General features: G+C 34.2%; 1 protein-coding gene across 1 annotated transcript; it reads right to left on the bottom strand.

The window, feature by feature from the left end:
• Nucleotides 1-45506: 45506 nt before the first annotated feature.
• Nucleotides 45507-49759, bottom strand: LOC139844398 (carotenoid cleavage dioxygenase 8 homolog B, chloroplastic-like). Its single transcript, XM_071834624.1, has 6 exons — nt 49469-49759; nt 47573-48316; nt 47048-47241; nt 46756-46945; nt 46028-46130; nt 45507-45916 (listed from the first exon to the last, which is right to left on the bottom strand). Exons 1-6 carry the CDS (start codon nt 49757-49759, stop codon nt 45771-45773), a joined length of 1668 nt encoding a protein of 555 aa, XP_071690725.1. The 3' UTR covers nt 45507-45770.
• Nucleotides 49760-72089: the final 22330 nt, after the last annotated feature.

Genomic DNA, 72089 nt, shown 5'->3' with positions numbered 1-72089 from the left:
ATTCAATTATAAGCCTAATTTAATGGTTAAATGATAAGATAATATTAAATAAATAATATATTTATATAAAATTCATATTTATAATTTTTGTAATATATTTGCAGAATATAGAACCTATAAAAAATATAAAATTTCTTAATTAGGTCGAATTAATAATTAATAACTAATTAACTTTGATTAAAATGAATCGAATATGTATATATAAAGAAAATGCGAAAGAAATATAAAAATGAGCTATATTTATATTTATAAAATTTTACACAGTTTATAATACTTAAATAAACTTATAAAAATCTTATTTATATTTATTTGGTATTTATTGTAATTAAAAATGAATTTAAGGAAATAAATAATAAGTATAATGTTCATAATATAAGTTAATAATAAGAATAATACATTATTAATAAATACTTGTATTATAACTTATTAAAATACTTTAGTTATTATATGATAATTAAAAGTTATTAATAATTAATAATACTAACCATAGTAATACATTAATAATGAATAATTATAATGTAACTATTAATACTTTATTATAAGTATGATTTAAAAACGAATAATAAGTCATTAATAAATAAGTATAATATAACTTATAATATAATAATATGACTTAAACTTAAGCGAAGGTTAATCAAAAGATAACGTACAAGTCATGCAAATTTCACCGCTACTTACGGTCGTAAGTGAATGATATCTAGGTTGCCATTTATGGGTAAGCTTGTGGATCTCGAATGCCATGACTTAGATTCTGGTCAAGTGTCATGGGCTCCCGGGTAAGCTTGTGGATCTCGAATGCCATGACTTATTTGATAGCAACGAAGTTTGAGTAAAGTTGTACAACATCTTAAGAAAGATTGTAACCCGAACTTCCTAAATTTGGAAACTTGCTATAAATGGAAACTTTCCAAAAATAGTAACTTTTCGAAAATAGAACTCTTTTAGAAAACCATTATTAGTATAGTTACTATACTTATGTCTATTAGACAATATCTGATCGTACATTCTATCTCTAGGTTGAGATCTCGATCACGTTCGTCCGTTCAATCCTCTCATTTGTGGAATATCTCTTCTGTGCAATTTAAGGTGAACTTCATAGCCCCGTTTTTTCATATTTATTGATTTTATAAATATTGGGGTGAGACACATGCTGTATTTAAATGATTTACACTTTAGACACAAGTACCTAACTTTTTGATATGCAACTTCATGAGATTATTGTTAACTTGTATTCTTACATGCAAATCCCCGCCATAATATCGTTAATTGCTGGAATTAAAATGTTGCAAGCTTAATTATTATGAGTAGGCCTATTGAGAGTGACATCTCTATCCATTGGCGTAATCGTCAAGGGGGTACATAATAATGATTACCGACACCCGTACAGTGTCAGGGGTGAATGTTTAGCTCGATATTATAACTCATGGCATATTGAATATTTTTGTTTCGAATTAAATCTTGTGGTCTAAAACTTTATTGATTATATAAACCTATGATGTTCACTCAACCATTGTGTTGACGATTTTAAACATGTTTGTCTCAGGTGAAGAATAGCTTATGTGCTGCCCTATGATGCTTAGCTAGCCGATGCATTGGAGTCCACATATTAATAATTTAGCATTTGTTAAACATTGTTATTTACATTTGGGTTTTGCCATGTAAAACATTATTTCGTTTCCGCTGCAATACTATTATTTTTTTTAATAAAACGTCTCATTTAGAGTCGTTCTCGTTTATATACTTGTGTTGTGATATTGTGAAGTCATATTTACCCCTGGCCCTATTTGGGTGTATGACAGAGTGGTATCAGAGCCAGGTTAGTTATAGAGAACCAGGATTGCATAATAAGTGTGCCTTATGTGATAGTTAGGTGCCTTAGCAGCCCATAGCACTATAACCTTTCCAGATTTAAAATTTTAGTGTTTTTCCTTTATATCTTATTTCATGCCTTTACGACTACCTTAGAACCATTCTAACTTTCTTTCTTTCTCTTCTTTAGGATGTCGAGCCGTAATCCGATTATCATTTTTGACTCTGAAGATTCTGATATGGAGGGATCTGTTCACACTCCAGCTTATGCACCAGCTTCTCTCCGTCCTCACCCGTTTATCAGCCAGCTATGCCACCGGAATCTCCGGAGTACCATCCTGCTACCCCACCGATGGAACCTCATAATGACTATGATGGGGATGATGAGGGTGATGATGAAGAGGTTGAAGAACATATTGAAGGGGAAGATGATTCCGAGGGTGAACTCGAGGAAGAGTCCGAACCCGAAAACGAAGACGTAGTTTGGGAGCCAGCTACTGAGGAGGCTAAGCCAAATTATGATGGTCTTGGGGTGATCTGCAGTTTAGAAGATGATTCTGAGGAAGAAATTGAACCTCCCACTGTTAAGACTTCCTCACCTAAGAGGAAGGAGCCTGAAGCCCCTGATGCTAGCGTTGCTAGTTCGTCCAAGAAGCCGAAAGCTTCTGAGTTTGCTTACTCCGAGTATGATCATGCCTTAGTTCGGTGTGATATCATGAACCTACAGAATCGCACTGTAAACCCTTGCGGACAATAGTCTCCATCATCCTTTGATCTTAGATATTTAAAGATATTATCGTATCTTTCGTTATAAATATCCTCGATATTTCTGAATATATTTTTATAACTAATCTTATCTGAAATCATTTATCTCTTTGAGCTATCAGTGTTACATCATATGAGAAACTATTAGTTTCTATATTCTGTAAACTTTTGAGTTTAAAATACGAATGTTTTGAAGTAGTGTTGGGAACTGCTGCATGAGTTAGTATAATATAATGACACTTGATCAACGTGATTATATTACAGTAAGTCATGCGAAGTTTCTAAATGGAATGTGATGATTCACAGACTCTAACGTCATCATGTGCCATGTTACACGACTCTTGTATTCTATTTAAACCTCTAAAATATCAAGAAAATATTTCTTGATGATTCGGTCTTTTCCAGGGTATTCTGGTAATTTAACCAATCAAGATCATGCCATTACCATTCCCTTCTTAGAAATTTTAACAATGTTCATTCTAAAATTTATATCTACGAATTATGGACCATTAAAAGAGATGCCTAACCGCAAGAAGAAGAAACGAAGGGACAAAGCTCCGAAATAGAAATTGGAGTATAAATCGCAGCAAATAGGAGGGAGTATTAACTGTGGATGACAATGATTATTGGAAACAAAAATAGGGACATTGAAATATAACGGGAGATATAAAGCCCGATAACAACACATAAATTATAAACCGTGTATATCAATGTTTATCGCAACATAAAGACACGGGAGAATTATAAGTACTATAACCCCAAGGGCAAAGTAGAAGTAGGCAGAGTCCTCTGGTGGAAGTTGGAAAAGAAGAATAATTGTTGCGATAGTAAGGATAAGGACAAGGATTAGAACGGGATTAAGCATTTTCACAATCTTTTGGATGTACGAACTAAGAAATAAAGTGTAGGAATGGTGAGAATAATGGAACAGAAGAGTTTAATTTATAATGTAAATGTCAGACAGAGTAATCAAGTCAGATCTCCACATTTAATTAGAAAGATCCTGATTTTCCTCTTTCGTCGAAGAATCAGATCTTATAGATTTTCAAAGATTTTCTTTTAAATCCCTTGAATTCCGGAATTCAACCAAGACAACGTCAAAAGATAAGACGCACCTTATTTTCTAAATTCAAACGTGACTACGTCAAAAGTAAGACGAATCTTAAATTCCTCATTTCACTCTTTTGTGACAGCTTCACTCGTACGTTTCACATAATCGAATAGTTTTATCTATATTAATCAATAATGATAAAACTCAATTTATCAACTCCTATTCGTTATGAAAATATTTTTATTGTTAATCATGACGACCTCACTCAAATTTCGAAACGAAATTTCTTTAACGGGTAGGTACTGTGATGACCCGGGAATTTCCGACCAAATTTAAACTTTATCTTTATATTATTCCGACACGATAAGCAAAGTTGTTAAGTTAAATCTCAAGAATTTTAAACTTTGTTCATACATTTATTTAACCTCTGACTATTTCCAACGATTCACGAACAATTGTTTGTAAATAAATATGTATATACATATATATACATATATATATATATATATATATATAAATTTAATACTTTTAATTTGTTATATAACTACTATTATTATTAGTATCATTAGTATTGTTGTTATCATTATTCATATCGTAAATAGTAGTAAGATTACAATTTTAGTTACTATAAATGATTATGTATTATCATTATTATCTTTAACAAGATTATTAATAATAATATCATTACTATTATAAATTTTAATTAGTATTATGAATATTATATCATAATTATCATTATTATCATAAATAATACAAATAGTGTTATTATCATGAATAAAATTATTATAATCAGTTTTATAATTAATATCATTATTAATACATATTAATATTATAAATACTATAAAAATAAATATTAGTAGCATTATTATTATAATCATCATTTATAATATTATTATTATTATCAAGTTCATTAAAATTCTTAATTATGACTTACATTAATTACTTTTATTATTAACTTTATTATTATTATTATTATTATTATTATTATTATTATTATTATTATTATTATTATTATTATTATTATTATTATTATTATTATTATTATTATTATTATTATTATTTGTATTTGTATTTAGAGTATTATTAATATTATTATTAATTTGCTAGTATTAATATTTTTATACGTACTTAATCATTAATACAAATTAGAAATTTGATACATATAATTAGAATCTGTTTTACGTCATAATCATACTATAACAACTCTTGTTTTCTATCTCTGCAAAACGTTAAGCATCCAGATTTATTGTACGATTTGATGAGAATGAAAAATCTGACTTTAATTTTTTTTTTTAACTTCTTCTTGAGCAATTATTCTTCCTATCGACAAATTCTTTACAAATCCATCCATTCCCATTGATCCCTATCTGTCATTTCTATTTGTGGTTGACTAACAAAACCAACATTTGAGAACCACCTTCAACCAAATACACCCGCCTCCACCATCTAAAGCCGAGATGTAACATCCCAAACCAATACGCGACAAAAAAACCATTGTAAATTTTAGCTAAAAAAAAATTTTGCTGGCAGACTGTTTGCGCGCCGCGCGCCCCGGCTTGCGCGCCGCGCAAAAGCTGGCTGTTGCCGGTTGCCTTTAATGCGAAAAAGATGAGCGACTTCCCGACACATTTAGCCAAAACGCTTTTAACCGTACATTAATATATGTAAAACTAGCACATAACTAAGGTTTGAGCCAGTTTTACAAAGTGGGGCCCACACGTGCCCAAAACGCCGCTAAGTGTAAAAATACAAATTTAATACAAATTAGAGTTTCGACCACAAAAAGTTTAATTGCCAAACGACACAACGAGCATGGTGTTTGGGGTTAAACTACCCAAGTCTCGGTCGAACTCCAAGCCAAAGCCAAAAGCGCTTCCTAATCATCAAAGCGGGAAACTTAATCCAAGGTAATGCCCTTACCCTTATCCACACACGAACCTATAAAAAGGTAAACAACGAGAGGGTAAGCAAAGCTTAGTGAGCACAATAATTATACATACACATATATAATCTACTTACTTGCATCACTTACACAACATCGTACTCGGTTTAATAATTCGACAATCATGCAACAATATTATGCATATACCATAAACCGCAAATCCACAAGTAGCTAATAATACAAAAGCATACGATTCATAAATAAATACTTTCAATACATAACTCACGCAACCTTGGTTAACCAATTCGAACAAGGGAAACGGTACATACAAGACCGTTGGAGTTCATAACATCCGTTAGTGCTACTTAATCAACGCGTAGTCACTAATCCCCCGGGTGATGTCTTAAACAACGCGACTCACTCACCCTTTACAATGTGGCGTCTTAAACAACGCGACGATTCCACATGCCATTCAATACGATGGATGGTGTCTTAAACAACGCGACATCCACTCCATTACATTGTGGTGTCTTAAACAACGCGACATCCACTTCTTTACCATGTGGTGTCTTAAACAACGCGACATCCACTTCTTTACAATGTGGTGTCTTAAGCAACGCGACAATGCCACATTCATACGACACAAATAAATACATTATATACACATACGCATAATTATTCCACTCACCTTAGCGCCAAGATGATGATTATGCACTTTCGATCTTCAAAGCAATCGTACCTAATACATAAGTACACATTCAATTACGCAACTAGTGGAATTAACCACAATACTTACACTTGAGCATTTAATGACCCAATATGCATTAAATAGCTCGACTATACCAAAACCGCCCATAAATGGCCAAGACTCAACTAACATCAATAAAGCTAGTGAATTAAAGTCTATTAACTTCAACTAGCATAAACTTAGGGTATTTCATACCCGTTTCATCCCTTTCGGTCAACCTTGACTCATTTGACCCATTTTCAAGTCTTTCATCATTCATAAGAGTGCTAATGACTAGCAACTCAATTCAACACTTACAAAACCTCAAACACATGAATGAACTCTAGGTTAACACCCTTTGGGTCATCTTTCACCAATTTAACCCAACTAGGTCAACATTACTCATCTTGACCCATTTTAACACTTAACCCTAAAATCGGGTCATCTTTCGCCAAAAACCCTAACATTAACCAAGTTAGGTCCTAAAACAACTTTTAACGCTAGGTTTGTGCATTAATCACAAGCATTACTATCCTAGGTTCATTTTGACCCATTTGACCAATTTAAAGTCAATACACCCATTTGGGTCATCCACACCCAATTAACACCCATTTACTTATATAAATGTGTGCTAGTAATTAACTAACCTATTAGGGTTCATAAACATCAATTAGTACTATGAAACCCTAGGTTAGTTACCATTTAGTCTTCATGACACAATTTACCCAAGAACACCCCAAAATCACTAATAAATGGGTTTGATGTTCATCCTTTACTCCAAACCCTAACCCTTAAACAATTTACAACAAGGAATTAGGTTTAGAACTTACCGCCACAATCACCACGTAGCTAGTGACTAGATGAACAACTTTAGAACTCGCAATTCGACCCGAAATCGCCTCCTTCTTCCTTGATTCAAGCTTTCTCTCACTAAGTATCTCTCTCTCTCTCTAAAGTTTAGGTGGAAGGAGATAAGGTTGGTGGTAATGAAGCTATAACACTCCACAAAATGATCTTATGGCCTTTAGTTCGGATTCCATGTGATTTTACCAAAATGCCCATGCCATAAATTAAATAAAAAGAGGTGAGCTGTCAGCTCGATTTCGCGCGGCGCGCGAGTGGGTCGCGCGGCGCGCACCCGCCCAGATCAGCTTCTTTCCTCGTTTTAAATTATGTAACGAAACCCCACCATCCGAATCACTTATAATTACATGTTCACAATAAAATACACGGGTCTTACACGAGACCATCATATCTTTGGTTTTCTTCCTCGTGAACCATCACCAACGTTAACCACCATTAAAAACAACCACCTTATATCTCTCCTCCTCTCTCTCATCTTTTTATAACCGCTACGATATTTCTTTCTGTTTCCTACTTCAATATCAAATAACCATGACTGCCATTCGAGACCAAAAACATAACCAAACACCATTACTCAACTTCTAATATTGCCTTCGATTACGTTTCCTGTTTTGGTCTGATACAAACGAATCACCACCAACTGCAGCTGCTATGGCAGCTTGTAAGTTTCTGTTTCTCCTTACTATCATTTGTGTCGTGATCCAGGATAGAACCCTACCACTATAGATTGGCACAATTACATCATGTAATGATCTGATGTATTTAAAGGATTAGGTAAGTGGGATGCTTTGTGAATGCTTTATGTATATACAAATCATGTGGCCACACCTACATATTAATACAAATCAATTTGCTTTTCCTTTATTCTTGTCGTGGAACCTATCTAAACAACCCTACACTCCTCTTGGTTTTAAAACTCGACCGAAAGTAAACCAGTGGGTCACCATCGGCTACAAACCCCAAAAGTGATTAGGATCACTTTAATCATTCGGTCCTCAATCATGGGTTTTTAAGACATAGTAAAATATAGAAAGAAAAATTGATATTAAAATATGCTTATATTGATGATGAGGAGTTGATACAGCGAGAAACATGATGATGATGGTGATTATTAATGAAGGTGAAGAGGAACGTATTAATGATGATGATAATCATGATTAGAGGGTAAACGAATATGATTAAGAGAATGATGATTAACAACCTGTGGCTGCTACGAAGAATATGATTTCTGATATCATCGAAATTACTGTTCGTGTTTTTGTTTTAGCTTTAACCGAACCCTTTGTTTAATGGGTCTTGTATACACTGTTGGATCAGACCAAATGTCGGGTTAATGGATCACGATTAATTGGGCTGCCTTGTTGGGCCTTGAAACAACGACGGGAATGATAATGATGATGTAATGAAAGAATTATGGGAGTGTTAGAATAAAGAAGAAAAGCAGCAGTCATAGGTTAAATACGTTAATGAACTAATACAATCAGAAAAGTATCAAGTAGTCCATTGGTTAGGAGTGTTGACAGATTAACGAGAGGTCTCGGGTTCGAGCCCCGGCGTGGGCGTTTGTTTTTAGGAAAGCTTTGGAAAGGTAGTTACTTATCATTTTTTTATTATTATTGTTATTGTTATTATCATTATTATTATTACTACTACTATTATTATTATTATTATTATTATTATTATTATTATTATTATTATTATTATTATTATTATTATTATTAATATGATCATTTAAAATATCTAATAAGACTATAATTATTATTAAACTTACTACTATTATTAAAAATATTATTTTATTAAACTATCATTTTTACTTTATAATTACGAGTGAAACTATCATTTTGACAAATAAATCTTTTGTATATTATATATACTTATTACATATACTAGGATTATATTAATACTTCATATAACAAACTAATGATATTTCATGAATACAATACTAATCACATATATAGATATATAGGTATATTAATATAACTAAATGTATAAACATTAACCAATATAATTATATATACACAAAATTAATACATATACAATATCATATAAAATATAATAAAAGTATAAGTTTCAAAATGAAATTTAGTATAAATTCTATATAACTATAAATATATAAATAATACATAATAATAAATAAAATTTTGTGATTTACAATATTTGTATTAATAAATATACAAATGATATAGGTTCGTGAATCCAAGGTCAACCCTGCATTGTTCAGTTGTTCAATATAGTCATATGTATTTTTACTACAAAATACATTAGGTGAGTTTCATTTGCTCCCTTTTTAAATGCTTTTGCAATATATATTTTTGGGCTGAGAATACATGCGCTGCTTTTATAAATGTTTTACAAAATAGACACAAGTACTTGAAACTACATTCTATGGTTGGATTATTATACCGGATATCACCCTTTTTAGCTTGGTAGCCTAAGAATTTGGAAACAGACCCCCAAATTGACGCGAATCCTAAAGATAGATCTATTGGGACTAACAAACCCCATCCAAAGTACCGGATGCTTTAGTACGTCAAAATTTGTATCATGTCCGAAGGAGGATCCCGGAATGATGGGGATATTCTTATATGCATATTGTTAATGTCGGTTACCAGGTGTTCAATCCATATGAATGATTATTTTTGTCTATATGCATGGGACGTACAATTATGAGAACTGGAAATGAAAATCTTGTGGTCTATTAAAATGATAGAAATGATTATTTATGTTAAACTAATGAACTCACCAACCTTTTGGTTGACACTTGAAAGCATGTTTATTCTCAGGTATGAAAGAAATCTTCCGATGTGCATTTGCTCATCTTAGAGATATTACTTGGAGTCATTCATGACATATTTCAAAAGACGTTGCATTCGAATCATTGCGTTCATCAAGATTATTATTAAGTCAATTATAGTTGGATATTTTATGAAATGGTATGCATGTCGTCAACCTTAGATGTAATGAAAGATTGTATTTTCAAAAACGAATGCAATGTTTGTAAAATGTATCATATAAAGGTCAAGTACCTCGCGATGTAATCAACTATTGTGAATCATTTATAATCGATATGGACTTTGTCCGAATGGATTAGGACGGGTCTCTACAGTTGGTATCAGAGCGGTGGTCTTAGCGAACCGGGTCTTGCATTAGTGTGTCTAACTGATAGTCGTTAGGATGCATTAGTGAGTCTGGACTTTGACCGTGTCTGCATGTCAAAAGTTTTGCTTATCATTTTGTCGAAAATCATCTGCTTATCATCCTTAGGAAATTACCTGCTCATAATTCTTAGTCTAGACACATTTTACTGCATTGATTGCATGAATAGTGTATAGACAAAATTCATATCTTAGCATATCTACTAATCCATATTTTAGCGTATCTATTACTGTAGACTTTATCTGACATGTTTCCTTAATTTTCTCCGTAATTCACGGGATCTTTGGAAGTATGTATAGATATTCTATATATAATTAGAATATCATTCGATATTCGAAAATCATTTCATATCAAAACCCTTTAACTAATCGTGAGAGATGGATCCTACACCTAGCTTGGATTCCATTAGTTCCGTAAGCGATGTTTGTAAAATGTATCATATAAAGGTTAAGTACCTCGCGATGTAATCAACTGTTGTGAATCATTTATAATCGATATGGACTTCGTCCGAATGGATTAGGACGGGTCTCTACATCTTATGAGTGGGCTAAAACAGGTCACTGAGAATTCTATCTCACAGGTAAGTATGTACAGTTTTTATTTTTATTTTTATTTTTAACCTTTTGATAATAAATGCTAAATCGTTCGCTATAAAGTATTAAATTGGTACTCAATAAAATTAGGTTTTGCGACCGAAATTATTGATATCATACAAAAATTTATTACATCACTGCGAAATTTACCGTTTATTCTTAAGGTATAAATACCTTTAATCAATCAACCCAAAATATTTCAAAAATTCGTCATGAGTTAAACTAGTTTATGGAACCGAAATTACTTTACCGAAAAGATGGGCGTATATTTTTGATAATATTTGATTGATTAAAGTGGGATAATAGACCAAAAAGATTTTTAATTTTTATTTTTACTTTGTTTTTAAAATAAATGTTAAATTATTATTGTAAACTTTTTAAAATCGATATATTTAAATTTGTAAATATTTGAAAAATTAATATTTTTAATATAAGTTTGTATGTATAAAAATAAAAATATAATATGAATTTGGTGTGAATTTTTAATAATATTAATATGAATTTTTAATTTTATGCATTTTAAATTTAAGTTTGGTGTGAATTTAAAAACAAAAATTTACTTTATTTCGTTAAGTTAAAAATATGATTTTTAAAATTCGTCGTAAGTTGAAAACTAGGTCATTGAACCGAAATTGCTTTACCCAAAGGAGGGACGAGAACTTTTATTATCATTATTTTTAGCCTTATTGAATTAAAGTATGCCAAAAAACATTTAAAAAACCCAAAAATCTTTGCTTTTAAAACCGCGCTTAAAAATGACAAATTTTAAAATTTTATCGAGGGACGGACTAGGACAACGATCCGAAACGCCCTCATCCTAAAAAGAAACAAAATTTTAATTTTTAATTAAATATATGTTTTATTAAGTAAGGGTTTTTATAAAAAAAAAAAAAAAAACACACAGACCCCATGCGATCGCATGGGGTTCCTTCACAAACTCCATGCGATCGCATGGAGCTGGAAATCAGGCCAGAAACAAAAAGGCAGCGAGAGCTGTGTTCTGTCCACTCCACCACACACAAATACACGAACACATACACATATTATCTCCTAAAATCACCATTTTAACACCAAAATTCACCAAATTTCTCGCTACAATCCGCTATAAACATGAATTTGATAAGAAGTTTATCAAAAAGGGTAACAATTTCATCCATAAACCTCTTTAAATTTGATTTTTAGTGTTCTTGAGCTATATTTTACCTAAATTGATTTTGTTAATTTCTAGTGTAATTAGAGTTAAATTGTTAGTATTTTATGCATTAATAACCTAGATTGATGCTATTTAACATTATTTGAAGCCAAAAACTTCAAAATTTTTAGGAATCTAGGGTTTGTGTTCTTGAGCAATTTGGGGCTTTTTGATATAAACAGGTTATGGCCAATTTTTGTCATGAATTATTGCTAAATTAAGTAGTGTAACATGTTTAGGTAGCTAAATGATCCAAACTTTGATCCTAAACATGATTTTTGAGAATTAAAGTGGACTTTTTAGGTCCAAAATTCATGAGCTTGATTAATTTGATATAATTGCCATTTAAGACTTGTTTAATTGCTAGTAATGACAATTTTGACATGTTATTTGAGTTAAATGCTTATGAACTTTGTATACATTTTCATATATGCTTATTTGAAAAAGTGTAGAATTGTTGAAATTGTGAAAATGTGTATAATTTTAATTTTGATTTAACATGTTATTGTAATTGTGTTAATTTGTTATTTTGCTAACACTAATGCATATTTGAATGCACAAATTTTGTGTTTAATGTGTTTTGCAGAGATTTACAGATACTGATGGTGCAACCTCATCATCCAGGCAACCTGCTCCAGAACCTGAACCAGAAATGCAATATGAACCTGAACCGGACTTACTAAAAACTACACTACTGTACGATTAGGTACACTGCCTATAAGTGTTGTAGCAAGGTTTAGGTATATCCACTCTATAAATAAATAAATCACTTGTGTAAAATTGTATCGTATTTAATAGTATTTTCTTAGTAAAAATATAACTATTTCCTAGTACGCCTCGCACACATCAAGTATTTTTAGTGCCGCTGCCGGGGATATTTGATGTGTGCGAGGCGTACTAGGAAATAGTTATATTTTTACTAAGAAAGTACTATTAAATACGATACAATTTTACACAAGTGATTTATTTATTTATAGAGTGGATATACCTAAACCTTGCTACAACACTTATAGGCAGTGTACCTAATTGTACAGTAGTGTAGTTTTTAGTAAGTCCGGTTCGTTCACAGGGAACTCTAGCCAAGTTTAACGCTATGTTAGTTTTAACTTATAATTGTAAAAATACAAAAATATATATAAGTAGTATTATTATTATAAAGGGGGTTTTTACCGTTTAATGACCGGTTTGTCGATTTTAAAACTTTAGTCGCAGTTAAAACCTAATGTAAAATATTGAAAATAAATATAACTTAATTTAAAGCGTAAAGTAAATAACGATGATGAAATTGCGATAAATAAAAGTGCGATAAAATAAAATTGCAATAATTAAAGAGTACGATAATTAAAAATGCAATTAAATAAAATGACAATAAATAAAAGTGCGATAATTAAAAGTGCAATTAAATATGAAATATATAAATTATGCTTATTTAAACTTCCGTAATCATGATGTTTGACGTGTTGATTTTAGTTTATTCCCATGGGTTAATTTTCCTTTGTCCTGGATTATTCAATATGTCCATACGGATTTGTCCATAATAGTCCATCAGTCATAATCATAAAGTGCGAGAGTCTTCGTCAAATTATTCTTATTCCCGAAGTCAAATATTCCAACTAATTGGGGATTCGAATTGTAACAAGGTCTTAATACTTTGTTTAATGAATACACCAGGTTATCGACTGCGTGTAAACCAAGGTTTTACTGTTTCAACAAGTCTATTAACTATTAATCCAGTTCTGTGTCCGGTAAAATGAACAATTATTGGTATTTATAGATATTCCGCCCACCGTGCCCAGTCAAGCGTATGTGGTTATATTTAAATACGTCAAATTTTAAGTTTATATATTAAATTAATGAGGTATCATTTAGTTAATATAAAGCTCATGATTAGCCCATAGTCTAATTTCCACAAGTGTCGTTCTTTTGTCCAAATCCCAATTATGGTACAAAGCCCAATTACCCAATTTTAATATTTAGCCCAACATCACGATTACTTCGGCATTAAATAAGCATAATAATAATTTAGCTACAAGACATTAAATTAAAAAGGTTGAACATAACTTACAATGATTAAAAATAGCGTAGCGTTACACGGACAGAATTTCGACTTACACCCTTACAACATTCGCTAACATACCCTTATTATTAGAATTAAAATAAAAATTAAAATTAAAATTGTAATATATATATATATATATATATATATATATATATATATATATATATATATATTATACGTGTGAGATAGAGAGAAAGATATATGGATGTGTAAAAGATCGCTCAAAACTGCGAAATTTATAGCATGTGGCCTGACTTTTTGGCTCATGCGATCGCATGAGATTATCTCATGCAGGCCATGCGATAGCATGGCCTGGGATTCCAGCTCACATGTCTTTGTTTGCATTCTGCCGACGGATTTTAAAAATAAATATAATATATAAATAATTTTAAGAATTATTTAAATATTATATTATATTTATGTGCATAGTTGACTTGTAATTTTAGGTCCGTTGCGTTGAGCGTTGAGAGTTGACTTTGGTCCCGGTTCCGAATTTTCGAACGTCCTAGCATACAATTTAATATCTTGTATTTTGCGTTTCGCGTCTTGTACTCTTGTAATTTTGAGACGTTTCTTATCAATAATTGGAATCACTTTGATTGTACTTTGTACTTTTGAGCTTTTTGGTCGTTTGCGTCTTCAATTCATCGAATCTATCTTTTGTCTTCACCTTTTATTATTTAAACGAATATCACTTGTAAATAGAACAATTGCAACTAAAAGCTTGTCTTTCTTGAGGGATAATGCTATTAAATATATGTTCATTTTTAGCATTATCAAATATTCCCACACTTGAGTGTTGCTTGTCCTCAAGCAATATAGTCTTGAAATAAAAATACTAGAATCACTTCTTTATTCTTCACACTTTGTACATCAGTGATTTCTATACGGCGGTACGAACAATGGTAGTAACGATGTGGTTTACAGTCCCACATGACTATAAAATTTAGATCCCTTAAGAAAATTGGATGTTTATGAAAGCATTTGATCTTTTGAAAATTAAATCTAGTTTTTACCCTAGATAAGTTTTTCGGAATAACCCTTCACCGGTGTTTGCAAAATATTTTTGTGGGTTTGGTGGGTTTCATATTTGAAAATTTTAGCTTAAAACTTGCGGTTTTGTGTCACCCACTTGCTAACCTTGTATTGGGAAAGCAACACGTCCAGTATACTTGCTCCGTATATTACCTTTCGGTAAACTACCGTCCGGTTGTAAAGAAAAGCGTTGAACAAGCAACTGTTAAGGCAATGTCCCCTGACATTCTTTTAATTATGGTCTATAACGTGTCGGATGCAATTACTATCCTTTGTAGAGCAATAGTAAAGCTCGCCCTTTAGTTTTTCGGTCTGGCACAAGGTCCTGTCTTTGACCATGCTATGCAACCACCGTTCTTACGGTTGACACCCGATTTGGTTCAGGTTACCTAATGAATTCTAGGTGAATTCCTAGGATTTTACGTTCAATGGTAATGAACGCATTAAAAAATGGGTTTTTCAGAAAACAAATCGGTTTGTAATTTTGATCAAAATATTTTCTCGTTCAAGCTCGAGTTTAGATATCATCGAATTCTATGAGTTTGTAATTCTCAATCTTTAAGATTAATCTCTAGGATTGAGTAATATCAGGCTTAAAAGATGATTTTTAATCTATAAGGAGATTATCCTTTTCTGGGGGTCTGATTCATTAGTCTTATCAAGCTAATTTGCACGGCGTCCTCCCCATTTTACGAGACAGATCCTCTCATGGTTAGGATAAGTCTGACCACTTGGTGACCCTGTTTGATGATGAGGTCCGTGGATTTCCTGCTGATTTTAGTGATGACTTTTCTAGATTTTTCGTCAACCTACAGCTGGTCTGGACGACAACTTCATGACCTAAATCAAGAAGCGCGTGTCTTTTTCAGAAGACTTTACTTTCATTTAATGATGGAATTGATTCATCGTGTAGATCCATCTTTCTTTCAAAAGTATTACAATAAATCTGGTAAAATGGTTAATTTTTTCCAAAACAAAAGTATCTTTGTACAAAATATGTGATATATGTTTTAAAAAGCTTGGTTATTTTTCCCACACTTGGCTTTTATTTTCCTTTCTTTGCCTTTTTATTGTCCTCTATTCCATTTTAAATGAATTTTAACATTTTAGGTTGTTTCTCAATTTATGTCCTTTCTGAGGTAACAATAATTTCGGTGTTAACACCTAGTTTTATCATTCATAAATATGTATAAACATGATTTTGAGTTCATTTAATAGAAAATTTTGAAAATTTTACTAGAATTGGGTAGTCAGTATATAAGACTAGGGCTGTTCTTTATTATCAGAGAGCACTAGATTCTAATACAACTACTGTGTTACTAGTATTTTTAATGGTAACCAAGTGTTTTAAGTTAAAAATTTTAAAAATCCGAAAGAATTTAACCCCTTCCCACACTTAAGATCTTGCAATGCCCTCATTTGCAAGAAATCAGTAACAATTTAAATTATTGAGGGTGATTAGCGTAGAAAAATGATTAAATTTTACCAAAGTTTCCAAACATATTGGCTTTTGTTTGCTGAATGATAAATGGTGCACATCATTTGTTCATTTCGTCTTGTTTTTACATCACATTTATTTTTCGATTTGTCGTCAAAAGTACTAGCTTTTACTGAACTTAATGTCAGTCTTTGAAAATGCGCTGTTTTACCCTGTTGTGTACATGAAATAAAATACATACAATACAAATATAAACATGCATGATAATTTGAAATGGGACTTAAAATCCCACTTTCAATTCAAATATGAAATATTAGTACAACATAATAAGAATATTAAACTTACATAAAAGTATCAAAATATAATGTGTTTAAACATAAATAAATAGAAATAATAAAAAGATAAAAATCATACAAATCACCAACAAGAACTATGTCAATCTGGATAAGGGTTCCAGTTCATGTCATTGTCCGAGTTCCATGGTTGGTGATAGGTGTACTGGTAGGCCTGGTTAGGGTCGTAGAGAGTATATGGTGGTCTCATCTTGGGCTGGTGTGGAGGATAGTAAGCGGGTCGGGTTGGAACGTAGTGATCCTGAGGTGACAGCCGGCTCATAATCTGACGCTGATGATAGTCCCATCTATCATGTTGTCATTGCCTGGAATGCTCGTAATCATTCCGGGCTTACCACTGCTCCATCTGACTAAATCTCTCCCCGTTTGTCATATCTACCTCGTCTACACGCTGGTAGACGTCAGTCATAGCCTCCCTAATGACATCCCTAATGTCATCCGCTTCCTCCATTTCCTCATCTGAAACTCTCTCTACCTGAGGATGACTACCTTCATAGGGTACTGGCTGGTTGCGTCTGCTCTTTAATACCTTAGCACCCTGATAGACCTTCAATCCTAAAGGCTCAACCTGTTCCCTACATTCCAAAATTGGACCCCCTTGGTCCTTATCTACACCCAAATACTCTCCAATGAGAGTAACAAAAATACCTCCTCCTATAATCCCCCCTTCCTGTATTCCTTCCACCATATTAGATAAATAAAAACTAACACAGTAGGGGATATTAACAAAGCCTCTTGGGTCTCGAATACACTTTAGGTAAAATAAATTATGTAAGGTCATTTTCTCCTTGTTGTGACCTCTCTGTGTAATCGAGTTAGCCAAAAATCTATGAATTATACGAAGCTCAGCTTCGTTAATATGTAAGTAGGAGTGTTTTCCTCCCAGTGTAAAAACATTATAGTTTGACATACGCCTCCAAACGGCGTTCGCGTCAAAATTTCTATCTACCCTTTCACCACGATAAATCAAATTCATACAATCGGGTAGTAGCAATTCACTATGAGTGTAAATCTGTAATGCCCTGGCCATGTCCAGCCTGGACATCCTGTACATCCTACAGCCAAGTATAAACCTAAGAAAACTTCTATCATCTAACCTATCTACATCTGCATTTAATGCTATAGTACTCATAAGCTCTATACACCATTCCTTATATACAGGTCTACGGATGGTGAATAAACGTTCCCAATCGTGAAAAGAAGTGCTGCCATACCTTTGGATCAAATGCTGTCTAAGTGAGTTAGCAAGTTGGACCCTTTCCAAAGGATCCCAATCAATTACGATTGGCACTTCTACATTTTTCGGTATCAGTTTGAATTTATTACTTTGATATGCCGGGTAATCCCTCCAGCTTCTATCGAATCTCAGATTAGGATGTAACGTGTGTTCAGGAATCGTTGGGTATTCTACTGGTGGATATATTGGAAATACTATGAAGGCATTAACAAATTGTAGCGGATCATAATAAGGTACGTGTTGATCAGGTTGTTGTTGTGGTTCCTGTTGTTGCTCCGGTTCAGATTCATATTGCATTTCTGGTTCAAGTTCTGGACAGGTTGCCTGGATGATGAGGTTACACCATCAGTATCTGTAAATCTCTGCAGAACACATTAAACACGAAAATTTGTGCAACCAAATATGTATTAGTGTTAGCAAAATGACAACTTGAAACAATTAAATTAACATGTTCAATCAAAATTAAACTTATACACATTTTCACAATTTTTACAATTCTACACTTTTTCAAATAAGCATATATGAAAATGTATACAAAGTTCATAAGCATTCAACTCAAATAACATGTTAAAACATCCATTACTAATAATTAAACAAGTCTCAAATAGCAATTATATCAAATTAATCAAGTTCATGAATTTTGGACTTAAAAAGTCCACTTTAATTCTCAAAAATCATGTTTAGGATCAAAGTTTGGATCATTTAGCTACCTAAACATGTTACACTACTTGATGTGTGCGAGACGTACTAGGAAATAGTTATATTTTTACTAAGAAAATACTATTAAATACGATACAATTTTACACAAGTGATTTATTTATTTATAGAGTGGATATACCTAAACCTTGCTACAACACTTATAGGCAGTGTACCTAATCGTACATTAGTGTAGTTTTTAGTAAGTCCGGTTCGTCCACAGGGAACTCTAGCCAAGTTTAACGCTATATTAGTTTTAACTTATAATTTTAAAAATACAAAAATATATATAAGTAGTATTATTATTATAAAGGGGGTTTTTACCGTTTAATGACCGGTTTGTCGATTTTGAAACTTTAGTTGCAGTTAAAACCTAATGTAAAATATTGAAAATAAATATAACTTAATTTAAAGCGTAAAGTAAATAACGATGATGAAATTGCGATAAATAAAAGTGCGATAAAATAAAATTGCGATAATTAAAGAGTACGATAATTAAAAATGCAATTAATTAAAATGACAATAATTAAAAGTGTGATAATTAAAAGTGCAATTAAATATGAAATATATAAATTAAGCTTATTTAAACTTCCGTAATCATAATGTTTGACGTGTTGATTTTAGTTTATTCCCATGGGTTAATTGTCCTTTGTCCTGAATTATTCGATATGTCCATACGGATTTGTCCATAATAGTCCATCAGTCATAATCATAAAGTGCGAGAGTCTTCGTCAAATTATTCTTATTCCCGAAGTCAAATATTCTAACTAATTGGGGATTCAAATTGTAACAAGGTCTTAATACTTTGTTTAATGAATACACCAGGTTATCGACTACGTGTAGACCAAGGTTTTACTTCTTTGTTAACAATTACACCAATTACCCTTGAATGTAATCCACCCCTGTTTCAACAAGTCTATTAACTATTAATCCAGTTCCGTATCCGGTAAAATGAACAATTATTGGTATTTATAGATATCCCGCCCACCGTGCCCAGTCAAGCGTATGTGGTTATATATAAATACGTCAAATTATAAGTCTATATATTAAATTAACGAGGTATCATTTAGTTAATATAAAGCTCATTAATAGCCCGTAGTCTAATTTCCACAAGTGTCGTTCTTTTGTTCAAACCCCAATTATGGTACAAAGCCCAATTACCCAATTTTAATATTTAGCCCAACATCACAATTACTTCGGAATTAAATAAGCATAATAATAATTTAGCTACGAGACATTAAATTAAAAAGGTTGAACATAACTTACAATGATTAAAAATAGCGTAGCGTTACACGAACAGAATTTCGACTTACACCCTTACAACATTCGCTAACATACCCTTATTATTAGAATTAAAATTAAAATTAAAATTAAAATTATAATATATATATATATATATATATATATATATATATATATATATTATACGAGTGAGATAGAGAGAAAGATATATGGATGTGTAAAAGATCGCTCAAAACTGCGAAATTTATAGCATGTGGCCTGACTTTTTGGCTCATGCGATCGCATGAGATTATCTCATGCAGGCCATGCGATCGCATGGCCTGGGATTTCAGCTCACATGTCTTTGTTTGCATTCTGCCGACGGATTTTAAATATAAATATAATATATAAACAATTTTAAGAATTATTTAAATATTATATTATATTTATGTGCATAGTTGACTTGTAATTTTAGGTCCGTTGCGTCGAGCGTTGAGAGTTGACTTTGGTCCCGGTTCCGGATTTTCGAACGTCCTTGCATACAATTTAATATCTTGTATTTTGTATTTTGCGTCTTGTACTCTTGTAATTTTGAGACGTTTCTTATCAATAATTGGAACCACTTTGATTGTACTTTGTACTTTTGAACTTTTTGGTTGTTTGCGTCGTCAATTCGTCGAATCTGTCTTTTGTCTTCACCTTTTATTATTTAAACGAATATCACTTGTAAATAGAACAGTTGCAACTAAAAGCTTGTCTTTCTTGAGGGATAATGCTATTAAATATATGTTTGTTTTTAGCATTATCAAATATTCCCACACTTGAGCGTTGCTTGTCCTCAAGCAATATAGTCTTGAAATAAAAATACTAGAATCACTTCTTTATTCTTCACACTTTGTACATCAGTGATTTATATACGGCGGTATGAACAATGGTAGTAACGATGTGGTTTACAGTCCCACATGACTATAAAATTTAGATCCCTTAAGGAAATTGGATCTTTATGAAAACATTTGATCTTTTGAAAATTAAATCTAGTTTTTACCCTAGATAAGTTTTCCGGAATAACCCTTCACCGGTGTTTGCAAAATGTTTTTGTGGGTTTGGTGGGTTTCATATTTGAAAATTTTAGCTTAAAACTTGCGGTTTTGTGTCACCCACTTGCTAACCTTGTATTGGGAAAGCAACACGTCCAGTATACTTGCTCCGTATATTACCTTTCGGTAAACTACCGTCCGGTTGTAAAGGAAAGCGTTGAACAAGCAACTGTTAAGGCAATGTCCCCTGACATGCTTTTAATTATGGTCTATAACGTGTCAGATGCAATTACTATCCTTTGTAGGAGCAATAGTAAAGCTCACCCTTTAGTTTTTCGGTCTGGCACAAGGTCCTGTCTTTGACCATGCTATGCAACCACCGTTCTTACGGTTGACACCCGATTTAGTTCAGGTGACCTAATGAATTCCAGGTGAATTCCTATGATTTTACGTTCAATGGTAATGAACGCATTAAAAATGGGTTTTTCAGAAAACAAATCGGTTTGTAATTTTGATCAAAATATTTTCTCGTTCAAGCTCGAGTTTAGATATCATCGAATTCCATGAGTTTGTAATTCTCAATCTTTAAGGTCAATCTCTAGGATTGAGTAATATCAGGCTTAAAAGCTGATTTTTAATCTTTAAGGAGATTATCCTTTTCTGGGGGTCTGATTCATTAGTCTTATCAAGCTAATTTGCACGGTGTCCTCCCCATTTTACGAGACAGATCTTCTCATGGTTAGGATAAGTCTGACCACTTGTCAACCCTGTTTGATGCCGAGGTCCGTGGATTTCCTGCTGATTTTAGTGATGAGTTTTCTAGATTTTTCGTCAACCTACAGCTGGTCTGGACGACAACTTCATGACCTAAATCAAGAAGCGCGTGCCTTTTTCGGAAGACTTTACTTCCTTTTAATGATGGAATTGATTTATCGTGTAGATCCATTTTTCTTTCAAATATATTACAGTAAATAGGGTAAAACTGTTTAGTTTAGTCTAAAGCAAAAGCATCTTTGTACAAAATATGTGATATATGTTTTAAAAAGCTTGGTAATTTTTCTCACACTTGGCTTTTATTTTCCATTTTTTGCCTTTTTATTGTCCTCTATTCCATTTTAAATGAATTTTAGCATTTTAGGTTGTTTCTCAATTTATGTCTTTTCCGAGGTAACAATAATTTTGGTGTTAACACCTAGTTTTATCGTTTATAAATATGTATAAACATGATTTTGAATTCATTTAATTGAAAATTTTAAAAATTTTACTAGAATTGGGTAGTCAGTATATAAGACTAGGGCTGTTCTTTATTATCAGAGAGCACTAGATTCTAATACAACTACTACATTACTAGTATTTTTAATGGTAACCAAGTGTATAAGTCAAAAATTTTAAAAATCCGAAAGAATTTAACCCCTTCCCACACTTAAGATCTTGCAATGCCCTCATTTGCAAGAAATCAGTAACAATTTAAATTATTGAAGGTGATTAGCGTAGAAAAATAATTAAATTTTACCAAAGTTTCCAAACATATTGGCTTTTGTTTGCTGAATGATAAATGGTGCACATCATTTGTTCATTCCGTCTTATTTTTACATCACATTTGTTTTTCGTTTTGTCGTCAAAAGTACTAGCTTTTGCTGAACTTAATGCCAGTCTTTGAAAATGCGATGTTTTACCCTGTTGTGTACATGAAATAAAATACATACAATACAAATATAAACATGCATGGTAATTTGAAATGGGACTTAAAATCCCACTTTCAAATCAAATATGAAATATTAGTACAACATAATAAGAATATTAAACTTACATAAAAGTATCAAAATATAATGTGTTTAAACATAAATAAATAGAAATAATAAAAAGATAAAAATCATAGAAATCACTAACAAGAACTATGTCAATCTGGATAGGGGTTCCAGTTCATGTCATCGTCCGGGTTCCATGGTTGGTGATAGGTGTACTGGTAGGCCAGGTTAGGGTCGTAGAGAGTATATGGTGGTCTCATCTCGGTCTGGTGTGGAGGATAGTAAGCGGGTCGGGTCAGAACGTAGTGATCCTGAGGTGACAGCCGGCTCATAATCTGACACTGATGATTGTCCCATCTATCATGATGTTGTTGCCTGGAATGCTCGTAATCATTCCGGGCTTGCCACTGCTCCATCTGACTAAATCTCTCCCCGTTTGTCATATCTACCTCATCTACACGCTGGTAGACGTCAGTCATAGCCTCCCTAATGACATCCCTAATGTCATCCGCTTCCTCCATTTCCTCATCTGAAACTCTCTCTACCTGAGGATGACTACCTTCATAGGGTACTGGCTGGTTGCATCTGCTCTTTAATACCTTAGCACCCTGATAGACCTTCAATCCTAAAGGATCAACCTGTTCCCTACATTCCAAAAGTGGACCCCCTTGGTTCCTATCTACACCCAAATACTTTCCAATGAGAGTAACAAAAATACCTCCTCCTATAATCCCCCCTTCCTGTATTCCTTCCACCATCTTAGACAAATAAAAACCAACACAGTAAGGGATATTAACAAAGCTTCTTGGGTCTCGAATACACTTTAGGTAAAATAAATCATGTAAGGTCATTTTCTCCTTGTTGTGACCTCTCTGTGTAATCGAGTTAGCCAGAAATCTATGAATTATACGAAGCTCGGCTTTGTTAATATGTAAGTAGGAGTGTTTTTCTCCCAGTGTAAAAACATTATAGTTTGACATACGCCTCCAAATGGCGTTCGCGTCAAAATTTCTATCTACCCTTTCACCACGATAAATCAAATTCATACAATCGGGTAGTAGCAATTCACTAGGAGTGTAAATCTGTAATGCCCTGGCCATGTCCAGCATGGACATCCTGTACATCCTACTGCCAAGTATAAACCTAAGAAAACTTCTATCATTTAATCTATCTACATCTACATTTAATGCTATAGTACTCATCAGCTCAACACACCATTCCTTATATACAGGCCTATGAAAGGTGAATAGACGTTCCCAATCGGTAAAAGAAGAACTATCATACCTTTGAATCAGATGCTCCCTAACTGAGTTAGCTAGTTAGACCCTTTCCAAAGGATCCCAATCGATTACTCTTGGCACTTCTACATTTTTCGGTATTAGTTTGAATTTATTACTTTGATATGCCGGGTAATCCCTCCAGCTTCTATCGAATCTCAGATTAGGATGCAACGTGTGTTCAGGAATCGTTGGGTATTCTACTGGTGGATGTATCTGAAATACTATGAAGGCATCAAAAAATTGTAGCGGATCATAATAAGGTACATGTTGATCAGGTTGTTGTTGTGGTTCCTGTTGTTGCTCCGGTTCAGGCTCGTATTGCATTTCTGGTTCAGGTTCTGGAGCAGGTTGCCTGGATGATGATGATGAACCTCCAGTTTCAGTATTAGTAAATCTCTGCAAAACACATTAAACACAAAATTTGTGCATCCAAATATGCATTAGTGTTAGTAAAATAACAAATTAACACAATTACAATAACATGTTAAATCAAAATTAAACTTATACACATTTTCACAATTTCAACAATTCTACACTTTTTCAAATAAGCATATATGAAAATGTATACAAAGTTCATAAGCATTTAACTCAAATAACATGTCAAAATAGTCATTACTAGCAATTAAACAAGTCTCAAATGGTAATTATATCAAATTAATCAAATTCATGAATTTTGGACCTAAAAAGTCCACTTTAATTCTCAAAAATCATGTTTAGGATCAAAGTTTGGATCATTTAGCTACCTAAACATGTTACACTACTTAATTTAGCAATAATCCATGACAAAAATTGGCCATAACCTGTTTATATCAAAAAGCCCTAAATTGCTCAAGAACACAAACCCTAGATTCCTAAAAATTTTGAAGTTTTTGGCTTCAAATCATGTTAAATAGCATCAATCTAGGTTATACATGCATAAAATACTAACAATTTAACTCTAATTACACTAGAAATTAACAAAATCAACTTAGGTAAAATATAGCTTAAGAACACTAAAAATCAAATTTAAAGAGGTTTAGGGATGAAATTGTTACCCTTTTTGATAAACTTCTTATCAAATTCATATTTATAGTGGATTGTAGCGAGAAATTTGGTGAATTGTAGCATCAATCTAGGGTTTGTGTTCTTGAGCAATTTGGGGCTTTTTGATATAAACAGGTTATATTTGAAACTAAACAGTTTTACCCGATTTACTGTAATATATTTGAAAGAAAGATGGATCTACACGATGAATCAATTCCATCATTAAAAGGAAGTAAAGTCTTCCAAAAAAAGACACGCGCTTCTTGATTTAGGTCATGAAGTTGTCGTCCAGACCAGTTGTAGGTTGACGAAAAATCTAGAAAAGTTATCACTAAAATCAACAGGAAATCCACGGACCTCAGCATCAAACAGGGTCGTCAAGTGGTCAGACTTATCCTAACCATGAGAGGATCTGTCTCGTAAAATGGGGAGGACGCCGTGCAAATTAGCTTGATAAGACTATTGAATCAGACCCCCAGAAAAAGGATAATCTCTTTAAAGATTAAAAATCAGCTTTTAAGCCTGATAATACTCAATTCTAGAGATTGACCTCAAAGATTGAGAATTACAAACTCATGGAATTTGATGATATCTAAACTCGAGCTTGAACGAGAAAATATTTTGATCAAAATTACAAACCGATTTGTTTTCTGAAAAACCCATTTTTAATGCGTTCATTACCATTGAACGTAAAATTCTAGGAATTCACCTGGAATTCATTAGGTCACATGAACCAAATCGGGTGTCAACCGTGAGAACGCTGGTTGCATAGCATGGTCAAAAACAGGACCTTGTGCCAGACCGAAAAACTAAAGGGTGAGCTTTACTATTACTCCTACAAAGGATAGTAATTGCATCTGACACGTTATAGACCATAATTAAAAGCAGGTCAGGGGACATTGCCTTAACAGTTGCTTGTTCAAAGCTTTCCTTTACAACCGGACGGTAGTTTACCGAAAGGTAATATACGGAGCAAGTATACTGGACGTGTTGCTTTCCCAATACAAGGTTAGCAAGTGGGTGACACAAAACCGCAAGTTTTAAGCTAAAATTTTCAAATATGAAACCCACCAAACCCACAAAAAACATTTTGCAAACACCGGTGAAGGGTTATTCTGGAAAGCTTATCTAGGGTAAAAACTAGATTTAATTTTCAAAAGATCAAATGTTTTTATAAAGATCCAATTTCTTTAAGGGATCTAAATTTTATAGTCATGTGGGACTGTAAACCACATATTTTCTACCATTGTTCATACCGCCGTATAGAAATCACTGATGTACAAAGTGTGAAGAATAAAGAAGTGATTCTAGTATTTTTATTTCAAGACTATATTGCTTGAGGACAAGCAACGCTCAAGTGTGAGAATATTTGATAATGCTAAAAACGAACATATATTTAATAGCATTATCCCTCAAGAAAGACAAGCTTTTAGTTGCAACTGTTCTATTTACAAGTGATATTCGTTTAAATAATAAAAGGTGAAGACAAAAGACAGATTCGACGAATTGAAGACGCAAACGACCAAAAAGCTCAAAAGTACAAAGTACAATCAAAGTGGTTCCAATTATTGATAAGAAACGTCTCAAAATTACAAGAGTACAAGACGCAAAACGCAAAATACAAGATATTAAATTGTATGCAAGGACGTTCGAAAATCCGGAACCGGGACCAAAGTCAACTCTCAACGCTCGACGCAATGGACCTAAAATTACAAGTCAACTATGCACATAAATATAATATAATATTTAAATAATTCTTAAAATTATTTATATATTATATTTATATTTAAAATCCGTCGGCAGAATGCAAACAAAGACATGTGAGCTGGAATCCCAGGCCATGCGATCGCATGGCCTGCATGAGATAATCTCATGCGATCGCATGAGCCAAAAAGTCAGGCCACATGCTATAAATTTTGCAGTTTTGAGCGATCTTTTACACATCCATATATCTTTCTCTCTATCTCACTCGTATAATATATATATATATATATATATATATATATATATATATATATATATATATATATATATATATATATATATATATACACGCACACACACATATATATATATATATATATATATATATATATATATATATATATATATATATATATATATATATATATATATATATATATATATATATATATATTATAATTATAATTATAATTATAATTTTAATTTTAATTCTAATAATAAGGGTATGTTAGCGAATGTTGTAAGGGTGTAAGTCGAAATTCTGTCCGTGTAATGCTACGCTATTTTTAATCATTGTAAGTTATGTTCAACCTTTTTAATTTAATGTCTCGTAGCTAAATTATTATTATGCTTATTTAATGCCGAAGCAATCGTGATGTTGGGCTAAATATTAAAATTGGGTAATTGGGCTTTGTACCATAATTGAGGTTTGGACAAAAGAACGACACTTGTGGAAATTAGACTATGGGCTATTAATGAGCTTTATATTAACTAAATGATACCTCGTTAATTTAATATATAGACTTATAATTTGACGTATTTATATATAACCACATACGCTTGACTGGGCACGGTGGGCGGGATATCTATAAATACCAATAATTGTTCATTTTACCGGAAACGAAACTGGATTAATAGTTAATAAACTTGTTGAAACAGGGGTGGATTACATTCAAGGGTAATTGGTGTAATTGTTAACAAAGTAGTAAAACCTTGGTTTACACTCAGTCGATAACCTGGTGTATTCATTAAACAAAGTATTAAGACCTTGTTACAATTCGAATCCCCAATTAGTTGGAATATTTGACTTCGGGAATAAGAATAATTTGACGAAGACTCTCGCACTTTATGATTATGACTGATGGACTATTATGGACAAATCCGTATGGACATATCAAATAATCCAGGACAAAGGACAATTAACCCATGGGAATAAACTAAAATCAACACGTCAAAAATCATGATTACGGAAGTTTAAATAAGCATAATTTATATATTTCATATTTAATTGCACTTTTAATTATCGCACTTTTATTTATTGTCATTTTATTTAATTGTATTTTTAATTATCATACTCTTTAATTATCGCAATTTTATTTTATCGCACTTTTATTTATCGAAATTTCATTATCGTTATTTACTTTACGCTTTAAATTAAGTTATATTTATTTTTAATATTCTACATTAGGTTTTAACTGCGACTAAAGTTTTAAAATTGACAAACCGGTCATTAAACGGTAAAAACCCCCTTTATAATAATAATACTACTTATATATATTTTTGTATTTTTACAATTATAAGTTAAAACTAACATAGCGTTAAACTTGGCTATAGTTCCCTGTGGACGAACCGGACTTACAAAAAACTACACTACTGTACGATTAGATACACTGCCTATAAGTGTTGTAGCAAGGTTTAGGTATATCCACTCTATAAATAAATAAATCACTTGTGTAAAATTGTATCGTATTTAATAGTATTTTCTTAGTAAAAATATAACTATTTCCTAGTACGCCTCGCACACATTAAGTATTTTTTATTTGATAATACTAAAAATAAACATATATTTAATAGCATTATCCCTCAAGAAAGACAAGCTTTTAGTTGCAACTGTTCTATTTACAAGTGATATTCGTTTAAATAATAAAAGGTGAAGACAAAAGACAGATTCGATGAATTGAAGACGCAAACGACCAAAAAGCTCAAAAGTACAAAGTACAATCAAAGTGGTTCCAATTATTGATAAGAAACGTCTCAAAATTACAATAGTACAAGACGTGAAACGCAAAATACAAGATATTAAATTGTATGTAAGGACGTTCGAAAATCCGGAACCGGGACCAAAGTCAACTCTCAACGCTCGACGCAACGGACCTAAAATTACAAGTCAACTATGCACATAAATATAATATAATATTTAAATAATTCTTAAAATTATTTATATATTATATTTATATTTAAAATCCGTCGGCAGAATGCAAACAAAGACATGTGAGCTGGAATCCCAGGCCATGCGATCGCATGGCCTGCATGAGATAATCTCATGCGATCGCATGAGCCAAAAAGTCAGGCCACATGCTATAAATTTCGCAGTTTTGAGCGATCTTTTACACATCCATATATCTTTCTCTCTATCTCACTCGTATAATATATATATATATATATATATATATTATAATTTTAATTTTAATTTTAATTCTAATAATAAGGTTATGTTAGCGAATGTTGTAAGGGTGTAAGTCGAAATTCTGTCCGTGTAACGCTACGCTATTTTTAATCATTGTAAGTTATGTTCAACCTTTTTAATTTAATGTCTCGTAGCTAAATTATTATTATGCTTATTTAATGCCGAAGTAATCGTGATGTTGGGCTAAATATTAAAATTGAGTAATTGGGCTTTGCACCATAATTGGGGTTTGGACAAAAGAACGACACTTGTGAAAATTAGACTACGGGCTATTAAAGAGCTATATTAACTAAATGATACCTCGTTAATTTAATATATAGACTTATAATTTGACATATTTATATATAACCACATACGCTTGACTGGGCATGGTGGGCGGGATATCTATAAATACCAATAATTGTTCATTTTACCGGACACGGAACTGGATTAATAGTTAATAGACTTGTTGAAACAGGGATAGATTACATTCAAGGGTAATTGGTGTAATTGTTAACAAAGTAGTAAAACCTTGGTTTACACGCAGTCGATAACCTGGTGTATTCATTAAACAAAGTATTAAGACCTTGTTACAGTTCGAATCCCCAATTAGTTGGAGTATTTGACTTCGGGAATAAGAATAATTTGACGAAGACTCTCGCACTTTATGATTATGACTGATGGACTATTATGGACAAATCCGTATGGACATATCGAATAATCCAGGACAAAGGGCAGTTAACCCATGGGAATAAACTAAAATCAACACGTCAAACATCATGATTACGGAAGTTTAAATAAGCATAATTTATATATTTCATATTTAATTGCACTTTTAATTATCGCACTTTTATTTATTGTCATTTTATTTAATTGCATTTTTAATTATTGTACTATTTAATTATCGCAATTTTATTTTATCGCACTTTTATTTATCGCAATTTCATTATCGTTATTTACTTTACGCTTTAAATTAAGTTATATTTATTTTTAATATTTTACATTAGGTTTTAACTGCGACTAAAGTTTTAAAATCGAGAAACCGGTCATTAAACGGTAAAAACCCCCTTTATAATAATAATACTACTTATATATATTTTTGTATTTTTACAATTATAAGTTAAAACTAATATAGCGTTAAACTTGGCTAGAGTTCCCTGTGGACAAACCGGACTTACTAAAAACTACACTACTGTACGATTAGATACACTGCCTATAAGTGTTGTAGCAAGGTTTAGGTATATCCACTCTATAAATAAATAAATCACTTGTGTAAAATTGTATCGTATTTAATAGTATTTTCTTAGTAAAAATATAACTATTTCCTAGTACACTTCGCACACATCAAGTATTTTTGGCGCCGCTGCCGGGGACCTAATCGTACAAGAAAGACAAGCTTTTAGTTGCAACTGTTCTATTTACAAGTGATATTCGTTTAAATAATAAAAGGTGAAGATAAAAGATAGATTCGACGAATTGAAGACGCAAACGACCAAAGTCTAAAGCACTTAAATTTTAGTCTAAAGAAAAAGCACTTAAGCGATTTTACGGCAAAGCCTAAAAATCTAGAAATAAAAATAACTATGGCAAATACTATGTTTTAAAACTAAATACGAGCGAAAAATACAAAAATTATGCTAAAATGACTAAAAATATACAATTTATATAAATAAAACTTAAAGTTTTAAAAATACAATTTTTATAAAAATATTATTTTTATATTATTATTTATAAAAGTATTAATTTTAAAACTAATAAAACTAAATTAAAACTAAGTAATACAAAATAATAAAATTAAAACTAAATAATATAATAATTATAACCTAATTAGGGTTTAATAAAAATTACAATAATTATTACTCCGTAATTAATGTTGTACGAGAATCAATTAGGGCGTGTCAGAACCTCTCATGCGATCGCATGGGGTTTAGTTCTTTAGGAAATAGTTATATTTTTACTAAGAAAATACTATTAAATACGATACAATTTTACACAAGTGATTTATTTATTTATAGAGTGGATATACCTAAACCTTGCTACAACACTTATAGGCAGTGTACCTAATCGCAGTAGTATAGTTTTTAGTAAGTCCGGTTCGTCCACATGGAACTCTAGCCAAGTTTAACGCTATATTAGTTTTAACTTATAATTGTAAAAATATAAAAATATATATAAGTAGTATTTTTATTATAAAGGGGGTTTTTACCGTTTAATGACCGGTTTGTCGATTTTAAAACTTTAGTCGCAGTTAAAACCTAATGTAAAATATTAAAAATAAATATAACTTAATTTAAAGCGTAAAGTAAATAATGATAATGAAATTGCGATAAATAAAAGTGCGATAAAATAAAATTGCGATAATTAAAGAGTACGATAATTAAAAATGCAATTAAATAAAATGATAATAAATAAAAGTGCGATAATTAAAAGTGCAATTAAATATGAAATATATAAATTATGCTTATTTAAACTTCCGTAATCATGATGTTTGACGTGTTGATTTTAGTTTATTCCCATGGGTTAATTGTCCTTTGTCCTGGATTATTCGATATGTCCATACGGATTTGTCCATAATAGTTGTGAAGACCCGTCCTAATCCATCTGGACGAAGTCCATATCGATTATAAACGATTCACAACAGTTGATTACATCACGAGGTACTCGACCTCTATATGAAACATTTTACAAACATTGCATTCGTTTTTAAAAGACAAACTTTCATTACATCGAAAGTTGACAGGTATGCATACCATTTCATAATATATCCAACTATAATTGACTTAATAATAATCTTGATAAACTCGACGACTCGAATGCAACGTCTTTTGAAATTTGCCATGAATGACTCTAAGTAATGTCCTTAAAATGAGCAAATGCACAGCGGAAGATTTATTACATGCCTGAGAATAAACATACTTTCAAGTGTCAACCAAAAGGTTGGTGAGTTCACTAGTTTAACATAATAATCATTTCATAAATTTAATAGACCACAAGATTTCATATTTCCATTTCTCATAAATAAACGTCCCATACATAGAGACAAAAATATCATTCATATGGATTGAACACCTGGTAACCGACATTTACAATATACATATAAGAATATCCCCATCATTCCGGGATCCTCCTTCGGACATGATATAAATTTCGAAGTACTAAAGCATCCGGTACTTTGGATGGGGCTTGTTGGGCCCGATAGATCTATCTTTAGAGTTCGCGTCAATTAGGGTGTCTGTTCCCTAATTCTTAGATTACCAGACTATATAGAAAGGGGCATATTCGATTTCGATAATTCAACCATATAATGTAGTTTCGATTACTTGTGTTTATTTCGTAAAACAGTTATAAAAACAGCGCATGCATTCTCAGTCCCAAAAATATATATTGCAAAAGCATTTAAAAAGGGAATAATGAAACTCACTTAATGTATTTTGTAGTAAAAATACATATGACGACATTGAACAATGCAGGGTTGGCCTCGGATTCACGAACCTATATCATTTGTATATATATATTAATACACATAATCGTAATCAAATAAGTTTATATATATATATAACTTGTTAATGATAATATTTTTATATTAATAATATATTTATTTTCTCATATATTCCTTTTATATAATAAAATATTTTGTCATATTATATGTGTTAAATATATATATTTATGTATTTCATTTGTTTATCAAAACAGGAGTTCTAATTATTCTAAGTTAATTATTAGTAAAAATAATGATAATAACATTAATAATGTATTTATGTTAATAATAACTTTATTTGTGATAGTAACTATGATACTAATAATAATACTCGTAAAAATATTAATTTTAGTATTAACAATAGTTATAATACTGACTTTAGTAATTTACATAATAATAATAATAATACTCGTGATGATACAAATATTAATACTTATATTAATATTAACAGTTCTATTATTTATAAAAAGATGCTCATAATAATATTTACAAAAATGATAATAATTTGTATTATAAACCTATCCATAATAATAATATTATAGTTTTGAATTCAATAATAATGTCATAATTAGTTCGTATAATAATAATAAGAATAGATATAATACTTATAATTATAATGTTTGCAACAATTATGATACTTATAGTAATAATTATAATTATAATTATAATACTAGTTATAATACCAATTCCAACAATAATAATAATCATAATGATAACAATAATATTTATATTTATAAAAATAATAATTTTAATAATAATCATAATAATTATAACTAAAAATGAAAACTACCTCAAAATCAGTTTCTAAAAAGATTTGTCACCAGCTGGGATCGAACCCAAGACCTCTCAAAAACCGACAACATCCTGAACCAGTGAGCTGTGCCCATTTATCCGAAATATAACAGAAATTATAATTATATAAACATTATTTCTTTCAGTTCATATACATCTTCTTCTTCCCATAAATCGACCAAGTATCTTAACTAACAAAAAAAAAATGTTTTTCCATTTAAATTTTTGGATTTATAAACGACCCAGAAACTTCAATGGGTTGATCAATTTATTTAAAACAAAAGAGAAATAAAATAAAAAATACTGAAACAGGCCGTTCATATTTATTATGAACTTGAGATTGAATTTGGCATTAGAGACTGTTATAGCTCGCGATTTAAAAATGAAAGACGTTCTAAATTGTCATTAGAAACTGTCTGTAACCTCAATTGAAACTAAAACATCCAATTGAACTCAAATTTCTTGATGAACAAATCTTTTGACTTTTTGAATCATAACTTTGACCTCAAAATTCTCAATAAATAATACTAATTGAGACTTCAAACTTTGCAGAAAGATTAAGTAACATATTCCTAACAAGACCTCATTTACACAATTTGAAATGGTTCACGAAATCGTTTTAATTGAATAAAGGAGTATAAACAGGGCAGTAGACGGGTTATTTTCTGTTCTTGAGTTAATTTGACAATTTTAAAGGCTGTAAGTGGTAATTGTACTTGTGAATTGATAATGTAGTGTAACTGGTATCATATAACGTTAAAGTTGATGGGTCTAAATAATAATTAAAAGTCGACAGGCAAGTGGATCAGATACAACAGAAAAAAAAATAAAAAAAATAACAGACATCGACCTGTAGCAGCTTTGTTTGTTAATGAATTGTATGGAATCAATCTGTACTGGATTAGGAACATAAAGTAAAAACTACTACAGCTTGAGAACGATTGATAACAGTTTAAAGTTTATGTTATATAATTTTATGGATTCATTTATTTAATTATATGTATACATATTTAATTATCTGTATACTTAATCTATATATATCTGATCAATGTATATCTGGTTATATGTATATGTATCTTTTATATTTAATATATATATACTATATTATATTTATATATGTATTTATATATACTTGAATTTATATATATATATATATATATATATATATATATATATATATATATATATATATATATATATATATATATATATATATATATATGTATATATATTCTGTATATATTTATACTATGCATCTATATATCTGTTTATCAGGATATGTATATATATATATATATATATTTATGTATGTATTTTATATATTAAATAGATATAATATTATTACTAATATATACATTACTATTAATCAATAATACTAATATAAATAACAAAACTAGTAATACTAATAACAATTATAATAATAACACGATGATATAGATAAATCAATATTGATAACTTGTAATAAATATAATAAGTTAATTAACAATAATGATATTAGTAATAAAAGAATTTTTAATAATGAAAGTTTTAGTAGTAATATTAATAATAATTATAACAATAATAACTAAAGTTATATTTTACTATTAACTATAATAGTAATGATATTAATGTTACTAATAATAATAATATTGGTATTAAACACAACACATCACATGTATCAAGTTTCATATCTATTTTTTTTATATTTAATAGTATTAATAATACTGATATTAAAATATTAAATGTTTATTTCAATAATGATAATGTAAGTAATAAACTACTTAACAACAATATTTCAGCTTGTACTTAAGTTAAATATCTTAACCTTACATTTTATAAATTTTTAAACATATATTATATAATAACATATACTGAATATTTACTCTTTATACATTTTACATATATATATATATATATATATACTATTATATAATTGTATTTGCATTTTTTAGTTATCTCATGAATATATTAATGTGGTTATATATATATATATATATATATATATATATATATATATATATATATATATATATATATATATATATATTACAACAACAGTTCGTGAATCGTCGGGAATGGTCAAAAGGGCAAATGCATTTTTTTTTTTGTAACTGTTCCCAAAGTTTCCGAGACTCAACATTGCAAACTTTGCTTATCGTGTCGAAAACATATAAAGATTAAGTTTAAATTTGATCGGAAATCTCCGAGTCATCACAATAGTCCATCAGTCATAATCATAAAGTGCGAGAGTCTTCGTCAAATTATTCTTATTCCCGAAGTCAAATATTCCAACTAATTGGGGATTCGAATTATAACAAGGTCTTAATACTTTGTTTAATGAATACACCAGGTTATCGACTGTGTGTAAACCAAGGTTTTACTACTTTGTTAACAATTACACCAATTACCCTTAAATGTAATCCACCCCTGTTTCAACAAGTCTATTAACTATTAATCAAGTTCCGTGTCCGGTAAAATGAACAATTATTGGTATTTATAGATATCCCGCCCACCGTGCCCAGTCAAGCGTATGTGGTTATATATAAATACATTAAATTATAAGTCTATATATTAAATTAATGAGGTATCATTTAGTTAATATAAAGCTCATTAATAGCCCATAGTCTAATTTCCACAAGTGTCGTTCTTTTGTCCAAACCCCAATTATGGTACAAAGCCCAATTACCCAATTTTAATATTTAGCCCAACATCACGATTACTTCGGTATTAAATAAGCCTAATAATAATTTAGCTACGAGACATTAAATTAAAAAGATTGAACATAACTTACAATGATTAAAAATAGCGTAGCGTTACACGGACAGAATTTCGACTTACAACCTTACAACATTCGCTAACATACCCTTATTATTAGAATTAGAATTAAAATTAAAATTAAAATTATAATATATATATATATATATATATATATATATATATATATATATATATATATATATATATATATATATATATATATATATATATATAATACGAGTGAGATAGAGAGAAAGATATATGGATGTGTAAAAGATCGCTCAAAACTGCGAAATTTATAGCATGTGGCCTGACTTTTTGGCTCATGCGATCGCATGAGATTATCTCATGCAGGCCATGCGATCGCATGGCCTGGGATTCCAGCTCACATGTCTTTGTTTGCATTCTGCCGACGGATTTTAAATATAAATATAATATATAAATAATTTTAAGAATTATTTAAATATTATATTATATTTATGTGCATAGTTGACTTGTAATTTTAGGTCCGTTGCGTCGAGCGTTGAGAGTTGACTTTGGTCCCGGTTCCGGATTTTCGAACGTCCTTGCATACAATTTAATATCTTGTATTTTGCGTTTCGCGTCTTGTACTCTTGTAATTTTGAGACGTTTCTTATCAATAATTGGAACCACTTTGATTGTACTTTGTACTTTTGAGCTTTTTGGTCGTTTGCGTCTTCAATTCGTCGAATCTGTCTTTTGTCTTCACCTTTTATTATTTAAACGAATATCACTTGTAAATAGAACAGTTGCAACTAAAAGCTTGTCTTTCTTGAGGGATAATGCTATTAAATATATGTTCATTTTTAGCATTATCAGCATACACAGAAGAAACTAAAAGGTTAAATACTGAATTAGGAAGGTCAATGAAAAGGTCAAAACACTATGAAACAATTTGTAAATTTTGGTGTGTATCTTCCAAAAAGAATTCTGATGCTATTGCTAAACAAATTCCTAATGATGTCAAAGCTATACTAGGTGAAAACTACATATTAAATAATAATGTGGAAGTTGATCCAAGTATGTTCAAACCTGACATTTTACCAAATACTTTTGTAAAATTTGATGGTGACAAAAAAATTTTAACCAATGCTTTTGTAAGATCTTTAGACCCTGTTGAGCCTTCTGAGACTATAATACTTGAAAGCAGGAATCCACTAGAGTCTGAACTTTTGAAACCTTCAGACTCTACCAGTTTAGTCTCTAATCGCAATAGTGTATGTTCTGACCTAGAGTCTGACACCCAAGAGTCAAGTTGCAAGAACAATTCTGAATCATCCTCTGACACTGACACGTGTCCAGATCCAAATAGGTCAACTAGAAGAAGGTCAAAGTTAAAACAAGCTAAGACAATTCAAAAACTCAAAAATAAAATTTCAAAACTCAATGAAAAAATAAAGAGTCAAGAAAAAACTTTAGTTAAAAGAACATCTTACTTTCCTGAGAAACTTAAGAATGTATGGAAACCTAAAGCTTGTGAAAATAAAGGTGTTTTGAAAACAGTTAAGGATAAGTTGATCTGGATTAGAAACAAAGCTTTTGTCTAGAGAGTGAAGGGTACTCCAATTGAACCCACTGAAAAGTGGGTTCCCCTTAAAAACTAACCATTCTCTTTTGTTTGTGTCTTGTGTAACAGGGTAACATGTAGTATTTGGATAGTGGTTACTCAAGACACATGACTGGGTGCAAAGAGCATCTTGTAGGGTTTGTTGAAGAAAAAGGTCCTTCTGTTAGATATGGTGATAACTCTGTTGCAAAGACTGTTGGTTATAGTACTGTTATAGCTGGAAGTGTTTCATTTAAGAAAGTTGCTTTAGTTGAAGGGTTGAAGCATAATCTGCTAAGTGTGAGCCAAATTGCTGATGAAGACTATGAAATCAGAATAAGAAAGAAAGCTGGTATTATTTATGATCCAAAAGGAAGGCCAACACTTGTAGCTTGGAGATTTCAAAATGTGTATATGCTGGATCTAGATTCTGTTGATGCTGGAATTGAAACATGTATGTACTCTCAGACTGTCCCTGAACTTAATTGGCTTTGGCACAAAAGGCTTTCTTATCTTAATTTTAAAAACATTAATGATCATTCCAAAAAGAAGCTTGTAAGAGGTCTGCCTCAACAACCTTTTAAGAAAGATAAACCTTGTTCTGCTTGTAGTATGGGTAAACAAACCAAAACAAAGTTTCCCTCTAAAATCCTAGCTACTATTAGTGATCCACTTCACATGCTTCACATGGATCTGTTTGGTCCAATGAACACTAGTAGTCTGGGTGGGAAAAGATATACTCTGGTAATTGTTGATGAGTATTCTAGATTTACATGGGTTATTTTCTTAGCTGCAAAAAATGATGCTCCTGAAGAAATCATCAATTTGATCAAGAAAGAGCAGGTTCAAAAAGGTGTTCTTGTTAAACAATTGAGAAGTGATCATGGTACTGAGTTCAAAAATGTTACATTAATTGATTTTTGTAAAGAGTCTGGAATTGGTCAAAATTTCTCTGCTGTTAGAACTCCACAACAAAATGGAGTTGCTGAAAGAAGAAATAGAACCCTTATTGAAGCAGCCAGAACCATGTTATGTCAATCAAATGTTGCTCTAAGTTTCTGGGCAGAGGCAGTTAATACAGCTTGTTATACTCAAAATAGATCCTTGATTGTAAAGAAATATGGCAAAACTCCCTATGAGTTATACCATAAAAAGGTGCCTACTATTCATTACTTCCATGTATTTGGGTGTAAGTGCTATATTTTAAATCAAAGAGATCAGCTTGATAAGATGAGGCCAAAATCTGATGAAGGTATATTTATGGGATATTCTTCTGTATCTAAAGCTTATAGAGTGTATAATCAGAGGAGAATGAAGATTAAAGAATCCATTAATGTTTCCTTTGATGAAAGTTCTATAGAAATGGATCAGACATCCAGAACTGAGCAATCTGCACTTGGTGAATTGTTAAATTTAATTTCTGGAAATAGTGTTCAGACTCTAGATTCAGAGTCTGAGTTAGATGAACCTAACTTATCTGGGTTAAGAAATGAATCTGCAGATAATACTCACACAGAAGAAGTTCCACAAGAAGATGAGCCTGTTGTTATTCAAGAAAGTGATCAGTCATCAAATACCACAATGGATCCTGTTGTTCCTACTAGAAAATCATCTAGAAATATAGTCCCTCCAAAGTATTTTGAGGATTATGTTGTGGATCCTACTGGTTTGCCTAAACCTAGTTCTTCTGCTCAGACACCTGTGTCTGACTTTGCTATAGCAAATTACTGCTTCTTTTCTTGTTTTCTTTCACTAATTGAGCCCAAAGAAGTATATGAAGCATTGGCTGACAATGATTGGGTTGAGGCTATGACTGAAGAATTGTCAGAATTTGAAAGGAATGATGTTTGGGAATTGGTTCCAAAGCCTGCTGATAAAACTGCAATAGGCACAAAATAGGTTTTTAGAAACAAGGTTGATAAAGATGGTATTGTAATCAGAAATAAAGTAAGGTTAGTTGCTCAAGGTTACAGACAAGAAGAAGGAATAGACTATGATGAGACTTTTGCTCCTGTTTCTAGAATTGAAGCTATTAGACTGTTTCTGGCATATGCTGCTCACAAAGATTTCAAGGTGTTTCAAATGGATGTGAAGAGTGCTTTCCTGAATGGTAAATTGCAAGAAGAGGTGTATGTGAAACAACCTCCTGGTTTTGTAAGTAAGAAATTTCCTAAGCATGTTTACAGATTGAAGAAAACATTGTATGGTCTGAAGCAAGCTCCCAGAGCCTGGTATGATTTGTCAACATTTCTTCTAGAAAAGAACTTTTCCAGAGGAGCCATTGACAAGACTTTGTTTATCAAAAAGGACAAAGGTGATGTGTTACTTGTTCAAATTTATGTTGATGACATTATTTTTGGGTCTACTAATCCACACTTAAGAAAATAGTTTTCTGACATTATGTCTGAAGAGTATAGAATGAGTAATTTATGTACTTTAAACTATTTTTTTGGGTTGCAAATAAAACAGAGTTCTGAAGGCATTTTTATTAACCAAAGTAACTACATTTCTGATATGTTAACTAAATATGGTTTTAAAAATTGTTCTACTTTAAGAACTCCAATGAGTGTTTCTGAAAAGCTTGATAAAGATGAATCTGGGAAACTCACTTGTCAATCAACCTATAGAGGTATGATTGGATCTTTGCTATACTTAACTGCTAGTAGACCTGATATAATATTTGCTACATGTCTTTGTGCACGTTACCAATCAGATCCTAGGGAGTCTCATTATAAAGCTGTGAAAAGAATTTTTAGGTACTTAAAAGGTACCCCTAACCTGGGTCTTTGGTATTCTAAAGACTCGGAGTTTGATCTAATTGGTTACACAGATGCAGACTATGCAGGTTGCAAATTAAACAGAAAAAGCACTTCTGGTGGATGTCAATTATTAGGTGGAAAGTTGGTTAGCTGGTCCAGTAAAAAGCAAAATTTAGTGGCCACTTCTACAGCAGAAGCTGAATATGTAGCAGCAGGAAGTTGTTGTGCTCAGTTACTTTGGATGCAACATCAACTTTTGGATTTTGGGTTAACATTGACCAAAACTCCAATAATGTGTGACAATGAAAGTGCAATTGCTATTACTGAGAATCCAGTGTTTCACTCCAGAACCAAGCATATTGAAATCAGACATCATTTTATAAGGGATTGTGTTGAAAAGGGCAAAGTGTTTTTAAAGCATATTGGCACTAAGGATCAATTGGCAGATATTTTCACTAAAGCACTTCCTGAGGAAAGGCATTTTTATCTTCTTGGAAAACTTGGAATGTTAAATCCATCAATTGAAATGTTGTCCAGTGATGATACTCTCTAAACTGTTGTTGTAAAAAAAAAAAAAAAAAAATTAGAGTCTGGATTACGTCATATTCAGAGTCTGGATGACACCATGTTATTTAGAGTATGGAAAGGTTTACTCTGTTTGTGTATATTTTTACTGTAAACTTGTTTTCTTCTTTGGTCAATAAAGGTTTTCTTTATTCAGGTTTATAAAGTAAAAAGTTAAATTTTGAAGGGGGTTAATGGTAACTTTTTGAAATTTTTGTGTCAGAGGTATTTATATTTCCCCTAATTTTCTTTCTTCAAAATCTTCTTCAAATTAATCTTCAAACATAAACCCTAATCCCTCTCATTCGATCATCATCTTCTTCAAAACCTCTCTCGGTTTTATTAATTCACTCGTGTTCTTGCAAGTTTTTGATTGAAGCTAATGGCAAATACGAAGTTCATTCATTTTGTTCTTGTTCTAACCGATAACATGATTAGGGTAAAAGAAATCAGAGGAGAGAAGGAGGTGCATGTTTTAGCTAACAATAGGGTTGCTTGTGCTACTATTCCTGCGAATTTTGCTAATGAAGGGTATGAGGATTTGGTATTGTTCATGCGAAATCATCCTTTAAAGGAGGCTTTCTTCAAGACAACTATCATATTTCCAGAGATGTTAGGCGAATTTTAGTATACCTGTGTTGGAAACAGAGAAGCTAGATCTATCACTGGTACTTATCGAGATGGTAACAATTCTTTAACTATTACAGAAAATCATTTAAGAATTGCTTTGAATCTTCCTGTACAGGATAACTTTGTTAGAACTGTGTCAAGGTCTGCTGTGAGATCTTGTTTTCCTATGGTTGGTCAGCCTGTAACTAATTCTTCTGTTAAGATTAGTATGTTCTCTCCAAGGTGGATGTTTTTGTTATCGAATGTCATTAGAAGTTTGAGCTTCAAATGTGGTAGTCTGACTGAGGTTAATGATTATGAGGCACATCTGTTTCATGCAATAGTCACAGGAAGGAATATTGATTTTGCACGTTTAATCTTCAATGAGCTCTTGGTTCTCACTGAAAAAACTCCAAGAGATCATAATGTGCCTTTTATCAGGTTTTTAAGTTTAATGTTTGAACAAGCTATGACACCTGCTTTGTATGATGGGCTTAAAGTGTTTTGTGTGTATGAGTATACTTTTATTCCAGAATGTAGTGTCAGAATGTTTCACAGCCACATTGTGAATGATCAAGAGGTAGCTCTTACTCCTGCTATGTTGCATTGGGTCAATCTTGGCCGTGCAGACCAACCTACAGATTCTGAGCAATCAGGGTCTGCAGGGGCATCTTCTTCAGAATCTGAGCAATCAGTGTCTGCAGGAGAACACAACAATGGTCAACCATCTTTAGAATCTGAGCAATCAAATTCTACCCCCACACAAACTCCACCCCATGTTGTTTCACAAACAGAGCAGGCTGAAGACATGGGTGAGAAAATCCCACCTCACTCTAACCCATCTTCACCCACTGCTGCTGAGCAAATAATCCACTTAACCCACCTTATGAACCCACCAGTTCATACTGAGAATACCACCATATCTAAAACCTTAGATACTACAGCACTTATGGATTCACCTCAAAAATTCACTAGGAAGAGTGTTGCACGTACTGCTCCACCATCTCTGCTAGAGGTTGGTGAGAGGAGTGCTTTGACCACATCTGAACCTGGTAGGTTAGTTAACTTGGATACCCACATTACAGTCACTGAGAAAACCCACTCAGTTGACTTACATGAAGAAGTCCCAATCCTGGACTCAAATAACCAAATTCAACAACCTACTGAAATGGCCAAGCCAACTGCTACCCCAGATTTAAGTCTGCCACTACCCACCCAAAATATTCCATCCTTACACCTTCTTACACAGGCTACCAATATCACACTCATGTCACAGGGTGAGATACAGGCCTCAAAATCTTCTATGTCCAAAGATCAGCTTTCTTTACAACAGGAAGGCTGTGAGGACATACCAACCCTACCCTTATCTTCTGGCACTACTTCTCAGACTGAGGCACCAGTCACCACGGTTGGCTTGCATCAGGATTTGACCAAGTTGACTAAGGAGTTTGATGACAAGTTCTCTGGTGTGCAGTCTAAGATTAATAATCTCAACTTTAATAATAATTTTGTTTCAAAAGATGAGCTGATGGAGGTAAGGAGGTTGGTTAGGGATATGCAGGGGTTGACTAGTACAGGTGGTTCAGGGTCTGTTACAGAAATTAATCACAGATTGCCTGAGCTGGAGAAAAGAATGGTTGGTGTTGATAAACTGAGACAATGCTTTACTGGGTTTGCTTCTGATATTTGTTCCCTCAAAAATCAACAGACTGAAATTTGGATGGTCATATCTTCTCTGCCTTTAGATGATGTCAAAAAGGGGGAGAAAAGAAAGAGGTCAGATGATGCAGGTACTGCAGATGCAGGTTTTGCAAGTGTTGAGGGGGAGCAATCTAAGAGGACTCAAATTGAGGAGGAGCATTAGGTTGAGGGGGAGAATATAACTGATAGGGGTGTTGGTGATACTCAAATGGTTTCTGTTGGTGGTGTTGGTGATATTCAGGGGAGTTCTAGTGCTGTTGTGGTTGCTGCTATGCAAAGGACAGAGGGTGATCTAAGGGGTCAGATGAACAAGAGATTTAGATTCAGAAGATATGAAGGTGATGTTGTCAAGGTTGAGGTTGATAAATCTGAATTTGAAGGTGTAACTCTACTGCTAACAATGACACACTTACCAGATAGGAGGTTAAGAGTTAAAATAAATCAAATTGTTCGTTTGGGTTTTTGTGAGTGGAAAGGCATAGCTGTGTGTATCAAGGAGTATGCATGAGATCAAGTTGTTGTGAAAGAAGTGTTGAAGAGAGTTTATATGCTGGTACATTTGGTGTTTGAAGAAGGGTTTATAAGTTTTAAGGATTATGAGGTGTTTTGTGGAATGTTTGATCTAGAGATGAAAGAAAGAAGAGCTAAGGGACATGTTGAAAGGTATGCTGTCCCTGAACATTTAGAGTTTGTTGATGATAAGTATGTTGAGTATTTGGATGGTTTGATGTTTAAGACAAATGGAAATCAAAGGATGTTGATTAGGGTTGATCAGTTTGAAGGGGCTAGTATTGAGATGTTGATCAATTTATTATCCAGATGTGAGACAGAGCAAACTTTTCCTTTTAGGGTTCAATTGTTGAATCGCTTGTATAGCAAGCTAACCATGTTGAAGAAAATTCCTCACATGAAGAACAAGTGTAAGCTTATCGAAAAGGAGTATGCTAAGGTGGTTAATTAGGTGTACAGGTTGTTTTGACATCATCAGATAGGGGGAGATTGTTGAGAAAATGAAAATCTGATGAGTCAAAAGCATGCTAGAGTCTGGAGATTTAGAGTCTGAAGTTGCAGACTCTGATGTTTACTGAAGTCAACGGTTTGAGATTTCTTGATGCCTAAGCTAAGGAATATTCTGGAGATATGTTTAAAGTTTAAGAAGATTTGTTTTGATTCGGTTTTATCTCCAGAAGATTAACTTTAGAGTTATTTGCATATTAGTTTAGTTTTTAAGTTTATCTTTACCTTATTTATAGCTAAGTTGTTTTGGAAACCAAATCTTTAGATTTGGTATTTATCTGTATAAATAGGGTCGTATGATTTGCTTTGAACTTGTATCTTTGCACGATCAACATTATCAATTTTATATTTCATTATCGTGTTCTCTCAATTCTTGCACTAATAATTCTTATTTATTGTTTAATTGAGAGTCTGGTGTTCATAGTTCAATTACTGTGAACTAATACGTGACAATCTCTGTGTTGGAGATCTAGTTTCAACTCCGGTGGCACGACTTGTTTTTTTGCGGTTGGGATCCTCTTTGTTGGGGCTTGTGAAGATTATTGCCGGTAGGAATTCAACAGGTTTCAGTGTTTACCTCTATAAACCATTGTGCTAGTTTAATATGGTTCTAGTCTATTTGATTATTTAGCATAGTTAAAATTTATCCACTCTTTTGGTGGTTAGGTTGTGTTTGGATAAACTATTTTTTTAATCACATGTTTATCGTGTTTGTTGACTAGTGCAGTTTCTGGTTCATATTGTATCGATTTTGTACTTTGTTGATCTTTAGATATGTTATTTAAAGGGAAAAACTCTTACATTATATCCGAACAACATTGTATCTTTAACTTTGTGTTCCATTAAACCAAAGACAATAAATAAAAAATATTGCAAAAGGGGAATAATATAACTTGACAATTACACTAAGCAGCAAAGCCCTTCAGAAGCTCTGTTTCGGCCATCTACGTACATGATTTCTGGTCAGATCATGCTTTTATACAAACATAATGTATTTTACATTAAAAATTTTACAATACAATATGAAAAAAACACTATGTGTACATATTTGCTTCTTAACATATATAGTCGATCATCAGGTACACTACTATATACATATATGACTTTGTAATTATACTGTTGATCGATATAACAAATTAAGTATACTATCCTTACAATCTTGCTTGGCTACGTAGATGTACCAAAACTTGTTCTTGATAATGTACATGATGTATTTCATTGTTTTTGATATTTAACGCTTTGGAACCCAACATCCATGAAGTCCGTACGGAAGTCCATAAGGGAACTTTGCTCTCGCGATTTCTTCAAACGTTGATGCGTCTAATATTAGTGCGTACCCTTCACCTTTTTTATCACTTACAATCGATATCACAACTCCTGAACATTATAGTAGGAGAGAGTAAAACAACAGTTTAGTCACTTTTTGAAATAATCATAAGGTCATTTATTTGAAAAAGAACTCATTCGTAATTAAACTTAGTAACTTACCATCATCCTCTTCTATTGCACCAGGGCGTCCAACGAAAAATGGTTCAGATGGAACTGCACCTTCATCGTACCAGTTCTTTGCTTTTTTCTCGAACAAGTCTATCTGTGTATTGTAATAAAGATGTTAAGAAATACGACATATATTGGTTTGTTTGATTGTAGATAACTTGCATAAGGGCCGTCTCGTTAATTTTATAGACAGTGTTCGCGACATAAAAATAAGCCCTTATTATTTGGGCTGAAAAGTAAAGATAAATGATACTTGCATGCTTCAGTTATCTGGTAGTTGGAGGCCAAATAATATTAAACTATATTTTTTTGAAAGGCTAATAAACTAATCTTATTAAGCTCATAATATAGCTCATAATATGTAAACTAACTAATCAGAATATAAAATAGTTGTTTGGATAATATCTTGCTACTATATATAAATAAATGTATTACGATATAAACTTTCAGATTTAGGGCCCCTTCAAAATTTGGAGCCCAGTTCGATTGATGACTTTGCACATATGTCAAAGACGCTTATGAGTTGCATTTGTTTTTTTGTTTTGTCTTTCAGAAAAATATGACTTGCATTGTTTTCTAGAGGAAACTTTTGTTAAAAATCTGAAAATCTGCATAACAAGAAGACAGTTTGGGCAATTTTTTGGTAATCGAATGCACCATATAATTTGAAGTTATAAGAATCTATGATATAAATAACCTATAGAAACTAGAGAATGTACCTTAGTGAGGGTGTTTGGGAAGTTACAAGGGCGTTTAGCACCACAAGCATAAGCATATCTGTATTTCTTGCCTAAATAACTTGGATTGATGCTACACATATCCATCCCCCTTCCATGTTCATCAGGGTTTAAAGCGTCTACAAGTTCGCCATTCGGGCTCCCATCAAATGGTATTATAAACCTCCCAACTCTACAATTGAACATTAATCTATTAATCCAAAAACTCGATCACATGAAAAAGTATAAACGTGTCGTAAATGACCAGTCATGCTTATTTAAACGGTTCACAAACCTTGCGTCAGGTAAAACATCCTGGCCAGACCATGATCGAAGATTTTGAAGCCGAAGTTTGTCAAGAATTTTAGGGTCGGCATTATGTTCGCAACAATCTACTATAACTCCTGTTACTCTCCCATCTTCATCTTTCTCTTCGTACGCGTTGATGTAGTGAAATGTCACAAATAGAGGAACTTCCACACTTGCCACCTTCAAAAAAAGTCACTTTAGACAATATAATATTTAAACGTGGAACGGGTAAACGTATGAGATTTTTTCTTTTCAGGTTACTCGGGGAAAGGGAGTTTCAAAACTCAGATATACACAGTTTAACCAGGTTAATTATCCCGTAACTGTTTCAACTCATTTTCCATGGCACAAAATATTCTGCTGGTAGTATGACTTGAATCTCTATATCAATACTCCAACCAGACTATCTTGATAATTTATAATTTACTTAAAAATATAATAGGAGAGGTGATATTGAAAATGAATATAATCATGTCAAATGATATTATGTAAATTTGACAACAATGCTTACCAATTTGCCACTAGCTTTGCACATAACATGCATAAATCCTTTGGACTCAGGGTGCCACTCAAACTTATACAATGGTGTTGGTTCAGCCCTTAACAAGTTTTGTGCACAATATCTTAATGGCATCTCGGGTACAATAACATAATGTTCAGTCACAGGGAACGAGTGGACCCACCCCGGTGATGGACCACCACGACAACTAACCCGTCCAATCACCTTCCTTTCATTCGAACCAGGCTCCATTCTCACCACCAAATAGCCAGGGTTCAACAAATCTGGCAACAACGTCAAAAACTCCGACTTTGTTACTATAGGATGGGCCGAGTGAACCAGCCCGCCTAATGAGTCACTGTACTCAAATTTCCCAATTGTATCCAAATTATCTGGGTCGATTATAATCGACCCTTTAATTGTCTCTGTGAGACAAACCACTCTGTTGTCCGCTAACTGAACAACGCCAGTATTGGCATTATCAGTTAGGGATGCACCCGAGAATAATTTAGCCAAGTCTCCAACATATCCTAGGAAATTATCATGTTTTGGGACTTCAGAGAATTCACGATAACAAAGTTTCTTATTTTTTGTTGCAGCCTTATATGCATCGGATTCGATTTGCCGGTGACCCATCACGAGGCGCCCGTTCTCAAAGTGTAGCCGGACGATGGTAGCGTAGCCGTCGAACAGGTGACGGAAGTTGTAGTCTTCGATGTGCCATAACCCGGGTCCGTTCCTCAAGTAGGTCCCATTCTGCATGGTTGATTGTATAGTACATCATCAAATACTCCGCATTAAAGAGCGATATATTAATGAAAGTTGCATACAGAAACATAGACAGATGAATTAGTGGCGACAATTATGTTTTGTTTGTAATATAAAACGTCATTTCATAGTAGTGGAATCTTCTACTCCCTCGCCCCTAATTTATTGTTCTTATTCATTTTTTATGTTACAGATAGTACTCATTCACTTATATATAAATAAATAATGAGATAAAGTTTTTTTATGATTAAGACAAAATGATAGTAGTTAAAAATAAGAAGTAATTAAATTGTAAACTTGAAAAAAAAAATACAATATATCAATAAGGTTCTTAAATTGAGATTGTATTATTATATCATATTATATATTTAATATATTTATATATAATATATAATTATATTATATATATTTGAATAAAAGTTTAAGTTAGCTAATGTTAATTGTAACAACAAACGAAATATAACGAGATAAGTAACAAGTTTCAGTTAAAAATCATGGTGCATTTAAAAATACTTGTCACGACTTTAAACATATATGACATTTACACGAATAGTTACCAACTCTCCTACTTAAGCTGACTTTAATTTCTTATCAACTCGAAAAATTTAAATATCAAAGATCCATACCTCCAAAGATGCACGAGAAGCATGCCCGTCACATCCTAATAGGTTATGGCGATGATCTAAATTGGATATCTTCAAATTTAACCGAAAATTATATATTGTAGAAAATATTAGTGATTCGCAAGTTTAAGCAATATCATACTATTTTTCTCAATAGGATCGTTACAAATGATAATTCAAGTTACCTTATTTTTTTTTTATTTTTTTTTTCCTATCAAGTAATCGTAGGGTTCAATTCATGCATGCATATATGGTAGGTGACTTGGGTCATAGCACATATATATAGATTAATATATATCATCTATAACAATATATACTGTGGGCCGGCCGCTTTCTAAGTATCAAAAGATTTACATTAATATTCGTATAAAAATCGTCTAGGGTGTATCATGTATGAGTTTATCTTAAATAAAATTGCATATCACTGTACTAAACAATCAATGATCCGATCATGATTTACTATGAAATATTAAATATGGTGACATCTTGGACCTTATGGAAAAAAACAAAATCATACCAGCCATTGTGGAATCTCTCCTTCAACAACTAGCTCTCCTTCCCATCGATCTCTTCGGATGCTAGTCCATGCTGCTAGCTTCCGCTCTTTTGCCACCTCCTTTTGTTGTGCTGGCGGTACAACAACTGGTGGCAAATCTGTTGCGACACACACGATATTCAACTCTCTACTTGTACTTTTCTTACAGAAATTAGCTTGCCCAAAGGCGTAAATACTACTATCGTGATTAACCATCGTGTGTGATGGCAAACCATAGTTCCCGATAGCCGAAAACGAAAGGGAGGAAGACATTGGAATGAATAGAATAGAGTTGATTGATAGGAAGGTTATAAAAATGTTTGGTTTAATAAAATATTAGGTGTTTTAAGGGAGTATATATAGGGGGTTTATGTATCAGTGTATCATGTGTTGAAGGTCTTGGTATCATTATTGATGAAATTCCATTTTACTAGTAGACAGCATTAAAATATTAACATTACCATATGTACTAATATCAAACAAAATTTCGATCGTTTCATTCTTTGGTACATGTAGTTTTCGCCAACGGAAATTTATGTAAAGTGGGTTACACATAAGGGATAGAATATGTAAATTTTGGTCGTTTCATTCTTTGGTACATGTAGTTTTTGTCAAGGGAAATTTATGTAAAGTGAGTTACACATAAGGGATAGAATATGTAAATATATAGTGTTAAAAAAACCAGATATAGTTTTTGCCAATGAAAATTTATGTAAAGTGGGTTACGCATAAGGGATAGAATATGTAAATATATAGTTTTAAAAATACCAGATATAATAACTAGGAGGGCTAAAGTGTAATATTTTAATTCAACTAATATTTTAATTCAACATAATAACTCTTAGATAAAACCCACCCAATTTTATGATGAGATTTATCTTTTTTTCCGCTGCGATTTAGGTTTCATCGTTGTCACCGTTAAACTCGAATTAATTTTACGAACAAAACGAACTAGCTATATTTGAGACGGATATCTTTTTTTATGAAAGAAAACATTATACGTAGTATATAATAAACAAACCCAACTAATTATATCAATTAGATGTTTAGAGCAAGTCGTAAGATTATGAGTTTTTAAGAGAAAAGACCCGAGTTCAAGTCCTCATGCCCCTTTTTCTCTCTTTTTGTTTGCAACTTTTTTATCTCAGTTCTCGCTCAACATTATGTATATATGTAAACATGATGTTATGGTTATGTTTCCTTATTTATGCGATTTTTCTGGCGTTAAAAACGTGGAGTCCATTAGGTATATTAGGTACTAACCATGTGTTTCCAAATATACCCGTAGCAACGCGTTTTTAAATATGTAAATACATAACGCTACGTTAAATATGAGTATGAAATTCGAAAGGCCCCGCCGCATCGCGCGGGCAGGTAATTTTCTAGTTGGTATCAAAACAAAACTACCAATTTAATATTAAAAGTAAAAATAAATATAATGGATCAACAAGAGTTCTTAATGATGCAAACTAGCTACATAACGGATCGTCCATTGCTGCAGTTCCATTCTGTGAGCTTTTGGTACTGTATTATGAGGTGTTGATAGTTGTTATTGGTTGTGTAATAATAGTTTGGATCTGTTTACTATCTATTTAATGATATGTTATTGTACAACTTTTAATTCAATAAGTAAAATTGTTATTTTTTCATTAGATCAGTAATCTGCAAATTGATCTGTTTTTAGGAGATATAAGTTCAGACACCATTCCCAAATAGAGGCATATGGAACCATGACTTAATACAAAAAAAAAGTATACATCCCCTTATTCACGAAAGTAAAATGGCTACAACAGTTGTTTAGTTGTTTACAGACCTAAGATTGGTTTATTACAGTACGGACTTTGTTTACGGATAAAACATGTGACACCATACATTTTTTTTAAATACACAGCGAAAGTAATTAAAATATGATTAATTAAAAAATAAAACAACCATCTAAGTTATTACATCAATAGTGAAATCCGAGTATCATTTAAACACGGTTTACAAACTACAAGGTTATACAAAATCCACATCAGAGTTGACTTCATGACAAACATAACACCAGCATGCCTGTCAACTCCCCAAAATATGCAACCAAATTAGCTAACAACCTGCAAGGAGGAGATGAAAGGGTTAGCACGAAGCCAAATGAATGTCACTAGCAATTTACAATAGTATACAATACAGTCATACCACGTGTCATTCAACTAAAGCACACGAAACCACTAGTGATGTCACACGAGATTCTGGTGGCTTGGCCGAGCCTACAACCTCAGTTGATCGGGTCGGGTTTACAGGAAGTTCTTTCTACATAATGAATAGTATAAGTCCTCCACACGCAACGAATGCGTCATTCAAACTTATATCGATCCTTCTGACATATGGAACCCAACCCCTGAACCCGGTTGATCTATACCTATCGCTAACATGATAGGGACGTACTATGTTTATAGTACAGAAAGCAAACACGTATCAACACGTATACTAACATTCGGTCTCAAACTACAAGAGTACCATAGCAATCCTAACTAGCATGGCTGAAACAACCCAACCCGTATTCCATACGATAAATTTTTTTTCTTTTTTAAAATAATACACATTGACGCGCCAATTCAATATGTAAACCATTCCACAAGTTCCATTTAAAACGTACCACAATTTAAATGTTTACAAGGCACGAATGCCATTAATTAAGTTTAATACAAGTTCGACCCACTACAAATGATAGTTTATAATCCAAACGACACTTCGAGCATGGTTTGGGACTAAACTACCCAAAACGTTAGGCCAACTTCCAAAAGCTTCAACGAAACATCATCAAAGGACACCTAGTGCCCAACAATCCCTTTTCCCCTATCCGCACCTATATCTAAAAAGATAAACAACGAGAGGGGTAAGCTAATTACTTAGTGAATGCAATAATTATACATGTTCATATATTACCTACTTACTTGCAATCACTTACACAATACCGCATACAAGCTAGCAATTCGATAACCATGCAAACCTCATGCATAAACTACTATCCACAATTCACAAGAGCCAGCAACAACAATAGCATATAGTTCACAATTTAATATGCTAGATACGAATTCACACAACCATGGTTAACCAATCGTACAAGGGAACGGTATTCGTAAAAGACCGTCGGAGTTCATAACATCCATTAGTGTTACTTAAACACCGCGTAATCACTAATCCTCCGGGTGATGTCTTGAACACCGCGACTATCTCACCCCCATGACAATGTGGCGTCTTGAACACCGCAACGATTCCACATGTCAATCAAAACCATGAGTGGTGCCTTGAACACCGCGGCATCCACTCCTATGACAATGTGGTGTCTTAAACACCGCGACAACACCACATGTCAATCAAACAATGAGTAGTGTCAATGTGGTGTCTTGAACACCGCGATAATGCCACATTCATACTACACAAATAAATACATTATATACGTACACGCATAATTATTCCACTCACCTTAATACAAGGATGATGATTATGCACTTCCGAACTTCAAAGCAATGTACCTAATACATTAAGTACACCTTCAATACACAACTAGTAGAGCTAACCACATTACTTACACTTGAGCATTTAATGACCCATTAGCATTAAATAGCTCATTTACACCAAAACCGCCCATAAATGGTCAAGACACATATTAAATCACTAAAGCTAGTGATTTAAAGTCTACTAACTTTAACTAATGCAAACTTAGGGTAATTCATACTCATTTCGCCCAAACTAGGTCAACATTACTCTTTTGACCCATTTCAATACTTAAACTTACAATTTTAGTCAAACATGACCCATTTACAATTCTTCCTTCAATTACAAGTGCATTAGTGACTAAAAACACCATTTAACACTTACAACCTCAAATCATAAGACCAAACCCTAGGTTATGGCCATTAGGGTTTACTTTCATTAATCTAACTCCAAAACCCACCCATTTAACCCTCAAATGGGTCATACAAGTTCCAAATGAACAAAACCCTAGCATAAATCAATTAAAACTCAAACATAAAGTTAAAACTTACCAACACTATCCACTTGTAGCTAAGAATAAGGAGAACAACTTTAATTCTTGCTCTAAAGATCAACTCTCAATCCTTCACTCACCAATCTCACTTGAAATCAAATGGGTTTTTATGTTTTGAGAGAAATTGGAGAAAGAAAAGGGAAAAGGAAATGAATTAAATGGATAAGTGGTGGAGATTTAATGCTCCAATCAGATCTACATGTAAAAAGACGAATTTGCCCTTGAACCACTTATTTTAAAACAAAAATCTGGAACCAGTTCACCCAGTGGGTCGCGGCGCGGCCCCAATTGTCGCGGCGCGGCAATTAACGTATTTTACGAGCTGTCTTAAATCATTCCTGACTCAGATTCTAGTTATTGGTCGCGGCGCGGCCTTCTACTCCGCGGCGCGACATTTAAGGGAAAACTCGACCCTTCTTAACATGCCTCCTGACTCTGGTTTGAGTTCAATATCGCGGCGCGACAAAGGCTTCCGCAGCGCGGCAATGGCCTTCAACTGGCCCATTCAACAACTTACACAACTTAACGATTTATTCCACTTGTACACCTTGTTCACGCTTCCTATGCACGTCTAAACTTCATATTTAGGTCTCACATGACTTATCACCATTAAAAATCATGTACAAACTCATGCATGCACACATTCCCAAGTATTTATACATATACGTTTATACAACAACTAACACAACAATATATTTAATCACATAAACGAACGAGTTACAAGCATACTACGATTAAGTTTGTACCTTTAAATATGTACGGGAAAAACGGGATGTTACAACTCTCCCCCACTTGAACCGGAGCACGTCCTCGCGATCCAAGCCGTATGACATGCCGAAAGATAAACCAAAACAAACTCTTCGGATTCCCACGTAAACTCGGAACCCTTTCGATGACGCCATTGCACCTTGTAAGTTCTAACTTCTTTGTTACGCAACAATTTAACCTTTTCATCAAGAATGGCTATCGGCTCTTCAACGTATTCTAGCTTATTATTCAACGCAATTTCATCTAACGGCACCCAAGTCGAGTCATCCGCAAGACACTTACGGAGATGGGAAACATGAAACGTGTTATGGATCCCCGCAAGCTCTTCGGGCAACTCTAGTCTATAAACAACCTCACCAACAAGTTCCAAAACCTTTAAAGGACCAATAAATCGAGGAGCTAACTTTCCTCGCTTTCGAAACCGAATAACACCTTTCCATGGAGAAACCTTAAGCATCACCATGTCACCTACTTGAAATTTGATCGTTCGTCTACCTTTATCGGCATAAGATTTTTGTCTATCTTGCGCCGCTTTAAGTCGAGCCCGAATCATCTCAATCTTACTATTCGTCTCTAGGACTAAATCGGTACTCCCGATTTCTCGTTGTCCCACTTCACCCCAACAAATAGGAGTTCGACACCTACGCCCATAAAGCATCTCATAAGGTGGCATTCCAATACTAGTGTGGTAACTATTATTGTACGAGAATTCCACCAATGGTAAGTGCTCATCCCAACTACCGCCGAAATCAATAACACACGCCCTTAACATATCCTCTAACGTTTGGTTCGTACGCTCAGTTTGACCGTCCGTTTGAGGATGATACGCCGTGCTCATTTTCAATTGAGTACCCATATCTTCATGAAACGTATTCCAAAACCGAGACGTGAAACGAGTATCTCGATCCGAAACAATAGATATAGGAACCCCATGCCTTGATATCACCTCTTTGATAAACAACTTGGACAAGGTCTCTGACGATATCGTTTCCCGAATGGGAAGAAACAAAGCACTCTTCGTCAATCGATCAACTATCACCCAAATCGTATCATATTGGGTTCTCACCGTCTTTGGTAACTTGGTAATGAAGTCCATGGTAATGTGCTCCCATTTCCATTTCGGGACTTCCAATGGTTGTAACTTACCGTACGGCTTTTGGTGTTCGGCTTTAACTTACAAACACGTGACGCATTGTTCAACGTACTTAACAACATCACGTTTCATGCCTGGCCACCAATACTCCTTCTTTAAATCAAGGTACATTTTCGTCGCACCCGGATGAATGGAATATTTTGACTTATGTGCTTCATCAAGGAGCACTTGTCGGTAACCACCCATCTTAGGCACCCACACTCTTCCTTGAAAAGATAACAAGCCATGCAGGCCTAAAGTGATAGACTCCGTTTGCCCCACGATTCGTTCCTCATGCTTGTTGTTGACAAAAGCCTCAATTTGAATCTCACCAAGCTTTACAAGGAAATCGTTAGTAATAATCATGCGTAACGATCCTACTCGTATTGCTGGATGTTGACTCTTTCTACTTAACGCATCCGCGACCACATTCGCCTTCCCCGGATTATAAAGTATTTCACAATCATAATCCTTTACCACATCCATCCACCTACGTTGACGATAATTCAAATCTCGTTGTTCAAAGAGATGTTTCAAACTCTTATGATCCGAATAAATCGTACACTTGACACCATACAAGTAGTGGCACCAAATTTTCAACGCATGAACCACCGCCGCCAATTCAAGATCATGAGTCGGGTATCTCTTTTCGTGTTCCTTTAATTGTCGAGAGGCGTAAGCGATGACTTTACCCCTTTGCATTAGGACACACCCGAACCCATTTAAAGAAGCATCACAATAAACCGTCATGTCTTCTACCCCTTCCGGCAACACTAACACCAGAGCTTGACACAACTTCTCTTTTAACAATTGAAAAGCAATTTATTGCTCGTTTTCCCAATTGAACCTTGCGTTCTTCCTTGTCAACTTCGTCAAAGGAGAAGCAATCTTAGAAAAGTCTTGGATAAATTGACGATAATAACCGGCCAATCCGAGAAAACTTCGGATTTTCGTAGGCGTAGTCGGTCGTCCCCAACTCTTCACCGTTTCTATCTTCCCCGGATCTACTTGAATACCTTCTTTATTCACAATATGACCAAGGAATTGAACTTCCCTTAGCCAAAATTCACATTTGGAAAATTTAGCATACAACTTCTCCTTCCGCAATGTCTTCAACACTTCACGCAAGTGGTGTTTATGTTCCTTCATACTCTTAGAATACACAAGTATGTCGTCAATGAACACAATTACCGACTTGTCCAACATAGGTTGGCACACTCGGTTCATAAGATCCATGAATGCCACCGGTGAATTCGTAAGACCAAAAGGCATAACTACGAACTCAAAATGCCCATAACGCGTTCGAAAATCCGTTTTCTCTATGTCTTCCTCACGGACCCGCACTTGATGATAGCCGGACCGTAGGTCAATCTTATAAAAATACGTTGCACCTTGGAGTTGGTCAAACAAATCATCAATCCGAGGCAATGGATAGCGATTCTTGATCGTCACTTTGTTCAACTCCCGATAATCGATGCACATCCGCATACTTCCATCTTTCTTTTTCACAAACAAAACCGGAGCACCCCATGGCGAGGAACTCGGTCGAATAAAACCCTTTTCAAGAAACTCTTGGGTTTGATTTAACAACTCTTGCATTTCTTTCGGCGCTAAACGATAAGGAGTTTTAGCAATGGGGGTAGCCCCCGGAACCAACTCGATGCGAAATTCAACTTGTCTTTTCGCCGGAACACCCGGTAACTCATCCGGAAAAACATCTTCAAATTCGTTAACCACCAGAATTTCACGAATGGGTGGTGGCTCATCACGAGTATCAACTATATGGGCAAGAAAAGCCATGCCACCACTAACAAGGAAACGACGTGCCCGTGCAAAAGTGCATATCGGCACAAGTCTTCTTCGATTATCACCATGAATAATTAACTCTCCCCCACTTGGGGTCTTCACACGAATGAATTTATCATGGAATGCAATATCGGCTCTATTACGATCGAGCCAATCCATACCAACAACAATATCAAAATCACCCAAAGTCATCGGAATGAGATCGATTTCAAAAGTTTCGGTACCAAACACAACATTACAATTTTTACAAACATCAACCCCTAGCACCGTTTTACCATCCGCTATTTCGACTTCTACTGGATGACGTAACATAGCTAGCGGTTTATTCAACTTAGGCACAAATCTTGGAGACATAAACGACAAGTTAGCACCACTATCAAAAAGTATACGTGCCGGACTAGAGTTAACCATGAAAGTACCTGAGACGACTTCATTTGATTGTTTGGCTTCTTCATTCATCATCAAGTAGTTGAGACCCCTAGCCGTACCCGCCGCTTTCTCCAATTTCTTAACATGATCATTGTTCAAATTGGGACATTCCGGCCTCTTATGCCCTTCTTTACCACAATTATAACAAGTGAGTTTGGTTGTAGAAGGAGGGTTGGTGCAATCACGGGCCATATGTCCCTTTCGTCCACAATTGTGACAAGAATAACGGAACTCTCCGAGAACACTTTTCTTCACACTACCGACACTCTCGGTTGCACCCTTACTCTTCTTGTTCGAATGACTTGTAGCTTCGAACTTCCTCTTGCCAAAAGTAAAGCCACTCTTTCTTAACACGAGCGCCTCAAAACCTTTGGCCATATTAAACAACTCATTGAAACTCTTCACCACGTTCACACTAATCTTCTCTTGATAACTATCATTTAAGATTCGATAGAAATCTTCTTTCAACATTTTATCATTCCCGACATACTCCGGGCAAAATTGGGTCTTGGACAAAAACACAGATTTGAGAGTGTTCTAATCCATCGACCCTTGCCTCAAGGAACGTAACTCATCCTTAAGCCTAGTAAGATCGGCCGAAGTTCGGTATTCATCGAAAAACTCCGCCTTGAACTCGTCCCAAGTAAAATCCATGCATTGTTCTTCAGCATAGACTTGGATTTTCGCGTCCCACCACAATTTAGCATCGCCTCTTAACATACTATAACCATATCTCGTCTTTTTATCGAGAGGGCGTTCATATGTACGAAAGGCCCCCTCCATATCGGAGATCCAACGGGCATTCTTAAGTGGGTCCCGTTCACCATCGAAGGTGGGAGGTTGAGAGTCCTTGAAATTCTTATAAACGAAGTCCCGTCTCCCCACATTATCCCCTTGTAGAACAAGCTTAACTTTTTCCCTAACTACATTAACTAGTTGCTCGTTGATCGTATCTAGAAACATCTTCTTAACGTCTTCGATAAACTCCGCTTTTTGACGTTTAAAGATTGCCTCAACTTTGGCTGTGAACTAGGGGTCCTCGCTCGTGCCCCCATTATCGGTGTCGTGTCAATTTCTCATCTTCATTCTATAAAACGAAAGAGGTTAAACAACGAATGAAAAGACATGACACGCATATATATACATATACACCTTACCGCCCCATCTTGCTCAACAATCGTCGTACATCGCTTGTTTGACACGATTTGCACCCGTAACAATGGTAGCTAGTCATTGCTATGCGAGCACGTCGCATTAACTCGTTAGTACAACGTCTGTCTCGCTTGATGATTACAACTACAACACAAAACAATGTAAGACCCAAATAATTGTTGTGTACATAAGCGTAAATAAGATGCTTGAAGTGGGGGTTTCGTTGTACATTTTAAAATGAAAAAGAATCTGATCTGGGGGAGTGGCGCGCCGCGCAGGCCTTTGGCGCGCCGCGCCATTGGTCTGTAACAGATTCCTTTCTTTTAAATTAGATATTTTGAGGGCTTTTTGGTAATTACACATGGGGGCCCGAATTTAAGGCCTAGATTCAGTCTTGGAGCTTCATTTACTCCATCTTCAACAACCCTTATCACCTCCATTTAATTTCTAGAGAGAGAGTGATATTCTAGTGAGGGAAAACTCATTTTGGGGAAGAAGAAGAAGGAATCTTGCTTAAGCTCAAGTTCTAAAGTTGTTCATCTACTTCCTAGCTACGTTTTGAGTGTGGTGGTATGTTCCAACTTTGTTTTCCTTGTTTATTTTGATTAAGGGTTAGGGTTTGGGGTAAGTGATGACCTTAAAACCCATTTGTTAGTGAATTGGGTGTTTTGGGTGAATTTGGGTCATGTAGGCTCAAAGATGACTAACTAGGGTTTTTCAAGGTATTAATTGATGTTTATGAGCTTAAATTAGTTAGTCAATTACTAGCACACCTAGAGATAAGTAAATGGGCGTTGTGTGGGTTAGTGGATGACCCGAAATGGGTGTGTTGACCTTAATTTGGTCAAATGGGTCAAAATGGACCTAAGTTCGTTAATGTTGGTATGTAATGCATAAACCTTGTGTTGAAATGTGTTTTAAACCTAACTTGGCTAATGATTAGGGTTTTGGGGATGTTAACCCAAATATTAGGGTTAAGGGTGCAAATGGGTCGAGATTGCACCATAGGTCAAGATGACACTAGGATGGAGTTTTAGTTGGTTGACCAACTTGAGTTTGTGATTGATATTATGTATAATGTAATAGGTACGTTACATTGAAGGTTTCCGAGCTTGATTATCTTTCACAAGAGATTTTGAGGTGAGTGGAGTAATTATACGTATGTGTATATGACGCGTTTATTTTTGGGTGTTATGGTATGAACCATCGAGCCAGTAGTGCCATAACATGTGTGCGATAAGATGTGAACCACGAGCCGGTAGCATCGAGTGTGAACCACGAGCCGGTAGCACTATAAAATAAGATGTGAACCACGAGCTGGTAGCATCGAGTGTGAACCACGAGCCGGTAGCACTATAAAATAAGATGTGAACCACGAGCCGATAGCATCGAGTGTGAACCACGAGCTGGTAGCACTATAAAAGAGTATGACTCAATTGCGTATGGTGTGAACCACGAGCCGGTAGCACCATAGCGTTTATGGTTAACCATATTGAGATTGTCGATTATTTAGCATATTATTTATATATATACATTGTGTTGAGTATATGCTAATGCGGTTTTGTGTTAATGTACGACTTGTTAAGTGTTTTGGGTACGATGACATGCTAATTGAGTTACAAGTTCGTATGAGGTATTTGGTGAATGTGATTGCAAATAGATGAGTTATATATATGTATGTGTAATTATTGCATTCAATAAGCTTTGCTTACCCTCTCGTTGTTTACCTTTTTATAGGCTCAGGTATGGATAAAGGTAAGGGCGTTTGTTTGGTGTAGAGATCCCGTTGTGTTAGGGGACGCTTTTGGAGATTTAGCTTTGGAGTTTGACCGAGACTTGGGTAGTTTAACCCCAAACACCATGCTCGTAGGGTCGTTTGGTATTTAAACTTTTTGTGGTCGAAACTCTCGTTATGTATTAAACTCGTAATTCGGGCCGATGTGGGCCCCGCTTTGTAAAACTTATTTTATGTTTGAATCGTGTTAGTTTTACATATTGGAATATGTTGTTAAAAGCATTTCGTCTAAATATGTCGGGAAGTGGGTGATCTTTTTCACAAAAAGGAAAAGTTGGACAGGCCAGCTTGGCGCGCCGCGCAGGTAAGTGGCGCGCCGCGCCACTATGCTGTACAAATTTTTTTTTTTATTTTGCATATTTCGATTGCCTATAGGTTGGGATGTTACAAGTGGTATCAGAGCATGGTCTAAGGGATTTAGGTGACTTGAGATAGGCTCCTAGACTTAGACTTTTTGTGTGCGCGTTATGCGGGACTTGTAGGACTTTGGGTCGGATCGGGTTTTGGTTAGTGCATAGGTTTATGTGAACTAATCATGCGCTATTGTTTTGTGTGGTATTTGAAATCGCCAAGCGAAATAGACGTGGTACTAGTGAGTTAATGCGATGTGCTCGCGTAACAATGATTAGCTACCATTGTTACGGGTTCAAATCGTGTCAAACAAGCGATGTACGACGATTGTTGAGCAAGATGGGGTAGTGTGGTGTATATGTATATACATATGTGTTAAGTCCTTTCGTTTTGTAGCTTAATTTACTTCGTTTTATAGAATGAAGATGAGAAATGGACACGACACCAACGACGGAAGTACGAGTGAGGACGTTGAACTCACGGCCAAGGTTGAGGCTATCTTTAAAAGGCTAAAGAAGGATTTTCTTGACGATGTCCTAAAGGTCTTCCAAGAGTCGGTTGATGGACAAGTGACCGAAATGATCAATGAACGAATGAAAGCTACAATAGAGGAGGCTTTAGAGGCTAGAAACATTTATCCTCGAGGCGAAGGGGGTGAAGGTAATGGTGGGGGTGGAAGGCGGGACTTCCACTACAAAAATTTCAAGGATACTCAACCTCCGATGTTTAACGGGGTGAGGGATCCATTGAAAAAAGCACTTGTTGGATTTCCAATATCGAGGGGGCGTTCCGTACCGCAGAGTGTCCTCCCGAGAAGAAGATGAGGTATGGGTCTAGCATGTTACGCGAAGAGGGCAAGTTGTGGTGGTACGATAAAATCAAATTATATGGAGAAGAGAAATGCATGTGCTTGACATGGGAGGAGTTTAAGAAGGAATTTTTCCAAGAATACCGAACTTCTTCCGATCTTGATAAAATCCGGGACGAGTTGAACAATTTGCGACAAGGTTCAATGGACTTGGTTACTCTTAAGTTTACCTTCTTGGCAAAGACTCGTTTTTGTCCGGAGTACGTTGGTGATGATCACAAGTTGATGCTAGATTTCTACCGTACTTTAAGTGATGAGTTGAAGGGTAAGATTAGCCGGGGTATGGCTAAGTCTTTTGAAGATTTATATGAATTGGCTAGGGGTTTTGAGCCAGAGGTTCCAAGGAAAAGCGATTTCACTTTTTCGAAGAGAAAGTTTGAAGGTTCGTGTTATTCGAACTTTTCAAATAAAAAGAACAAGAAAGGCTCCGAAAGCGTTAATAGTGTGAAGAAGGGTGCTTCCGGAGGTTTCGGACCCATGTGTTATAATTGTAATCAAAGAGGGCACATAGCCCGTGATTGTACCAAGGCGTCAACCAAGCTTACTTGTTTTAATTGTGGTAAAGAGGGACACAAGAGGCCGCAATGTCCCGATTTGAATAATGATCATGTGAAGAAGTTGGAGAGAGCGGCGGGTACGGCTAGGGGTCGCAATTACTTGATGACCAATGATGAGGCCAAGAAATCCAACGAAGTTGTCTCAGGTACTTTTATGGTTAACTCAAATTCGGCAAGGATTCTATTTGATAGCGGTGCAAATTTGTCGTTTGTATCTCCAAAATTTGTGCCTAGACTTAATAGACCGTTAGCTAAGTTAAGTTATCCGGTAGACGTCGAAATAGCGGACGGCAAAACGGTTCTAGTGGTTGATGTGTGTAAAAATTGTGATGTCGTTTTTGGTGCCGAAAACTTTAAGATAGATCTTATCCCGATGACTTTGGGTGATTTTGATATCGTTGTTGGTATGGATTGGCTCGATCATAATAGGGCCGATATTGCATGCCATGAAAAATTTATTCGTGTGAAGACCCCAAGTGGGGGAGAGTTAATTATTCACGGTGATAAGCGTAGAAGACTTGTGCCGATATGCACTTTTGCACGGGCACGTCGTCTCCTTGATAGTGGTGGCATGGCTTTTCTTGCCCATGTTGTTGATACTCGTGATGAGCCACCACCCATTCGTGAAATTCCGGTGGTTAGTGAATTCGAAGACATTTTTCCGGACGAGTTACCGGGTGTTCCGGTGAAAAGACAAGTTGAATTTCGCATTGAGTTGGTTCCGGGGGCTACCCCCATTGCTAAAACTCCTTATCGTTTAGCGCCGACGGAAATGCAAGAGTTGTTAAATCAAACCCAAGAGTTGCTTGAGAAGGGTTTTATTCGACCGAGTGCTTCGCCATGGGGCGCTCCGGTTTTATTCGTGAAAAAGAAGGATGGAAGTATGCGAATGTGCATCGATTATCGGGAGTTAAATAAAGTGACGATCAAGAATCGTTATCCATTACCTAGGATTGACGGTTTGTTTGACCAACTCCAAGGTGCAACGTATTTCTCTAAAATCAACCTACGATCCGGCTATCACCAAATGCGGGTTCGTGAGGAAGATATTGAGAAAACGGATTTTCGAACGCGTTATGGGCATTTTGAATTCGTAGTTATGCCTTTTGGTCTTACGAATGCATCGGCGGCATTCATGGTCCTTATGAACCGAGTGTGCCAACCTATGTTGGGCAAGTCGGTAATTGTGTTCATTGACGACATACTTGTCTATTCGAAGAGTATGAAAGAACATGAACTTCATTTGCGGTGTGTGTTAAAGATGTTGCGGAGGGAGAGGTTGTATGCTAAGTTCTCCAAATGTGAATTTTGGCTAAGGGAGGTTCAATTCCTTGGCCACATTGTGAACAAAAATGGTATTCAAGTAGATCCGGGGAAGATAGAGATGGTGAAGAGTTGGGAACGACCGACTACGCCTACAGAAATCTGAAGTTTTCTCGGATTGGCCGGTTATTATCGTCGGTTTATCCAAGACTTTTCTAAGATCGCTTCTTCGTTGACGAAATTGACGAGGAAGAACGCGAGATTTAATTAGGAGAACGAGCAGGAAATTGCTTTTCAATTGCTAAAAGAGAAATTGTGTCAAGCTCCGGTGTTAGTGTTGCCGAAAGGAGTGGAAGACATGACGGTTTATTGTGATGCTTCGTTAAATGGGCTCGGGTGTGTTCTAATGCAAAGAGGTAAAGTCATCGCTTATGCCTCTCGACAATTAAAGGAACACGAAACGAGATATCTGACTCATGATCTTGAGTTGGCGGCGGTTGTGCATGCGTTGAAAATTTGGCGCCATTACTTGTATGGTGTCAAGAGTACGATTTATTCGGATCATAAGAGTTTGAAACACTTCTTCAATCAACGAGATTTGAATTATCGCCAAATTAGGTGGATGGATGTGGTGAAAGATTATGATTGTGAAATACTTTATCATCCGGGCAAGGCGAATGTGGTCGCGGATGCGTTAAGTCGAAAGAGTCATCACCCAGCGTTATGATTGGGATTGTTACGTATGATTATTACTAACGATTTTCTTGAAAAACTTGGTGTGATTCAAATAGAGGCTTACGTTCACAACAAGCATGCGGAACGAATCATGGGGCAATCGGAGTTCATTACTATGGGCTCGCGTGGTTTGTTGTCTTTTCAAGGAAGAGTGTGGGTGCCTAAGATGGGTGATTATCGACAAGTGCTACTTGATGAAGCACATAAGTCAAAGTATTCCATTCATCCGGGCGCGACAAAAATGTATCTAGATTTAAGGAAAGATTATTGGTGGCCGGGCATGAAACGTGATGTTGTGAAGTATGTTGAGCAATGCGTCACGTGTTTGCAAGTTAAGGCCGAGCACTAAAAACCGTATGGTAAGTTACAACCGTTAGAAATCCCGAAATGGAAATGGGAGCACATTACCATCGATTTCATCACAAAGTTACCTAAAATGGCGAGAACCCAATTTGATTCGATTTGGGTTATAGTTGATCGATTGACGAAAAGTGCTTTGTTTCTTCCCATTCGAGAAGCGATATAGACGGAGACTTTGGCTAAGTTATTTATCAAGGAAGTCATCTCTCGACACGGTGTTCCTATATCTATTATTTCGGATCGAGATACCCGTTTTACATCTCGGTTTTGGGAAAAGTTTCATGAAGATATGGGTACACAATTGAAATTGAGCACGGCGTATCATCCTCAAACGGACGGTCAAACCGAACGTACGAATCAAACATTGGAGGATATGTTACGGGCGTGTATTATTGATTTTGGTGGTAGTTAGGATGAGCACTTACCTTTGGTGGAATTCTCGTACAATAATAGTTATCATACTAGTATCAGGATGCCACCTTACGAGATGCTTTATGGGCGGAGGTGCCGAACTCCGGTTTGTTGGGGTGAAATTGGTCAAAGAGAAATCGAGAGTACCAATTTGGTTTTAGAGACGAATAGCAAGATTGATATGATTCGGGATCATTTGAAAAAGGCTCAAGATAGACAAAAGTCGTATGCCGGCAAACGTAGGCTAATGATCGAATTTCAAGAAGGTGACATGGTGATGCTTAAGGTTTCGCCATGGAAGGGCATTATTCGGTTTAGAAAACGGGGAAAGTTAGCTCCTCGGTTTATTGGGCCATTTAAGATTTTAGCTCGTGTTGGTGAATTCGCGTATCGTTTGGAATTACCCGAAGAGCTTGCGGGGATCCATAATACATTCCATGTTTCCCATCTCCGCAAGTGTCTTGCGGATGATTCATCTTGGGTACCATTAGACGAAATTAAGCTAAACAACAAGTTAGAATATATTGAGGAGCCGATTGCCATACTCGATGAGAAGGTCAAAAGGTTGAGAAATAAAGAAGTGAGGACTTTTAAAGTTCAATGGCGTTGGAGTAAAGGTTCCGAGTTTACGTGGGAGCCCGAAGAATTCGTGTTAGTTTATCTTCCTTCGTGTCATGCGGCTTGGATCGAGAGGACGTGCTCCGATTCAAGTGGGGGAGAGTTGTAAGACCCAAATAATTGTTGTGTACATAAGCGTAAATAAGATGCTTGAAGTGGGGGTTTCGTTGTACATTTTAAAATGAAAAATAATCTGATCTGGGGGAGTGGCGCGCCGCGCAGGCCTTTGGCGCGCCGTGCCATTGGTCTGTAACAGATTCCTTTCTTTTAAATTAGATATTTTGAGGGCTTTTTGGTAATTACACATGGGGGCCCGAATTTAAGGCCTAGATTCAGTTTTGGAGCTTCATTTACTCCATCTTCAACAACCCTTATCACCTCCATTTAATTTCTAGAGAGAGAGTGATATTCTAGTGAGGGAAAACTCATTTTGGGGAAGAAGAAGAAGGAATCTTGATTAAGTTCAAGTTCTAAAGTTGTTCATCTACTTCCTAGCTACGTTTTGAGTGTGGTGGTATGTTCTAACTTTGTTTTCCTTGTTTATTTTGATTAAGGGTTAGGGTTTGGGGTAAGTGATGAACTTAAAACCCATTTGTTAGTGAATTGGGTGTTTTGGGTGAATTTGGGTCATGTAGGCTCAAAGATGACTAACTAGGGTTTTTCAAGGTATTAATTGATGTTTATGAGCTTAAATTAGTTAGTCAATTACTAGCACACCTAGAGATAAGTAAATGGGCATTGTGTGGGTTAGTGGATGACCCGAAATGGGTGTGTTGACCTTAATTTGGTCAAATGGGTCAAAATGGACCTAAGTTCGTTAATGTTGGTGTGTAATGCATAAACCTTGTGTTGAAATGTGTTTTAAACCTAACTTGGCTAATGATTAGGGTTTTGGGGATGTTAACCCAAATATTAGAGTTAAGGGTGCAAATGGGTTGAGATTGCACCATGGGTCAAGATGACACTAGGACGGAGTTTTAGTTGGTTGACCAACTTGAGTTTGTGATTGATATTATGTATAATGTAATAGGTACGTTACATTGAAGGTTTCCGAGCTTGATTATCTTTCACAAGAGATTTTGAGGTGAGTGGAGTAATTATACGTATGTGTATATGACGCGTTTATTTGTGGGTGTTATGGTATGAACCATCGAGTCGGTAGTGCCATAACATGTGTGCGATAAGATGTGAACCACGAGCCGGTAGCATCGAGTGTGAACCACGAGCCGGTAGCACTATAAAATAAGATGTGAACCACGAGCCGGTAGCATCGAGTGTGAACCATGAGCCGGTAGCACTATAAAATAAGATGTGAACCACGAGCCGGTAGCATCGAGTGTGAACCACGAGCCGGTAGCACTATAAAAGAGTATGACTCAATTGCGTATGGTGTGAACCACGAGCCGGTAGCACCATAGCGTTTATGGTTAACCATATTGAGATTGTCGATTATTTAGCATATTGTTTATATATATACATTGTGTTGAGTATATGCTAATGCGGTTTTGTGTTAATGTACGACTTGTTAAGTGTTTTGGGTATGATGACATGCTAATTGAGTTACAAGTTTGTATGAGGTATTTGGTGAATGTGATTGCAAATAGATGAGTTATATATATGTATGTGTAATTATTGCATTCACTAAGCTTTGCTTACCCTCTCGTTGTTTACCTTTTTATAGGCTCAAGTATGGACAAAGGTAAGGGCATTTGTTTGGCGTAGAGATCCCGTTGTGTTAGGGGACGCTTTTGGAGATTTAGCTTTGGAGTTTGACCGAGACTTGGGTAGTTTAACCCCAAACACCATGCTCGTAGGTCATTTGGTATTTAAACTTTTTGTGGTCGAAACTCTCGTTATGTATTAAACTCGTAATTCGGGCCGATGTGGGCCCCGCTTTGTAAAACTTATTTTATGTTTGAATCGTGTTAGTTTTACATATTGGAATATGTTGTTAAAAGCGTTTCGACTAAATATGTCGGGAAGTGGGCTATCTTTTTCACAAAAGAGGAAAAGTTGGACAGGCCAGTTTGGCGCGCCGCGCAGGTAAGTGGCGCGTCGCGCCACTATGCTGTACAAATTTTTTTTATTTTGCATATTCAATTGCATATGGGTTGGGATGTTACAAACAATTAGTGCATGGTTAGATCACATAAACCTAAGCACTAACAATTCCCGATCCGACCCGAAGTCCTACAAGTCCCGCATAAAAGCGCATAAACAATAAAGTCTAAGTCTAGGCACCTATCTCAAGTCGCCTAAATCCCTTAGACCATGCTCTGATACCACTTGAAACAACCCAACCCTTATTCCATACGATAAATTTTTTTTTTTTTTTAAATAATACACATTGACGCGCCAATTCAATATGTAAACCATTCCACAAGTTTCATTTAAAACGTACCACAATTTAAATGTTTACAAGACACGAATGCCATTAATTAAGTTTAATACAAGTTCGACCCACTACAAATGATAGTTTATAATCCAAACAACACTTCGAGCATGGTTTGGTACTAAACTACCCAAAACGTTAGGCCAACTTCCAAAAGCTCCAACGAAACATCATCAAAGGACACCTAGTGCCCAACAACCCCTTTTCCCCTATCCACACCTGTATCTAAAAAGATAAACAACGAGAGGGGTAAGCTAATTGCTTAGTGAATGCAATAATTATACATGTTCATATATTACCTACTTACTTGCAATCACTTACACAATGTCGCATACAAGCTAGCAATTCGATAACCATGCAAACCTCATGCATAAACTACTATCCACAATTCACAAGAGCCAGCAACAACAATAGCATATAGTTCACAATTTAATATGCTAGATACGAATTCACACAACCATGGTTAACCAATCGTACAAGGGAACAGTACTCGTAAAAGACCGTCGGAGTTCATAACATCCATTAGTGTTACTTAAACACCGCGTAATCACTAATCCCCCGGGTGATGTCTTGAACACCGCGACTATCTCACCCCCATGACAATGTGGCTTCTTGAACATCGCGACGATTCCACATGTCAATCAAAACCATGAGTGGTGCCTTGAACACCGTGGCATCCACTCCCATGACAATGTGGTGTCTTAAACACCGCGACAACACCACATGTCAATCAAACAATGATTAGTGTCTTGAACACCGCGACAATACTACTCGTTACATAGAATGTGGTGTCTTGAACACCGCGACAATGCCACATTCATACTACACAAATAATACATTATATACGTACACACATAATTATTCCACTCACCTTAATACAAGGATGATGATTATGCACTTCCGAACTTCAAAGCAATGTACCTAATACATTAAGTACACCTTCAATACAAAACTAGTGGAGCTAACCACATTACTTACACTTGAGCATTTAATGACCCATTAGCATTAAATAGCTCATTTACACCAAAACCGCCCATAAATGGTCAAGACACATATTAAATCACTAAAGCTAGTGATTTAAAGTCTACTAACTTTAACTAATGCAAACTTAGGGTAATTCATACTCATTTAGCCCAAACTAGGTCAACATTACTCTTTTGACCCATTTCAATACTTAAACTTACAATTTTAGTCAAACATGACCCATTTACAATTCTTCCTTCAATTACAAGTGCATTAGTGACTAAAAACACCATTTAACACTTACAACCTCAAATCATAAGACCAAACCCTAGGTTATGGCCATTAGGGTTTACTTTCATTAATCTAACTCCAAAACCCACCGATTTAACCCTCAAATGGGTCATACAAGTTCCAAATGAACAAAACCCTAGCATAAACCAATTAAAACTCAAACATAGAGTTAAAACTTACCAACACTATCCACTTGTAGCTAAGAACAAGGAGAATAACTTTAATTCTTGCTCTAAAGATCAACTCTCAATCCTTCACTCACCAATCTCACTTGAAATCAAATGGGTTTTTATGTTTTGAGAGAAATTGGAGAAAGAAAAGGGAAAAGGAAATGAATTAAATGGATAAGTGGTGGAGATTTAATGATCCAATCAGATCTTCATGTAAAAAGATGAATTTGTCCTTGAACCACTTATTTTAAAACAAAAATCCGGAACCAGTTCACCCAGTGGGTCGTGGCGCGGCCCCAATTGTCGCGGCGCGGCAATTAACGTATTTTATGAGCTGTCTTAAATCATTCCTGACTCAGATTCTAGTTATTGGTCGAGGCGCGGCCTTCTACTCCGCGGCGCGACATTTAAGGGAAAACTCGACCCTTCTTAACATGCCTCTTGACTCTGGTTTGAGTTCAATGTCGCGGCACGACAAAGGCTTCTGCGGCGCGGTAATGGCCTTCAACTGGCCCATTCGACAACTTACACAACTTAACGATTTATTCCACTTGTACACCTTGTTCACGCTTCCTATGCACGTCTAAACTTCATATTTAGGTCTCACATGACTTATCACCATTAAAACTCATGTACAAACTCATGCATGCACACATTCCCAAGTATTTATACATATACGTTTATACAACAACTAACACAACAATTTATTTAATCACATAAACGAACGAGTTACAAGCGTACTACGATTAAGTTTGTACCTTTAAATATGTACGGGAAAAATGGGATGTTACAATGGCACAAGGATAACTAGCTACTTTATACTATGCATTAACTGAAAGGACCCGTTCATATATATTATAAACGATTCACAATAGTTGATTACATTGCGAGGTATTTGACCTCTATATGATACATTTTACAAACATTGCATTCGTTTTTAAAAGACAAACTTTCTTTACATTGAAAATTGACAGGCATGCATACCATTTCATAATATCCACTATCCAAGTATAAATTGATTTAATAATAATCTTTGATGAACTTAATGACTCGAATGCAACGTTCTTCGAAATATGCTATGAAAGACTCCAAGTAATATCTTTAAAATGAGCAAATGCACAGCGGAAGATTTCTTTAACACCTGAGAATAAACATGCTTTAAAGTGTCAACCAAAAGGTTGGTGAGTTCATTAGTTTATCATAATCATTTATTTTCATCATTTTAATAGACCACAAGAATTTCATTCCCAGTTCTCATAAATATACGTCCCATGCATAGAGACAAAAATAATCATTCATATGGTGAACACCTGGTAACCGACATTAACTAGATACATATAAGAATATCCCCTATCATTCCGGGATCCTCCTTCGGACATGATATAAATTTCGAAGTACTAAAGCATTCGGTACTTTGGATGGGGTTTGTTAGGCCCAATAGATCTATCTTTAGGATTCGCGTCAATTAGGGTGTCTGTTCCCTAATTCTTAGATTACCAGACTTTAATAAAAAGGGGCATATTCGATTTTGATAATTCAACCATAGAATGTAGTTTCAATTACTTGTGTCTATTTCGTCAAACATTTATAAAAGCGCATGTATTCTCAGTCCCAAAAATATAAAGGGTAAAAAGGCAAATGAAACTCACCATACTGTATTTCGTAGTAAAAATACATATAACGTCATTGAACAAGTGCAAGGTTGGCCTCGGATTCACGAACCTAAATTAATTATATATAATTATGTGTTGGTCAATATTTGTCTAACAAATTAGGTCAAGTCATAGTGTACCACAATCCTAATGCTCGAGACTAATATGCAAAAGTCAACAAAAGTAAATTTGACTCAAAATAATTTCCAAAAATCTATACATGATTAATATATAGTTTAAATATTGTCGTTTTATATTTTTAAATATTTTTAAAAGATTTATTAGAGTAATAATATAATTTATTTATTAATAAATAAAATTTTATATTAAATTTATGTAATAAAATATACTTTTATATATATATTAAGTAATAAAATTTATAGGGTTCATTTAGTATCATAAAGATAATATGATAGGTATTATTAAAGTAAGTTATTACACGTAGTAAAATATGTTTGTATCACATATTTATTTGATAAAATAATATCTATAATGATAGTAAGTAAAAGTTGTATTATTTTGTAATAATAATTATTATTATAAAAAATATATTATTATAAAAATATCAATATTTATAATTACTAAGATGACATTATGATAAAACGATAATTCTAATTATGATAACTTTAATATTTACGATAATTTTTAATTTTATCTTTAAAATAATAATTCTATTTAAAATAATAATAATAATGATATTTTATAGTAACAATGACATTTCTATTAAAATGATAATTTTTGTTAAAATGATAGTTTTAATACTAACGATACTTTTAATAATAATAGTAATGATAAAAATAATAAGAACGATAATTTTACCTAAATCAATATCTTATAATATTTTAATTTCATCATGATAC

Source organism: Rutidosis leptorrhynchoides, chromosome 4, assembly GCF_046630445.1.
Source record: "Rutidosis leptorrhynchoides isolate AG116_Rl617_1_P2 chromosome 4, CSIRO_AGI_Rlap_v1, whole genome shotgun sequence".
NCBI lineage: Eukaryota > Viridiplantae > Streptophyta > Magnoliopsida > Asterales > Asteraceae > Rutidosis > Rutidosis leptorrhynchoides.
Note: the sequence above shows the minus strand (reverse complement) of the source record. Positions and strands in the feature narration are given on the sequence as shown.

Bases quoted from the DNA above. Each gene is read 5' to 3' on its own strand.
- LOC139844398 (XM_071834624.1), bottom strand. From the start codon at position 49,759: ATGTCTTCCTCCCTTTCGTTTTCGGCTATCGGGAACTATGGTTTGCCA. The intron at 48,317-49,468 runs GTATGATTTTGT...TCAACCATGCAG, and splicing joins GAGAGATTCCACAATGGCTG to AATGGGACCTACTTGAGGAA. The intron at 47,242-47,572 runs GTAAGCATTGTT...CTTTTTTTGAAG, and splicing joins GCAAAGCTAGTGGCAAATTG to GTGGCAAGTGTGGAAGTTCC.